Source organism: Protomyctophum bolini (genome assembly GCF_963924005.1).
Source record: "Protomyctophum bolini genome assembly, chromosome: 17".
Taxonomy (NCBI): Eukaryota; Metazoa; Chordata; class Actinopteri; order Myctophiformes; family Myctophidae; genus Protomyctophum; species Protomyctophum bolini.
Genome location: NC_137878.1, coordinates 36,083,788 through 36,155,470, shown reverse-complemented (window position 1 = coordinate 36,155,470; position 71,683 = coordinate 36,083,788). Strand labels below are relative to the sequence as shown.

Sequence of the window (71,683 nt, the reverse complement as noted above, 5' to 3'; positions counted from 1 at the left end):
CACACACACACACACACACACACACACACACACACCATAGAATTCACATGTGTCTCTCTCTCTCTCTCTCTCTTCCTCTCATCTAAACAGGTAGGTTCGACAGGTAGGCGACGTGCGTGTGCACTGTGTGTGCACGCCAGCGAAACAAAACAGAAAGCAGAGACAGTGTGTAGAAAAGGACAGAAAAAGTGCCAACCTATCAATCAGTGTATAATAGAGGGTCTCAAAGTGGGCCGGGGTCCAAAGTGTCTCTCAGCTCCAGCAGACCCCCTGCCGGCTACACACAGAGTCCCCCCGGAATATGCCCAGAATACACCCGATTCTGCTCTCACAACGTGTCGCCGCGCGACGCGTTCTAAGCTTATATATAGATCGGCTATTTTAGACGCGGGACACCGTTGTACAATGAAGTATAAAGGCAATAGAAGATAAGATAAAAGAGTAAATGCTGCGTTTCTATCCCAAGTCATTCATTCACAAACAGATGCCAGAGCTGCTCACTGGCAGCAGTTATAGAGGGGGGGGGGGGGGCTCCAGAGAGATCCATGGTGCTCACTGGCAGCAGTTATAGGGGGGGGGGGGGGGGGGGGCCTCCAGAGAGATCCATGGTGCTCACTGGCAGCAGTTATAGGGGGGGCCGGGGGGTCCACTTCAAAAACGTGTGAGCTCAAGCTTGTGAGCTTGCCAAATTTGTTTTTTATAAATCTTCACAAAGCGTCTCATACGGGTCCCTGCCACAAAGGACACTTCAACACCAAGCTAAAGAGGGCCGTGAAACTTCTTATTTATTCCTTTTAACTGGTTCCAAGAAATTCGACCACAGCACACCCATTTTAGCTTCTCTCTACAGACTGAGACTGGCTCCCAATTTCTTTTAGAATTGATTTTAAAATCCTGCTGCTCACAATATACAAGGCTAGGTGGGGTCTTGCTCCATCTTATAATACAGTATCTGATCTGCTCTCCCCCTACGTGTCTGAAATCCTCCTCAGGTAAAGCACTTATAGAACCCAGAGTTTGTAGTTTAAACAATTTAGGCCTGACGTCGAAATAAAATGAAATAAAGTCTACTGAAAGAATATATATTCAAAGATTTGTGCCGCATTTTCACGATTTTTCAAAAATAGCAGACCTACAGTACAAGCTTGTAGCTTGTAGATTTGCTATTTTTCAATAGCTAAAGTATTACATAATGCTTAGTTAAAACACCAAAAGGGGTTCCCGTCCAGAATGGGTTAAAGACCAAAGCTGGGCTTTCAGCACCAGAGCTCAAGCGAATGATTGATTGAAGTTGCATCTGAAGGACCCGTTGACTCAGTGATGAAGTGGATTTGCTGTGTTGTTTAATTGATAGGCTGGTGGAAGGGTTTTGGGATGGAAGGCACGGGATGGTGAATGGTGGGTAAGGGAAGATACCGATATTGATTTTGTACTGCTTGAAATGCAACATTGATTACAAATATTCAATAATGAGGAACAAAACCAAGCTGCAAAGAGTACAGGAAGTACAATTACATGCAGTGAGTGAGTTACAATTGTGAGTCAATAGAAGTAGTATTCATGTGATTCATATAAATGCACCATTTACCATTCATTCATACTGCAAACGTATCCTAGTCCTACTACACAAAATGAGCTGCCAGGCCAACTACACTGCAGGGTACATTTATAGCCACTCTCTCTGAGTTTACGTTAACACCATTGTAAAAACTCTCTGAGACAATTAACACTGCAGGATTCTCACACGTTTCCCCATCCCCTGCCTCGAACCTCACACCGTCACACAGCGAGTGAGTCGAATCTCACACGTCACACAGCAAGCGAATCTCACACCGTCACACAGCAAGCGAATCTCACAGCAAGCGAATCTCACACAGTCACACAGCAAGCGAATCTCACAGCAAGCGAATCTCACACAGTCACACAGCAAGCGAATCTCACAGCAAGCGAATCTCACACCGTCACACAGCAAGCGAGCAGAAAAAATCTAAATGCTTCCTCAACTCAAGGTTGATGATAATCTCACAGCTTTTGTTGCCAATACTGGGTGGAAAGAATTAAGAGAGTAAAAACAAACTAATTAAAAAGATGGGAGGCACGGAATAGAGGCACAGAGAGAGAGACCTCTTGTTACTGAATAAACACTCTAGCAATGATTGCTATTAGAAAATAGAGCTTTAACCAATTAATAAAAAACAAAACGAGGCAGGGCGGGCTCCATATACTCACTTCGCTGAACGCCGGGAGCAGTCGGAAGGGGAGGCGGGGCTTCGGCTCCGGAGAGGGCTGGGGCCCGCCCACCCCAGGACGGGCCAATGACGGCAGACCGGTCTGACACACGTTACCTAGGATACGGAGATAGGAGGGGGGGGGGGGTGTGCGGGGATGGAAGGTTTGAAAAATATAGAACATAATGAGTGAATGAAAACATCCCGTTGACTTGAGGTACTGTACAGCAGGTGAATGAAGTTTAATCACTGGATATATGAATATGGAGATGAAAACACAAAGGATGTCACCATATACTGTATGTCACTGGCACAAAATGTCACTTTTTTAATGCAGCTTTTGCTTTGGACACAGTTATACTTATTTATGTATGGGATTGTTTGTGTTTTAATTGTAATTATTATTATTTGTATATGCTATTGTTGTAATTATGTGGTAGAAAATACTATAGATATTTTTTTATCTGGATTTTTCCACTCAGTTGGAGCTGGTCTTCTGTGGGCGTTCTTCGTGAAGATATTATAGATGGTTATCTGAGATACAACAATAAATGTGTCCACCTGCTGAATAAATATCGCCCATATCTGTCCTGTAAGAGCTCCTCTTGAATATGGAGCGATAATATTGCGGCACTGCAGCAGGAATACTAAAAAAGGTGTAACTTCATAGAAGCTTCCTTGTTACTGTAGTACTGTACCGTACTTCACTATGTGCTGTATTGTAGTTTACTGTATACTGTATACTGCAGTGCGTCTCAAAGTGGGGTCCGGGGACTCCACCTTCCCTTTGAGGGGGTCTACTGTAAAAAACGTATGAGCCTCAAGCTTGTGGGATTGCCATTTTTTTATATTAAAATAACCTTCACAAATCCGTCTCTTACACGGGTCCCACTCTACGCCACAAAACCCTTTGAAATGGGGGTCTCCGTGGCCTATATATACACACACACACACCTGTATATCAATTTGGGGGTCTTCCTTGATTTGAAAATGTTTGATAACCATTGGTATACTGTACAACACTGTACTGTAACTGTATTGTGCTGCTCTACAGTAGAGAACATTGATTGATTGATTGATTGATTGATTGCATACTTAATTAGTCAGATATGTGAACAGCACTAGGTACAGTCAGACATTTATATGCTAAAAGGATATAACACAAAAACCAGTCCTGGGGACTTTTCCTCTATATAATGTGGCCTTAGCACCGTCAGAACTGGGCTTACAGTAGGTATCAGAAATGTTTGTCTGATGTTACTTTCAGCCACAGCTCCCGTTGAGGAATAAAAAGCACATTTAATGATGTCAGAGAACTCTCCTGTCAGTCAAAATGGGGATTAGAGGCTATATAGGCAGCAACGTTGGTTTCTAAGGCGCAATGTCACCAGTTAAGCTCATTTTCCCCGACTAAAACACCAATATGGTAAACGAGTTGGCTTTTTCTCCAGGAAATCTCATCAAGTCCTACGTTACGGAAAGCTTTAGAAGAGCTTCTAGTAGTGTGAATGCCGTCAATAAGCCTATACTACTACAAACTACAAAGGGGGCATATTAGTGTTTCGCTTCTCTGCGTTTGTATCACCAATTAACCACTGAGTCGTAGCAGAAAGCCGTCAACCCACGGCGGTGCTGGAGTTGTAATGAATGTTAAAGAGCATTTCGCTTTATTAGGAAGTCATGAGACTGTTTGTACGTAATGTAGCAATGTACCGCTCTGTTAATTTAGAGAGAAATAAACGAGTATTCAAATGAGCCGGATACTGGCAAAATGCAGCTAGAGGGTAGTAGGTGCATGCCTGCGTGCACGTGTGCACACACACACAGACACAGAAACACACACACACACAGACAGTCATACGTGTGTGTGCCGTGTGCGCACACACAAATATAAATATTGTTCTAAATTATAGGCTACGGTTATATACACACATAATTATTCACATACTTACATAATACAATTATTACAATAGCACACAAGAATGGATGCAATTTGCAAACACAATATTAGCCTACCCTACACACGCACGCATGCATGCACGCACAGTCGCACACACACACACACACACACACACACGTTGGTGGATTGTGGCCTAATGATGCCATTAGTAAGTTGTGATTATTGCCGTTGTTAAGTGGCAGAGTTCCTGATTGCTGAGAGGCACATTGGTTCATGTGTTCTGCTGCGCCTGATTAGCCTTTGAGTCGAGACCAGGCGACCAACCCGCTCCATCTGTAATCACAATAATCAAACCGCCGCGTACGCGGGCGCGCGCACGGCGCACACGCACCCATCATTACGCTTGATTAACGCATTTAGGACGGGAACCCATTTAGGTGTTTTATTAAAGCATTATGTTATACTTTAGCTATTGAACAATAGCAAATCTACAAGCTCATAGCGCGGCACTTGTACTGCAGATCTGCTAAAAAAATATATCGTGAAGATGTGTTTCAGAGTGAACGTTTTTAACTCCCACCTGGGGGTTCCAAGAACAACATATTTTCTGATGGGAGGGTCGGCAAGGCCAAATACATATTATTCTAGGGGTTCTTGACATGAAATAGTTTGAGAACCACTGACATACAAATACAGGGTTTTTCACAAAACTGTCAGGATTTAGAAGACATTTTGTAGAATCGTCCTCAGGTCTAAATGGTTTAACTTTAAACGACTATACTATTACAGTATAAACTGTGTGTCTGACTCTGTCTGAACTCTCACACACTACTGTAACTCTACCAGTTCTTCTGAACCATGACACTACTGCTACCAGTTCTTCTGAACCATGACCACACTACTGCTACCAGTTCTTCTGAACCATGACCACACTACTGCTACCAGTTCTTCTGAACCATGACCACACTACTGCCACCAGTTCTTCTGAACCATGACCACACTACTGCTACCAGTTCTTCTGAACCATGACACTACTGCTACCAGTTCTTCTGAACCATGACCACACTACTGCTACCAGTTCTTCTGAACCATGAACACTACTGCTACCAGTTCTTCTGAACCATGAACACTACTGCTACCAGTTCTTCTGAACCATGAACACACTACTGCTACCAGTTCTTCTGAACCATGACAACACTACTGCTATTAGTTCTTCTGAACCATGACACTACTGCTACCAGTTCTTCTGAACCATGACAACACTACTGCTACCAGTTCTTCTGAACCATGACCACACTACTGCTACCAGTTCTTCTGAACCATGACACTACTGCTACCAGTTCTTCTGAACCATGACGACACTACTGCTACTAGTTCTTCTGAACCATGACCACACAACTGCTACCAGTTCTTCTGAACCATGACACTACTGCTACCAGTTCTTCTGAACCATGACAACACTACTGCTACCAGTTCTTCTGAACCATGACCACACAACTGCTACCAGTTCTTCTGAACCATGACACTACTGCTACCAGTTCTTCTGAACCATGACAACACTACTGCTACCAGTTCTTCTGAACCATGACCACACTACTGCTACCAGTTCTTCTGAACCATGACAACACTACTGCTACCAGTTCTTCTGAACCATGACCACACTACTGCTACCAGTTCTTCTGAACCATGACCACACTACTGCTACCAGTTCTTCTGAACCATGACCACACTACTGCTACCAGTTCTTCTGAACCATGACCACACTACTGCTACCAGTTCTTCTGAACCATGACACTACTGCTACCAGTTCTTCTGAACCATGACCACACTACTGCTACCAGTTCTTCTGAACCATGACCACACTACTGCTACCAGTTCTTCTGAACCATGACCACACTACTGCTACCAGTTCTTCTGAATCATGACCACACTACTGCTACCAGTTCTTCTGAACCATGACCACACTACTGCTACCAGTTCTTCTGAACCATGACCACACTACTGCTACCAGTTCTTCTGAATCATGACCACACTACTGCTACCAGTTCTTCTGAATCATGACCACACTACTGCTACCAGTTCTTCTGAATCATGACCACACTACTGCTACCAGTTCTTCTGAACCATGACGACACTGGCTGTGGTGTACACTCGCAGTGGTTCCCAAACTGTGGTGCGTGCACCCCTTGTGGTGCGCGAGCGCCTTCTAGGGGGTGCGCGACACGAAAAGGCTAATGGTAGTGCTACGTTATTTATAAGTATATGCAGAATATAGCCTACAGTATGCTGCATATATATGCCATATTCAGGTTCATATATGTGGATAAATAGGAAATATATGTGTATATATATATATAGCGTATGCAATTTATATTTCCATGTGGGGGGTGCGTCAGCTAGGTCGGGAGGTAACAGGGGGTGCATGGCCAAAAAGGTTTGGGAAAAAAGGTATTTATTTTTTCTTTACTTGAGTATTTCCAATTTCCAATGGGCCTACTTTTACTTCTACTCCACTATATACGCAGAGGCAAATATTGTACTTTTACCCCACTACTTATTGGAAAACTTTAGTTACTATAGTTACTTTGTAGATTTTGATTGTTATTACAAAACGTAGGCTACATTTTACCCAATACACACTTCAGCCCTAATATACATTTCAGCCATTTTAAAATAGCAGTTGCATTGTGAGCTTGTAGATCTGCTATTTTCAAAAGGTTTTTATACATTTTAAAACTTAAAATGGCAATGGGACATTCTCCATAATGAGTATATTAGCTACTTTCAACTTTTGGTAGGCTATACTTAAAAACATTTTGATACCAATATTCCTACTTTTGTACTTTTAAACATTTTTTATTCTGGACTTGTATTAACACAGTATTTCGTTTCAGTATTTCGTTCATTTTGTTATTGATGTTTTTTTTCTCAAGTACTTTTTTCCACCACTGTTCTCTGGAGCATGGATCAATCATACAGGACTGGGCACCATATGGTCATTGGTCATATAGCTGGGCACCATATATGGTCATATTGGGCACCATATATGGTCATATAGCTGGGCACCATATATGGTCATATTGGGCACCATATATGGTCATATAGCTGGGCACCATATATGGTCATATAGCTGGGCACCATATATGGTCATATAACTGGGCACCATATATGGTCATATTGGGCACCATATATGGTCATATAGCTGGGCACCTCCATCATGTAAAATTAGCTATTTCATGCAAAATGTTAAAATATTTGAATAACGTTCTTCATTATCAGACTTAATTTTATCTTTCAACTTTTGTTTATACCCCAAAATTACTGGGATATGTAGGTTTTGAAGGCAATTTATAGCAACTTGTAATAATATAGGCTATAGTAGACCTTCATTGTATGTTTAAAATGTTCTTATTGGGTATAGCCTACGGTACTTTACATTTAAAAAAAAAGTAATAATAATAATAATAATATTTTAAAACATTTTTTTATGACAATTTTAACACCGAGATGCCACTCTTCCTTGGGGCCCACCAGGAGCTCCAGGCAGGGCTACTCGGAGCCGAGGGGAGTGGAACAATACCGGGCTCTAGTGGAGGAGTAGGCGGGTGGCCGCTGGCCACTGCATGCTCCTACATTGGTTTCAATTAAATTCAATCAACGGCTTTAATTAGAATCCGGATCGCAGCTTTACATGGACGTGTCGCTCCACGCCTGAATACATTTGTATCCGATATGAGGATGCCTTTCACAGCCGGGACACATTCAAATTCTCCCCCAAATACTAGGCTACCGGTACGTATGTGAGTAGCCTACAGTACAGTACTGCCGTGGGGGACAAAGTTAAGTCTAACCGAGGAGGCACATTTTAGGAGATAAGAAGACAGACGGAGCTGCTCAAATTAAGAACGAAGCTCTGCAAGTGATTAGGAAGTAAGTAGGAATGCACAGCTGAGCCATGGTGCATGAAGAGAGACAGAGACAGACAGACAGACAGACAGACAGACAGAGCATGCATTCAACACATTAGCAACAAGTGTTAATGCCTCTATAGGCTTTACACTACTGTTCTGTTCTCTCTCAGACACACAGCCTATATCGTTTACATACCGAAATACATGACGCGCCTGTGAAATCCGACAGATAGTGCAGAACCTGCGTGAAGGTAGACAGCTTTCATCAGATGAATCAGTCTTCCAGTTCCACTGTCCACACCTCCTCGAGTCCTCCCTCTCTCTCTCTCTCTCTCTCTCTCTCTCCTGCACCAATAACGCTTCTGAATTCCCTCCTCCCAACTGATTCTGAGTTCTGACCGCCCCCCCCCTTCACTCTCTCCGTCTCTCCCATCTCTCTCCTCCCTCACTTTCCCGCCCTCCCTCCTCTCTCTCTCTCTCCCCCCCTTCGCTCTCAGGTCTCTCCCCATCTCATCTCCCTCCCTTTCTCTGACTCTACCCCCCCCCTCTCTCTCTCTCTCTCTCTCTCTCCCTCCCTCCGCCCACATCTCTCTCTCTCTCTCTCTCTCTCTCTCTCTCTCTCTCTCTCTCTCTCTCTCTCTCTCTCTCTCTCTCTCACTCTCTCACTCTCTCTCTGTCTCTGTCTCTCTCATTTGTGTACAAGACACGCAGCATGTGTTCAAGTTCACTTGACATCTGTTTTTCCCCCACACAAAATGACTGTACAGAGGTGAGTTGGTCGAGCATATAGTCTACAGGTAGTAGGCTACGCTGCAGTACAGTAAGTAGGCATGTAGGCTACATTTACTCAAGTACTGTACTAATTTTTAGGTATCTGTACTTTACTTGAGTAGGCCACATTTTCAATACATATACTTCTATTTCATTATGTCGCAAATCCAAATATGGAAACTTTAGTTTGAGTTACTGTTTACTGTTAGTTATTATTGATTATTATTAACCACAACAACATACATTTAATTTGAAAAATAGCCGGATCGGCTATTTTCAAAAGATTTTGAATGCCGTACATTTGAAAACTGCATAATGGGTACTTTCTACTTTTGAGTAGTACTTTAGATACTTTGAGTACTTTTACTCAAATAAATGTACTGTATACTTGTAGCAGAGTAAATGGTAAATGGTGCATTTATATTGTGCATTACATTCACACACAGATGCCGGAGGAAACCATGCAAGGCACCAACCTGCACATCGGGAGCAATTAGGGGGTTCAGAGTATTGCTCAAGGCACTTCGACACTGACTCTGGGGGAGCCCGTGGGTTCGAACTGGGAACTTTGCGGTTGCCATCCGGTCACTCTACCACCGAGTACTTTTACCAACACCGCTGCGGACGGGTCCTGGCCCCGACCGCCCCGCCCCGGGACAGCCCCATTGAAGTGTGGCTGCTGGAGAGCTGCAGGTGCCATTTCCCAGAATGTAAACCATTTGAAAAGGTTCCTGCCCTCTGGCTGGTAATGAGAAACACAGAGAGAGAGAGAGAGAGAGAGAGAGAGAGAGAGAGAGAGAGAGAGAGAGAGCGAGAGAGAGAGAGAGAGAGGGAGGGAGAGAGCAGCTGGGTCCGGTGTGTGTGTGTCAGAGAGCTAAAACAGACAGACAGTGGGGAAAATGAACTGCTTGTCCACTTTTTTTTGCTCTGTCAGAATTAAATTAACATTAAGGATTTCTTTACTTGGATGTACTGTATTACACGTGTGCACGATTCACTCACTCCCTCCCTCCAGGCCACGGTGACTGTGTGTGTGTGTGTGTGTGTGTGTGTGCCTGCGTGCGTGTGTGTGTGTGTTTTGCATGATGCGAGTTTAATGGGTGCATGTCTGAGAGAGCAGGACTGTATGTTTGTGTGTGCGGTGCGCGTCCATGTTGCGTGCGTGTGTGCTTCCCTCCCTCCCCCCCATGCAGCCTGTTGTGTGTGGAAGGGGTCTGTGAGTGTGCGTGTGTGTGTGTGTGTGTGTGTGTGTGTGTGTGTGTGTGTCAGTGTGTGTGTGTGTGTGCGTGCATGCGCGTGCGTGCGTGCGTACTTCACATCCTCACTCAGTCTCTCCGGAGGCCCGCGGTATTTTTAGACTGATCATCGGCGGGCGTGTTTGGAAAGAAGGCGCGCATGATCGACCAAGAAGGATGCTGCGTCGTCGTGCATTGAATGTGTTAGCTGTGTATGTGTGTGTGTGTGTGTGTGTGTGTGTGTGTGTGTGTGTGTGTGTGTGCGCGTGTGCGTGCATATGTAGAAAAGGCCTGTACTCACTCTCTCACACACACATACACACACACCCGGGAGCGCACACACACGCACTGTTCTCCTACAGTACACTCATTATGTAAATTATTATGTACTGTAGAGTCGACTACCGGTATGTTAAATTTCCCTCCTCTCCTCTTTCTCTTTCACAGATCATCTTCAGAACTCTCTCTCTCTCTCTCTCTCTCTCAGAGCTCTCTATCTATCAGTGTGTGTGTGTGTGTGTGTGTGTGTGCGTGTGCGTGCGTGCGCGAGCGCACGTGCATGTGCAAGCGCGCATGCATGCATGCATGTGTCCGTTTGCGCGTGCATGCGTGTGTGTGACCTCGGTTCAACTTTCCGCCTCTCCACTCCCGTCCAGCGGTGTTCTCTCCAGTGTCGGAGTGCATGCTGGACAACATGTTTTCTCACAATCATGACATCGGCTCCGGGGAGGCTCACACAGCTCAGCCTGACTGGCAACTCAACCACCAGATGCTGGCTGCTGTCCTCAATGCATATATTGTCTCTCTCGCATTTGAATCGGCGTGCCTTTGAATTAATACCATGGGAGGGGAACATCATTCTCATTCCACACTCGCAGCAACGCACTTTGCTCAGAAGAGTCGGGAGTAGACAGTGAGTACTGTAATGAAATATGGCGGTTGAATAAAAGCACACAACTTCTTCACAGACAGCTGTCTCTTATTATTTATGTTTTGCTTGTGGCGATCAGCACACTGCGCCGACTTGCACCGCAGTTCTGTCAGTGGAGCTCGCTCAGCTCGGTCCCAATCTGGCTGCTGTCGGCCTGCTAAAGGAGGGAAAGCAGCCCAGGGTGTGATATATTGCACGGATGTGACACCAATGTAATGAACTGTGTGTTCAATAAAGCACGGAAACCTTTCTCAGTAGGAACACTTTTTTTGTCGTGGCAATAAGCACACAAAAACACCAAACCTATGTACCATCCGCCAGCTAATAAGTGCCTCGTGCTACAGTATTTCAGAGACCTCTGTCACAAACCCTTAACTAGAAGATAAACTCACCGAGGGCCATTAGAAAAATAGCTCCATAATATTTAGAACGGTTCAGTAAAATGTCAATGTGTGTGTGTGTGTGTGTGTGTGTGTGTGTGTGTGTGTGTGTGTGTGTGTGTGTGTGCATGCATGTATGCGGGTCCAACTCTAGAGAGCATATATATCCACTGCCATTCCATTTGGACGGAGGCTGGTTCGTGCAACACAGGCCCCGTGGAACAAACTCAGCGAGGGAGAAAAATACATGCATGGAAAGATCTGCTCATAAACTCAATTTAACGCTCATTTTGTCACTTAGCCTACTGTACTGCCAGACGCTTTGTGTTCTGCTGAGAAAGAGCAGAGTGCTTTTTTTAGGGGCTGGGTGGTATCTTTGCTCTGCTTTCTCTCTCCTCTCTGGAAGGAACAGCTGTAAAAGGCTTCTCATGCCTCCGAGCGACCGCCTCAGGGCCTCAATTCTAGCCTGGGAAAGGTCTGTCTGTTGTCTGATGTATAGCAGGGTTTCACAAAGTGGGTGCCAAGGTTGGTACACTAGCGTGCCGTGACGCAAGTCCAGGGGTGCCTCGGAACAGTTATATTTGGCATTTATCAATATCACTGCAGTAAGACCCTCCTCAAATGTAGTTGTGTTCCACTTACAGTAGGTTCAGGAGTAGAGAGACCACCCTCTGCCTGTCAAGTCAAAACCGGCACTGCGGCCTATCTACCACACTTGCCCTCACTCATTAGCCACTCCCCATTCACAATCATCTGTATCCACTACACCTGCCTCCACTCACCCACATCCAATCTTTGCTGCAGTTGTAAATACACCTGCTACGACCGGCTTGTTTGTTCTGCTCCACGACAGACCAAACATGGGTCGTGACTACTGCGCTTGTAAGTCGGGCTATTTCTGCTATTCATTGCTTTCAAATTCATCGTCCTCCTCAATCTTCCACCCCCAACCTCCTCCTTCCTCCTCGATTCTCGCTCCTCCTTCTGTCTCTATATTTCTCTAGGAAGCCAGGCGGGGCAGTGAATGGAGCAAAGACGACCACAAAGACAGTAGTGCAACGATGGCCGTCAGCTCCTGAGACTTAATTCGCCCCTACCCCGAGTCTCACCTCATCCCATATCCACATTCATCTCATTTCGTTTCAATAAATTGTCAAATTAAGTAGAGGTGTGGTACTGTGGTCTCTTACTATATAAAGGTTTTCAGTCTGTCCTATAATGGAAACATATTCTCTCCCAGTTTTCCTTGTGACGTACTGTATCTTTGAGGAAAACGATTTACATATTTACATACCGTTAACATGACAAAAGGTGCTATGAAAGAAAATAAAATGTAAGATGATTGAGAACACACTGATGGATAGTACCTGCTCTAGAGAGGTAGGGAGGAGAGCTAAGTTATATTCCTTTGAAGTGTTGGGGCGTCCATGACCTTTTCTCTGTGGACACACTGTGGATTTGTGTTTAAGGGAGTTGTGGGTTACAGGGTGAAACGTGAAAGCCTCTCACACACGCAGAGAAATGCATATTATCGTTGCTGTCGGGCAGAAACCTTGTTCCTCCATTTTTCATCTTTTAATGTTTTTTTGTCCTGTCCACAAATTATATTCCCTATTTTATCATTTCCTGCATGACAGCTGTGTGCTAAAGTATTAAGTATAGCGAAAACTACTCCTCCACAAGCTCACAGTGAACGTGTCTCATTGTGATATGCTGTGAGGTTGTGCAAATCTGCTATTTTAGCTGTTTTTAATTTTTCTCTTTTTCTCTTTTTTTCCTTGTTTAGCCTATATAACGACATGCCCAACATGGACACCAGGTCTGTGTGTATTGAATTTGTCACAGTTTTAGTCGTCATAGCTTAGTTTCGTCATGTAGATGAAATCTGTAGGCCAGGCCTATGAGTAATGTAAAGAAATGGGTCTCATGGTGGCACTATAAAAGGCAAAGATTTTTCCTGGCCTCTATGGAGTGCGCATACAGTTATAGAGTTATAGGTAAAACATGATTTGGCCTGTTATAGCGCCACCATAAGGCTGATGTGAAAACATTTAAGTGGCATTTCTTCCTCGGCGAAGTGGGAATGTGCATGCGTAATTTCACGGAAAGCGGCGAAGCGCACGCTGTGTTCATGATTTGAGCCATTTAGTTGTAAATGGGCCAGTCGTGCAGACTTTAAATGTCAATCTTAGCCAATCAGGATGGAATATGAAAAATCAAACAGATCTGTGTTGATCACAGAAATGTGTTGAGCAAAAATCTCATGGTGGCGCTATAACAGGCCGTTCTGAAGAATTTGGGGCAGAGGTTAGTCGTTGGCATCCAGGGAGTGTTTGGCATCAGCCGGGCCAGCGGTGCCGGAGATTAGCTGTACACGTTCAGACGTGTACGGACACTCCGTCCATACGCAAAACTCTCCCCCCATGCCTTTGGCCTATAGTGGAGACAAAAATCAGGTTCTACCATATGCTGCTGTTTCTGGTATTGCTGCATGTGCATAAAACATGTACAGTGAGTCAATTATACATTACTTTAATTTACAATTTAAAACCCTTGAGTCATTGGACAAAACAGCACAGTTGTCACGGAAACTGTGAGTGTGTATTAATGCTGCGGGAGAGGAGTGACGCGGTGGCACTCAGCACTGGAGTTAATTGCGAGGCAGAGTAGGGAATATTGTGACCCCAGCTGGAACCTCGCGATGATTGTGAGCCAAGCATAACACCACCGTGTTATGATGATATTAGAGGCTTTTAAAGGGAGTTAATTGCGGCAGGGTTTGTGGAGAGGTAATGCGGTTAAACGCGCACTCGTGCGTGCAAAGGCATTAACACCACCGACACACCGCCAAAACCCGTGTGCGTGAATGGACGTACACCAACAAACACACACACTCAACCGCACTAATGGTATATGCTTACTCTGCATGTGACATTTTCTTAGCTCGCCTGACTGATAATTAACTATATTTTTGGGTACATTTTCATTCGTGACGAGGGCAACAGGTGAAATTTAATTTGAAATGGCAGGTGGGTGCCTGCCATTTCAAGGTAGCCTATAGTATACACCCACCTTTCCCTCTCTCTAACAGAGTAGTAGAAGTGGAGAGTGCTAATACAGGGCTTCCCAAAACCTTCCATGTCAAGGACCCCCGAATAACTATAGCTTCTGGCTGTGGACCCCTGTTGAAAAATGCAAGACTATAATTGCTCCCGAATCCGATGATCAGCAGGTTGGTGCCTTGCATGGTTTCCTCCGCCATTGGTGTGTGAATCTGTGAATGTAGGCCTAATGCACATTGTAATGTTAAGCGCCTTTGTTGGATAAAGGCACTATATGAATGCACCATTTATTTGCATTATTTTTTTACAAGCTTTTTGACAACAAAGCACAAAGCACCGTTCCCTTTAATAGCTCGCCATAATGACATCACCATTGTGTATGTCAATATCTTAGATTTTAATTATGCAGTCTAAGTAAGGGCCTTGGGAACCAACAGTTCGGGGGCCACAGGGTCAGGACTCAGGAGCCTGTCTCCTGTTTCTGTAGTGTGAGGCAGCTTGATGCAGTACAAGTATACCCTCCTGGACATGACGCTAGTATGTCTCCTGTTTCTGTAGTGTGAGGCAGCTTGATGCAGTACAAGCATACCCTCCTGGACATGACGCTAGTATGTCTCCTGTTTCTGTAGTGTGAGGCAGCTTGATGCAGTACAAGTATACCCTCCTGGACATGACGCTAGTATGTCTCCTGTTTCTGTAGTGTGAGGCAGTACAAATATACCCTCCTGGACATGACGCTAGTATGTCTCCTGTTTCTGTAGTGTGAGGCAGCTTGATGCAGTACAAGTATACCCTCCTGGACATGACGCTAGTATGTCTCCTGTTTCTGTAGTGTGAGGCAGTACAAATATACCCTCCTGGACATGACGCTAGTATGTCTCCTGTATCTGTAGTGTGAGGCAGCTTGATGCAGTACAAGTATACCCTCCTGGACACGACGCTAGTATGTCTCCTGTATCTGTAGTGTGAGGCAGCTTGATGCAGTACAAGTATACCCTCCTGGACATGACGCTAGTATGTCTCCTGTTTCTGTAGTGTGAGGCAGCTTGATGCAGTACAAATGTACCCTCCTGGACATGACGCTAGTATGTCTCCTGTTTCTGTAGTACTGTGTGAGGCAGCTTGATGCAGTACAAGTATACCCTCCTGGACATGACGCTAGTATGTCTCCTGTTTCTGTAGTGTGAGGCAGCTTGATGCAGTACAAGCATACCCTCCTGGACATGACGCTAGTATGTCTCAAGGACTTAACCCCAATTCAATGCGCCCTTGACTTGATGTTGACCAGAGAAAACTGGTGCTCACTATAAGGTGGTTTCTGAAATTCTACAATACTTGTGTGACACACACACACACACACACACACACACACACACACACACACACACGCAACACACACACACACACACACACACACACACACAACACATGCAAATCCTTGCATGAATCCTTTGTCACACGGCTAGCCTTTAAATAGCCTGACTGGCAGCAGCCAGACACTTCTCTTCCTAGGTGTTGCCAACGTACAGTATGTGTTTGAAGCTGCTGAAGCATTTATGGGATAAAAGAATCACAAAATGGTTTATTCCATCCTGTTTTATACGGCACGCTGTGTGTGTGTGTGTGTGTGTATGGTGAAAGAAATGCAAATGCCCCTCCTCTCCTTTCCATGCCATACTGGAAGGCAGCATTCAGGAGAATTGCTTTTTTTTAACTAATTTGTGTGTGTGTGTGTGTGTGTGTGTGTGTGTGTGTGTGTGTTCCTGTTTGCTGTATGTGGGCGAGTTAATGTGTGCATGAGCATATATGCTGGGTTCTGTTTTGTTTGCATAATGGTTTATGTGAAGAGACAAATCCTGGCAAAAAAACAAACAAACACACACACACACACACACACACACACACACACACACACACGAACACTTATACTATAAGTGACAAGACAATCAGGCAATCAGAAATACGTGGAAAGGAGAGAGAGAGAGAGAGAGAGAAGGGAAAGAGAAAAGACTGAAAAATAAAATCCAGCGGGTTTGAGGAGGGGTCCATAGTCCCCCCCACCCCCTTCTTCGCCGGTCAAAAGCCAGAGGGGACAAAGGGGTCACAATAAAAAATAAAACCTGCTGTGTCCAGGTGTGATTCCACGACTGTAAATTATCAGGGGAGTTACGCTCTTCTTCCTACAGTCAGCTCCTCACAGACAGACAGACAGACCAGGCACGTGCACACATAGACACCGAAGGGGGCTTCGGCCCCTGCCCTTTTAACCCGTCTGTAAAACAACTGCCCTCTCTAGACCACGAATGCAGCGTTTACTATGGTGAAAGAAATGCAAATGCCCCTCCTCTCCTTTCCACGCCATACTGGAAGGCAGCATTCAGGAGAATTGCTTTTTTTTTTTGAACAAATTTGATTAGAAATCCATGACTTCGTATACACACACCGCATCTCCAGTAAATAACCCATTCTGAACGGGAACCCATTCTGGTGTTGAAAGATTATTGAAAAATAGCAGATCTACAAGCTCATAGCGCGCCACCGAGTGGCGCGCTACGAGCTTGTAGGTCTGCTATTTTAGAAAAATCGAAGAGCGACTGACATTTTTTAGAATCTGATCTCAGGTCAGAATGGGTCAATCAGACCAGTGTGTGTCCAGTGGAAACCTCGTATGAATCTGATCTCAGGTCAGAATGGGTTAATAAAGACTGCTGGGTTTGTGCCCCGAAAATAGCTGATCCACAACAAGCTCCCAACGCTTGTAGATCTGCTATTTTCGCTATTTTTGTCCAAAAGTGCCCTCTGAAGCCCAACACACACCGGGTGCGTAGCGACACGACACAGGCGTTGCCTGGTGGAAAATAGAACAGTGGCGTATCGGAGCGTCAGGCGAGGCCTGAACGCGTGTCGGACGATGCCGGTGTGTGGGAATAGGTTAATTGAAAATAACGGATAGCGGCTGTTTTGACGTGCGCCGTTCTCAGACGGTGTGTGTTGGGCTTTACGGGATTCCAGCCCCTGCCTCTCTCTCTGCACCGCACGTCCCCTAGACAGACGGCCAGACAGAGAGAATCAGCTGGTATACTGGTGTACGTAGGTAGCAGCCCCAGATATACGTCTAGTCTACGTATATACGAGGCCCCGTCCAGCGGTGATAAAAGGTGCCACGCCATTCATCAGCTGTAAGCACGTACAACTCCCTGCGTTCTCTTTTTACGGGCTACACATGTCAAGTGGTGCGTGCATAATAAGCACCACATGGTCATGGCCGCCGCCGCCGCGGCGAAACGCACACTTTTCCAACAACCGCTCCCTCCCTCCCTGGGGGTCAGCGCCCGGTCGGCCTCCTAGCGGGACAGGCTGGGGGTTCAGGGTGGGTTTTTACAAGATCCCCCGTGTGTGTGTGTGTGTGTGTGTGTGGAGCGCTTTAACAACCTGGGCCCTGCAGGGGTCATCAGGGGTCATCAATACGTCTGTGCTATCAGTGGTGGAAAATATAACATATACTTATATTTCCAATTTCCAATAGACTATACTTACTTCCAGTACATTTATTTGAAAACTTTAGCCACTATAGTTACTTTTTGATCATTACAAAACATACATACAAACTACTTCAGCCATTTCGGTTCATTTGAAAATAGCAGATCTATACAAGCTCACAATGTGTCGCATTGCGAGCTTACATATTTTCAAAATGTTTTTTTTTATACATTTGAAAACTTGAACATTGGTTCATTCTGCATATATGAGTACTTTTACTTTTCCATTTAGACCTGCAGGTGTAACCTATACATTGATATCTTTCATGCCGGATGCGCCCTCTATATCTCATACACCACTCATATCAACATCAACATCATTTGATTTTTTTTATAAGAATTTGAAGGTTTCAGAAAATCTTAGGGTAGATTTTTAGAATCGGCCTCAGGTCTAAATGGGTTAAGTACATTTTGATGCCAATTTTGTACAATTCCGGACTTTTTACTGTACTTCTACATTGCAGTTAGTATTGGTACTACTTTTACTTAAGTAAAAAAATTGAGTATTTTTTCCACCACTGTGTGCTACACAGACAAAATTAATGTGTCCGTGGCAGAGACTTGGTCTTGGCAAAGTTTAGATTTTATTTTTTACACACCGCCATAATGTTCTTATTTTTTATCAAAAGACCCAAGTACTGCATATCAACTCTCCAGGCTTTCTTATTCTTATGACACTTTTTTACTACTTACTATTTACTATCACACTATGGCATATTAGGAGTCCAACTAGTACTGGTGATTCTCAATTGTTTTATTTGCAAGGTCCCCCCAAATAACTCTGAAAGTGTTCAAATGGAACCAAATGGACCTGTAAGAGTCCATTTCTTTCCATCTGAACACTTTCAGAGTTACAGACCTACGTATGCAATGCAGGGCTATAGCTCTTGTGTGTTTCTGGTAATAGTTTTGTCTACACATTTTTTATGTAAAAGCTTTCTTACAAAAATATCCACCACAAGTGGTGATGACCACTGATAGGCCCTATATACCATATTTGTCATGACAAATATGGAAAATAGCAGATCCACAAGCTCACAGGTTGAGCTTGTGGATCTGCTATTTTTCAAAATGTGTTCTGCCTATAATGACTTGCCCAAATTAGTGCATGGTGCCACTGCAGTGCCAGGGCTAATGTGGTCAAATCAGTGGTTTCCAAATGGTGTGCCAAGCCACACTGGTGTGTGTGGTGACGGTGGTGTGGTGACGGTGTGCCAAGCCACACTGGTGTGTGTGGTGACGGTGACGGTGTGCCATGAGACCAGACCCACTGTTGTTTGGGATCATGTGCCTTGGGGGGCACAGAAAGTATATCAAAACAGTCTGTCTTAAACAATTTCAACCTGGCGTTGGGAATTTCATGATGTTCAAAAATAGCTTTGATAATAGATAACATATTTTTGCTGTGTGACGTCCATCATACAAGGAAGCAAAGAAATAGAGTTTAAGTGGTTCGTGAATTTAACCCCGCACTGTGTCCTCATCACACTTTGAACATAGGAATTGGGAGATATGGCATTTTTCATCTTCTTCTCTTATTTTGGTGGAGCCTCTTTGTGAGGGCCATGCTAGACCGATCAAAATTTACAGTTTTCAAAACCGGTGCAGCCGGACTTGGGCTGCAGGGATTATTAAACCAGATGCCTTTTCTCGGTCCATAAAAATATCATCATTCATGGGAGAAATAATGAAACATTTACTGCTGCCCCTCGCAGATACTTCCTTATAATACTTTCATGACAGAAACTTAATTAAAAAATGAAAAAAGAAACCCCCTTTGTGGTCAATTCACTGTGGCAAATGATCTCTGGCAGCCAGAGCAATTGTGCAAATAGGCACATCAGGCCGCACGCGCACACACACACACACACACACACACACACACACACACACAGCGAGAGAGTATGCACATCTGTGAGCCAGAGATAGAGCAGTTATCTGTCAAAAATGTCATTAACGACCAATACAGTAGATTTATAATACAGTCTCTCAGCCGAGCTGTACCGGCCGACCCAATTAAAGCCATAGAGACTGCAGGTGATCCGCACACGCGCACACACACACACACACACACACACACACACACACACACACAGCTAAGAAGAAAAAAAACAGCATGCATGTGAATGAATTGTGGAAAGAGTGTGGATTAATTCTGTTCTCCTCGGGTGATGAGCACTTATGAGGTTGTCAGGAGGAGAACTCCAGCAGCATGCAGCCTCTCTCTCACGCTGCCATAGAGACTGGACTGTCATGTGAATGCGGTGGTGGTCAGTGTTGTAAAAGCTACACAAGACTGGTAAGATATTACAGTTAATTTTCATTATTACTTCCTGCCAAAAGTTTAAAAAAATGTCATCTTTTGTCCCCAAAAGTGTCCTTCTGCATCTGATAGTTCACACGTACAGACAGGTGCGCATCGTTTCCATAACAGTCCTATAGAGTCTAGATCTAGACCGGATGAGGAGCCTGCAGAGCAACTCCATCGATTCCCAACCCAGTCTACCATTCAGGGGGGCAGTCAGACAGATTTTTTGTGAAGCCACTAAGGAAATGAAAGTTCATATAATGGCCTGTTGTGGCGCTATCATTGGGCTCAAAAAAACCCATAGCCCCATAGAAGTCCATGTATTTGGGCCCAACTTCACCTAGACTGTATTACCTTAATAAACATGGTCATGAATACTTTTCGCTTCCAGTCACTAGTTTAAAGTCTCATTTCTAATGTCATAATATTCTTTTTGGAAAATGATGGCCCCATTTATAAAAAAAATGACCATAAAGTCGCGCATGTTCTGAGGGGCGTGGCCACCGTTACAGTTCATGAACGGGATCCCCCTCCCACTCGAGTCAAAATAAAAACCAACGAAGAAGAAGGGGGGAAGTCCCACCTCGTTGTCTGGGCCAGCCAATGGCCAAACTGGGCTCAAACGGATCTTGAAAGATGGCGACTTACAGTGCAAGGGATTTCAGGCTTCATTTTACATTCATGTTAGACCCGGGGAATGCTTTGTCCATATTTTTTACAGTCTATGCTACCATTATAAATAAACACTCAAGCCCACAGTGCCACCAATTAAGGCTCGTGAAAATAGTAACAAATTACTTTTGGAAAATAGTAACATATATAGTAATAGTTACCTAAAATTGTAAAGTAATTAAATATATTACTAGTTACTGGGAAAAAAAGTAATCGTTACTTTTCAACACTGGTGGCTTATTTACTGTGCACAACGGTTCCCTGGAAAGGAGTCAGCTGAGGTGGTTCGGGCATCTGGTTAGGATGCCTCTCGGGCGCCTCCATAGGGACTGGTCCTCGACGCACGTCCGACTGGGAGGAGACCCCGGGGCAGACCAAGGCGCAAGTTGGAGGAAACACATGCTGAGCTCACAGTCTTAGTAAGGAGAGGAGAGGAGAGGAGAGGAGAGGAGAGGAGAGGAGAGCTGGACAAGCTGAGCTCACAGTTTTAGTAAGGAGAGGAGAGGAGAGGAGAGGAGAGGAGAGGAGAGGAGAGGAGAGCTGGACAAGCTGAGCTCACAGTTTTAGTAAGGAGAGGAGAGGAGAGGAGAGGAGAGGAGAGCTGGACAAGCTGAGCTCACAGTTTTAGTAAGGAGAGGAGAGGAGAGGAGAGCTGGACAAGCTGAGCTCACAGATGCTCCAACAACTCAGTGTGCTTTCAACCTCACTGCTGCCACCTACAGTCTAACTGGAGGGAGTACACACACACACACACACACACACACACACACACACACACACACACACACACACACACACACACACACACACACACACACACACACACACACACACAGATCATCTCATACAAGGGCCACTGGGCCATGCATGGGTTATTATTAAGAGACAATGGGACCCTGGTGTCAACTAAAGTATAAGTCAAAGTCAAAGTCGTACGATTAGTCACACACTTTACCGCAGTGAAATTTGTTCTCCGCATTTGACCCATCTCTTGGAGCGGTTGAGCCGCAGTGTGTGCCGTGCTCGGGAATCATTAGTTGATTTGACCCCCAATCCAACACATTGATACCGAGTACCAAGCATGGAGGCATTAGATCCCATTTTTACAGTCTTTGGTATGACCCGGCCGGGGATCGAACGCCGACCTCATAGTTTCAGGGCAGAGACTCTTAACCACAAGGCCACTGTCTGCATGGTCATTTAAGTAGTACTGTTTTCAGTACTTATTTCTACTCCACTACATCTCAGACAAATATTGTACTTTTATTCCATTACAATTATTTTAAAACTTTAGTTACTTTTAGATTAAGAAGAAACCATGGCATTTAATCATGTTTAGAGCAAATATTAAATAAATGTGTATTTCTACCTTTTCCTCCATGTCGTTTTCATTTTCTTTTGTGTGTGGGTGTATGGGTCTAGGCAGACTGTCGCGCGTGGTCGCGCACGTTTTCGGCTGCGCACAGTTTTTAGACAGCTGGTGGATGGAAAAGAAGCGCCCGACTGACGCGGAGGAGAGCGCGTCCGGGAAGCTGTCCGTCGCGTCAGTCGGCCACGGAGGTGGAGCTTCTTTTCCATCCACCAGCTGTCTAAAAACCCCACGAAGAAGAAGGGCTTCAGGTTCTTCTGACGCGTCTGCGCGCGACAGTGTGCACAGGCTGACTGTGTGTGTGTGTAGGTCTAATGGAGACCATCTAAAACGAGATCAAGTCAAGACCGAATCAAGATGGAGAGCAGAAGGTTTGGTATTAGTAAATGAATTGAGTCGATGACCAATTAATTCAGTTTTTCAAAAAGGAAAAATATTTTAATGTATTCAAGTAAAATACAAGTTACTATATAACAGAAGGCAATCCTTTGATCTGAAACACAAATATATATTTTTCTTACTTTGTAAAAAAGCTCGGAATTGGATATAAAACAGAAGAGTGTCAAACAGCTTACTTCTGCTGCTGAAGACAATATTAAGCGTATATACATATATTATGTATGTACTGAATATAATTTAAAATAATGTGTAAATAAATTACACCGCTAGTGTAGAGGGAAAAAAAACATTTTACGCATAAATTACTCAAATAATTAGGTATAGGCCTAATTATTCAAGGATTTGAGCAATTACTGTAATTGAAGAATAAATCTGAGAATGAACAAAAACGGAACTAGCACACACTAGTGCAGAGTCCTCTGGTCCGAGGAAAGTTGCAGGAGAGACAACATGTGGTCTTGAAACTGGGTTTCAGACCCACACTGTTCTCAGGTACTGCAGCACTACAACACAGCCATTCTATTTTGAATTAACTCCTACTTAGGGCCCTTTTTGAAAGTAGCTCCTCGCCACTCGCCCAACACACTTCCACTCGGTTTGAGCATAGATATATAAATAACCGAGACGCAAAGCAATGCAAGTGGATAGGAGGGGGATTCCGGTGCCGTCTCTATTATTTATATATCTATGCTCAAACCGAGTGGAAGTGTGTTGGGCGAGTGGCGAGGAGCTAGTTTCAAAAAAAGGGGCTAGCGTCCCAGTTGAGGGCATGTCATTGTAGGCAAAAATGTTCCAAACCGTTCAGAAATAGCGGGAGAAAAAAAAATAGCTGATCTACTAGCTCACAGGGGCAGGCAGCTGTGGCCTAAAAGGTTAAGAGGAGCGCACTTGATGCCAGAATGGGTTCCCGGTGCGATTCCCCGGACCCGGCAGGGAACAAATCTGTGAAAGGCACCACTGACCCCTCCCCCCAACACCGCTCAGTGACCAACAGCAACAGACTGTGGTTTTATTGTGTGTCTGTCTGTGTGTTTCTATGTGCAAGGCAATGGTGAAAATGAGCCCTCGTGCTCAGCTGCTACCCTGGGTAAATTAAAAATTAAAAAAAAAATCGAGCTCGCAGATCATCTATTTTCACTTTTCTTTCTGAAATAGGGCTCAAGAAGAGGTTAAAGAGGCACCTTGCTGATCATGTGAACGACACAGTGTAATGTAATGGCGGGGGTCCGGTGGCTGCATGGTGAGTGGGTCCACCGGTCCAGTAGAAGTCCCCCGTCCCCCCCCGGCGGCGGCGGTGGTCAGAGGTTCTTGCAGCAGCTCCGTTGCTCCGGCGCCGGCTCGCTGGCCGGTCCCACGGGGCTGGACAGGGTCACGGCGCTGATGGACCCGCGGGTCACCTCCCGGCTGGCCACCTTCGTATGGATGGCTGCACAACACAGAGAACGCAGAACAAAACATTTGTCTCGGACTGTCATTGTCATTTCCTGGATTTAGCGGTGTGCAGTATTCGGGTTTAGCCCATTTTGACTTGAGATCAGATTCTAAAACTTTCTTCTAAATCCTGACAGTTTTCTGAAAAAGCTATGTTTCTATGTCAGTCGTTCTTCGATTTTTCAACAAATAGCAGAGCTTGTAGATCTGCTATTTTTCAATAGCTAAAGCATAGCATAATGCCAACACCAAAAGGGGTTAACATTCAAACACTGCCTGCAAGATACAAGAAAAACATTGGTATTTTGGCAGAGCGAGCGTGTGTACCTGTGAGCACGTCGTGGAAAGCACTTTCAACGTTGGTGGAATCCAACGCCGAGGTCTCCATGTACATGAGGCCTTTGCTCTCTGGATAGGGAGAGAAAGAGTGTGAAGTCAGCCTAATCAATACTCTGTAGTGTAGTGCGACTGTCACCGACAGGATCAGCTCTTGCCTTCAAAGTGACACAGTCGTGAGGTGGAATATAAATTAAGCTGAACTCTGATAGGAATAGAATGCGGAATATACTGTACAGTGGTGGCTCAATACTTCTTATACAGCTTATACATTCATTTTATTCATGCAGGTGAAAATCCCATTGAGATGAAGATCTTTCACGAGGGAGCCCTGGCCATACAGTACTTGTTCATATAGTACATCTATCGAATAAGCTCAAATCTCAATCCTATGTATTATTAATCTTATGATCTTGTGACCGAGAAAGAGATTTAATTTCCTGAAGAGGAAATACCAAGGTTTCTGTGGTAGAAAGTAACAAAGTACATTTGCTTTTACTTCTACTCCATTAAATCTCAGAGGCACATTTTTACAAGACTAGAATTATTTGAAAATTTCAGTTACCAGTACTAGTTATTTTGTATTTTTGAATATTACTACAAAACATACAGTAACCACTTCAACCCTATATAATTTGTCACAATGTGTTGTTGGTCTCACAATGCACCACAAGGCATCGTGAACTTGTAGATTTGCTATTTTCAAATGATTTTTAAATGCATTTGAAAACTCTTGCAAAAGGTGCATATCATAATATGCACCTTATGCAACAGTTTTCAAATGTATTTAGTACTTTTTGTACTCCCAAGTACATTTTGATGCCAATAGTAAATGTTGAATTCCGGACTTTTAGTTGGTTCTTATTTCTACATTGCAGTATTGATACTTTTACTTAAGTAAAACATGCGAGTACTTCTTCCACCCCACGGCATGGTTTCAGGTTTTGCTCATTATGGATGACAGTAAGCCCCACTGTGTACGACACGTCCCTCCTGGATACCGGCAGCACACAAACAGTACAATAATGATACCGTCACGCCACCCATTATGTTTACAATCTGGATCCGCTGGACCTGGTTTTTATATACACACACACACACACACACACACACACACACACGGCTTGACCGCCACCCACATCCCCAGTAGGATCTGTGCATGATGTTTTAACTATACCACTTAACCCATTCTGACCTGAGATCAGATTCATACGAGCTTTTACACTGGACACACACTGGTCTGATGAACCCATTCTGACCTGAGATCACATTCTAAAAATGTCAGTCGTTCTTCGAATTTTTCAAAAATAGCAGACCTACAAGCTCGTATCGCGCCACTCGGTGGCGCGATATGAGCTTGTAGATCTGCTATTTTTCAATACATAAAGCGTAACATGATGCTAACACCAAAATGGGTGCCCGGTCAGAATGGGTTAATCACACTTAGGCTGTGTGAACATAGATATAGGTTTGTGTATGTAATTTCCTCTTAATGACAGAAACTGCATGTAGTACAACCTACACTACAGTCTGTTCCTGTACGTACTGTAGGATCTGGCCAACCTCTGTATCAGCCATGACTCACACAGCCTCCGGTCACGTAATCAAATGTATATATAGTGTCTGTGTGAGAGTGTCTTGATAAACTTCAGAAGTCTGCGTGGTGTGTGTGTGACGCAGCCTTGCTGTCATCCTGCAGCGTGCGGATGAGTAATTCGACAGAGTGAAGGCACCACCTTTCACCACATGAACCCCTACTCTGGGCATGTCATAGTAGTAGGCGAACAGTCACCGTGTGACGTGTTGTTGTGAGCTTTAGATCGGCTATTTTGAGTGACGAGATTTGGTGTGGAGGGAAAAAGGAGGGGACCAAAGTATAGTATGGATGAAGTAAATAGCGATATTGACGAGCTACGGTGAGATTCTAGGATCGCAACAGGCAATTCTAAATCACAGTAGGTCCTTCAGGGCAGTGGTTTTCCACCAGTGGGCCTTGAGGGGGTTCCAGGTGGTCCCCTGCTAAATGATGGGGAGTTGGTAACCAAATGGATCATTAGATCCTTAACTCTTGAGACGCTCTCAGTTTTGGGACTGAGAGCGTAAAACTTGACGCTCTCAAGAGTTAATTTATTGTTAAACATCTGCATTACTTAATTTACAAGAACTCTACACAATTGGATAATGTAGAAGAATTGTTATTTTGATCAACTTTTGCCTGTTATCTCTCCTAATGGTACCAACATCAATACAGCATGGAATTGTGGACAAAATCTTATCCCACGATAACAGAATATTCTTTAGTTTTGAGACAGAGAGGCTCAAATGCCGTCGAATAAATAATGGGCCTTGATGTGAAAAGGGTGGAAAACCACTGCTTTAGGGTGTTTCTATTAGAAAATAACAAAAAGGGAGCGAAAGAAGTACCTGCGAATTGCCTGGCATCGTCGCCGGGCACCGTCCTGACGGAGTCCAGGTCACTCTTGTTGCCCACCAGCATGACCACGATGTGGGGGTCGGCGTGGTCGTACAGCTCCTTTAGCCAGCGCTCTGCGCTCTCGTAGGTCAGGTGTTTGGAGATGTCGTAGACCAATAGAGCCCCCACCGCACCTCTGTAATACCTGGAGACACAAAGCAACGACGTTAGTTAGTTAGTGCACATATTGTTTTTTTGTTTGTGCGGTTCCTTTTTTCCCCTTTCTACCAATTTAATTTGTATGTCGCCGATGCCCAATTCCCTGATGTACTGTTTGTAGTCCCTCATCATGGCTGACCCCAAATGGTTAGTACGGTGTAGATGAGCATCTCCTCCGATACACGTGATGCAACCAATCCGCTTCTTTTCACGTGAAAGTGTGTGTGTGTGTGTGTATACCCTTGTTCTTAGACAACCAGAGGAATTGCCAGCACTCGCAGAAAGGTCACGTACTTTGTTTAAAGGACACAAACAAACAACATATGCGTTTTGGCAACGAGCTGAAGGCTTTGTTTGTTTGTTTGCTGCCTGTGCCTAATAAAAGAAAATACCTGAAGGACACTTTCCACGAGCACTTCCGTTGAATGTCAAAGAATCTCCCTAGAGTCTAAGAATCTCCCTAGAGTCTAGGGAGATTCTTTGACATTCAAAGGAATGGAAAGTGTCATGGAAAGTGTCCTTCAGGTATTGTCTTTTATTAGGCACAGTTCTAGGGCTTAGACCGTGTATGAACCCAGCAAAAAACTATTAGGATAAGTTGTTGGAGTCGTGTTCACAATCTCTTGTAGTTCTATACCCTCAAACTTAAACATAAAAAATATGAGAAGATATCCTCTCGTGATTATAAAGAGATTATGGAAATCTAATGCCGCCGTAGGGTTAGGGTCCAAAAGTACAGTAATCGCCTGTCGGGTGGAAAACTCATATGTTACTTTTCAGCTCAAGATGCCAAAAGTAACAGATCTACAAGCTCAAAACTGCTACTTTTGATGCTTTTGAGTGTAGTATGTATCATCAAGTAAATTGATGATGATTGATTGATGATGAAATTGAATCAAGTTAATTACGAAAAAGAAAGAGCCCCACAATAATTAGAATATGGAGATAAGAGGTTTCTGCCAGAAAGTCGCATCTGTGTGTGCGTGCATGCATCTCTGTGTGTGTGTGTGAGTGTGAGTGTGAGTGTGAGTGTGAGTGTGAGTGTGAGTGTGAGTGTGAGTGTGTGTGAGTGTGTGTGTGTGTGTGCGTGTGTGCACCCACGCGGAGGTGATGGCTCTGTAGCGCTCCAGCCCAGCGGTGTCCCAGATCTGAGCCTTGATGGTGATGGTGTCCAGCTGAACGGTGCGCGTGCTGAACTCCACGCCGATGGTGGTGCGGCTGTCGTGGTTGAACTCGTTCTTCGTGTAGCGAGAGAGCAGGTTGCTCTTCCCCACGCCGGACTCCCCGATCAGAACCACTGGGAAGGGGGGGATAACAGGCAGAAGAGAATGTTAAAATCAGCAGATGACAACAAGTTGTAGATCCCCCACCGAGCCATGTGGCCCATAGGTCAGGAGCCTATGTCCCGTTTCTGTAGCGTGAGGCAGCTTGAAGTCCTAAGCTACTTTTAGGAATACCTGGTGGAGACCATTCCGAGGTCGGCGGATTTGACCTGGGGAGAGCATGATTTGGGGCAGGCATTCATGTATTCTAATAAATCAGTATGTGAACCTGGTATTTGGTAGCCTGGGCACCATTTCATTTCTGTATATGATCCGGTCGGGAGCTGATGATATCGTTACGTCATGTTGTAGTATTGTTTTGTAGTCGACAGGCAGGAACAACAGGCGGTGATTTTATTGAGGGAAAAGGAAGGTTCCTTCCTTTTCCCTCAATAAAAGCTTTCGTAGCCTGTAGCTTTTATTGAGAAAAATCAGTTTGAGGGAAAAGGAAGTTGCCGCCTGTTGTTCCTGCCTGTCGACTACAAAACAATACACGTAACGATATCATCTGCTCCCGAGAGGATCATACAGACTTTTGAAACAGAGACCAGGCTTTCCTCCGGGGTGGTGGAAAGCCTGGTGGGCGAGGTTAGGTATTTGGTAGTGTGCCATCCTTTGGCCATCACCAGTCACCAGATGTGTGGTGTTGTGGCGACATCCTCATCAGTCTACCTATTATCCTGTGTGGTTGTCACTCATAAGACAGCTGTCTCTGCATGACACTAGGCTACATAAAAAAAAAGAATGTTGCGCTGCATTGGCTTCAACTTCCTTCTGCGCTACAATGACGCAACAAAGCATCAATCAGTCACAAGTTTTTGTTTCGCCCTGGTTAGTCTGTCCCCACAACCCCTGCTCCTTTCTGTAAAAGGAAGACAAACTAATAGTTACTACTGTATGCTGCTAGTATCTATACAGTAGGTAGGGTAAGTGATTTTCTCTGGTTTAAAGAAATGTTTATATTCTGAAAGTATCCATTGATATAGAAAGCTTGTTCAGTGACAGGGACAGGAGTCTCCATGTCTCTCCAGCTCTTCATCAATAAGCCGCCCTTTTCAGGTCAGGATACCAATTCTACCCAATCAGAATAGAGAACTCAGTCAGGAATCAGGATACAGAGTAAACAAGCGAAATTGGATGTGATGAGACAAAATTGGAGAAGTGGAACACTGTATCTTAAGTTTATAGTTTTGAAGCTGTTAACTTTTATAGTTATGTCACAAAGCTGATAAATGGGTACTATCTCGATTGGCTGAAATGCTGTCACCTACTTATGGAAATGTATGTTCTGTTTATTAAAGATCTAGAGAGACACTGAGACAGAGGGAGAGCCCTGTTACTGAACAAACACTCTAGTCTATACTATACTATAGCAATGATTACTATTATCAGAATATAGCCTATAGGCCTACCTTTTAACAAAAAGCTTACCGACTTACTAAATGACTTGCCCTACCTACCATTTTTCCATTTGCACAGTGTGTGGTTCTTAAGCAACACTTCAACAAAGACGTGGCATCAATGCTGCTGGTCACGCATTGTTGCTGCTGGTGTGTGAACGCAGCATTAGGAATGTATGGAATGAAAAAGGTACATTTGACACCACATACATACAGTAGGTACACTACTGTATATTCATAATAGGAAAGGGCACTGTCCAAAAAAAATCAGGCTATGAAGAGTACACACACACACACACACACACACACACACACACACACACACACACACACACACACACACAATGAAGTAACAGTGTACACACATTCACACACCCACAACATTGGGTCAAAGATCAAACAAGGCATGCTGCCAAAGCCAAACAGAGAGAGAGACAGACAGACACATACACAGAAAGAGTGTCACAGAAAGAGAGAGAGACGCACAGAAAGAGAGAGAGGGACGTGCACTTCCTCGTTCCCCTCCCAGATCTTCTTTTGTTTCAGCTTTCATGGAAATAAGTGTCAACTGCCAGAGCAGAGCCGCTCTTTAGCATGTTAGCTGCCCTTTGCACCAAGTGCACCTGTCGGCTGTCTGTGCTGTGCTGTGCTGTGCGCTCCCATCCCAGTCAGTTGGTCGGGCACACACACACACACACACACACACACACACACAGGACCGGGCGCGTAATAATAGTGAAAGAATCACTGTCGGAATCAGCGTATCAGCCTTGATTTAATAATATACCAAAGTAAAGTTATGCGCGGCCGCGTGTACGTCGCGCGTCGTACGTACACCCGGACGCACGGTTTCGTGTCGGGCTTCACAAGAAGAGTGTCTGTATGTCTTGTAGACTGATCGACTCACCTTTGAAGACGAAGTTGTAGGCCTCGTCAGACCCCATGGTGGCGGTGGTGGTGTCCCCCGGCCGCGTTATTTTAGGTTCACCAATGTGCCTCCCCGTCCCAGACCAGTCCCCCTCACAACATTCACATTAGATCCCAACAACGACAGAGATAGAGAAATTAACTCAAACTAAAAGAGGCCTCTTCTTCTTCCTTGTCTTCTTCCTCCCCCCACCTGTCGTCTCCTCTCCAGGGCTGGACGCCGGGAATGACGTAAAGGTGAGAGTGGAACGGAAGGAGAAGAACAGAACAGGTTCCTCTTTATTTATCCGTCTGTGTGTATAATAGGGGTAGGTCCCGTCCCGGTGCTATGGTTGTTGTTGGCAGGCACGCAGGCAGTCAGTGACACGTACGGGGCAGACGATACCACACGCCTGGCTGCCGATCCCTGGCTCGCATCAGCTGACCTGGCTGGGTGGGTGTGGTGTGGGTGGGAGGAGAGACAGGACAGGTGGAACAGGTACAACCACTATCATAACAAGGCTTTACAACCCCTCCCTCTACACCCCCCGCCTCACCTCCAGGGCTCTGCGGTTTCATCCCGTGATGATGATTTCCTTTCCCCTCCATCTCTCTTATTTCTGCAGTGGTGGAAAAAGTACTCACATTTTGGAGTGTAAATACTGCAATATAGAAATGTATTGCACAGGTAAAAGTCCGGAATTCAAAATGTAGGATACTAAAAAGATACTAAAAGTACAAAAGTAGGCTATTGGTATCAACATTTACCTCAATGTGCAGAATGTTCCATTTCACAAGTTCAAAATGTATAATAGGCTATATTTTTGAAAATAGCTTGTAGATCTGATATTTTCAAATGGCCAAAATGTAAAATATACGGCTAAATCTACAAAGTAACTAGTAACTAAGAAGGGTTTCAAATTATTCTGGTAAAAATCATGTCTGTGTGAAGTGAGGGGCGTTAATATATTAAAGTCTAAATCATGTTGCTATTATTAATTAACGGTGATGTGAAACAAACGGTGACTTTGACAAACATTAAATTATCTTTATTGTTAATGGCATTTAATGTTTGTGTTAGGGACAAGATGACGTATATTTTCCCTTCATTGTCAATGGCGTTTTTAAAACAAACATTGAACTAAAGACAAAAAATGTGGCACAAATCTTTGAATACATATTCTTTCAGAGTGAACGTTTTTAACTCAAATCTTTGCTTCTGGGGGGGGGGGGTCCCTGGAACAACATATTTTCAGGTGGGGGTCGGCGGCCAAATACATATTATTGTTGGGGTCCTTGACATGAAATATTGAGCACCACTGACATAGAAACATAGGTATTTCGGAAAACTGTCAGGATTTAGAAATTTCGACATCAGGCCTAAATAGGTTAAAGTAAAATGCCTCAAAAATGTATTCAAGTATCCTACAGTAGGCTACTCGAGTAAATGTAGGCCTACTCAGTTACTTTAAACCAGTGCATTTCATCCTCCCCCCCTGCCCCCTCTCTGAGTCTCTGTCCATTTGTTTTGGGTTGTTTGTTGTTCGTTGGAGACTTGGAGTGAGTCTCACCTAACAGGTGGATCCAGGAACTAGAGTATTTAACTACACGTCTACACTTACCGAAAGCATATCCATTACCCGAGGGCTGAGGCCACGTGGGCGGAACTCCCTCCCACTCCCTGATTCAACCCCATTAATCTCTCTCACTAGCAGCAGCATTCCAAGCTGGTATAGGCAGGGCAGATTAGCCATTGGGCCAGTGGCCCAGGGGCCCTTGGCTCTAAAGGGCCCTTCGGAGAAATTGGACCGCGCACTGTGTGCAGTACTAGGTTTGACGCCCTGAAAAGGGCTCCTGGGGCCATTGATTTTTTTTAAATGTAGGTCAAAAAGATGATAGAAACATGGAAAAACACGAGGGGACCCTGCAAAAATTACCGGCCATGGGGCCCTCGTGGGGGTTAATCCGTCCCGGGTATAGGAACAATCAGAAGAGAGAATCTATACAGGATAAATGATTGAAAATAGAGGTGAAGACACAAAGACATGAGCAGACAGCAGACAAAACTGGAACACTATACATTTGAAGCCGGAAAATGGCCACTCTCCCCGCATTGGCTGAAATATTGGGCAACCCACCTGAAAAAGTATTTTCTGTTCAGTAGAGAGAACCATGTTACTGACCGAACAGTGACGGATTTAAAAATGTAAAAAGAAGGGGAAAAAAGCATGACGTTTTAACCAAAAATGTCACATACCCCAACTTTAACATAGTTGCTACTCTGCGAGACATATTCATTAAATTAATTTATGCATTAAAAGGTTCTGTAGGCCCAAGTAAAAAGTCAAATCATTGCTATAGCCTAGTGTTTGTTAAGTAACCGGGTTCTCACCAGCTACATCCACCACTTATGTAGATACGTGGGTCAAACCAATCAGAAGAGAATAATTTATCAACTTTATTTTAGTGTTCCAATTCCAATTTTGTCTGCCTTTTTTTTTCCTTCATCACTTCCAATTATACGTTTGTCCTGTATTCTGTACAAATTCTCTCTTGTGATTGAATGAAATCAGTATGCAGACGCAGCGGACCTGAAAGGGTTAAAGTGCCGGAGAGAAGAGAAGATCCACATCGTTAATGATCATACACTATAGCAATGATTACTATAGTAATAGCTTTGAACCATAACTTAATTTAACAAAAAAAACCACTTAAACCACCTTCAAAATAACGGATTGCAGTTTTAACTAATACAGCCGTAACCTCAATTTTGGTTTAGTTGAGCAGTGAAGTGGGACTGTTCAAATATCACAGCCTAAGATACACAGCAGCTTTTACACACAAGACATCCATTCTCAAAGCTCCATGTAATAAAGAAACCACTTTCATACACAACAGAATGGCCAAACATTCATGACAAGTGTAATTTGGTTCCCTTGTAATGTGTTTGCATCAAAATTGAAATGCCACTTTGAAACACGGCCCAACCTGCAAAAATCGAAACGAACATTGCCGGATAATTCATTCTCAGTACAAGCTTCAGGAAGAGAAGAAACCAAAGAACCGAACCATAATATTTCTCACAGCTAGGGTTGGGATCTCGTTTAGGTTCAGGATTTTAATGATTCCTTAACGTCCTACCGTCCTAAAGTAGACTCTTCTGTGCTACTGAAAATTTCTGACGAGCCGAAATCATTTCAGCACTACAGCGCCGAAACAGCGGTAAAATAGGAGTATGAATCGGCCCTTACAAGTCTGTAACTCTCATTTGAATTGGTCCTTGAAATGAAAAGGTTTGAGAAACAGCAGTATTGTAATTGTATAGCAGATCACGTGAAGTCCACATAATAGAGCTCCGACAGACGGTGTGATAAAAGCGGTTTCCGGAAACAGTTCCAAAGGCCTAGTACTCACAGCACCGTTTCTCTTACCCAAAACAATGAATGAATCGACACCGAGCAAACAGTCTCTTTTTGACCAAGTTTTGTTTTATTCTTTTAGTACAGTACTGTTAAAAGTTAGTTCCAACATGTTGAATTGGGAGATGGATTTTTATCTTTTTTTGTTTTTTCCAGCTGTGGTCAATAGACAAAGCAAAGCTATAGAGCCCCTTGCCAAGGTTACCACAACTACAATGCTGATATTTTCAAAAGCAAGAGAAAGGAAAAAAGAACAACCTAAAATTATGATTTTTTTTCTTTACAGGTGGATGATCCGTTAGGACCATACCAGCAGAACAATGATTAGGCTCGTCATTGATGCATTTAAATGATTTCCAAATTAATTTTCAGATTTTTATTTCTTCCTTTCTTTCGATACGAGACAAATGATGATCATCTCTAGGTACTACGTTGCACCAAACAAAAGAAAGAAAGAAGAAAACCTATTAAAATAGATAAACAATCAGATAAAAAAAGAAAAGAAAGAGAAAAAAAAAAAGGAAAGCTCATTTGTTTTAGTTTTTAATTTATTCCATGAATTCTGCCCGCATCTTCTGCTTGGGGGGGTGGGGGGACCGCGACTCTGGTAACTGATTTATTGGAGAGAAAAAAAAGTAAAAGGGGGGTCTTGAATCGATGCTTGCTTGGCCGGAACACCAATAGGAGGGGGTGGGGTGAATATCTGTCCAGGCTGAGGGGGAGAGGGGAGTAATTCGATGAGTGTGCTCCTATACGGTTTGAGAGCACAGAAGGCACAGTAGTAGTGCCTCGAGAGAAAAGAATGAGAGAAAGAAAGACAGAGAGCTCTCGCGGCTGAGAATGACTCCCTTATCTGGAATGACAAATCGCAACTTTAGGGAAGTGTGGGGCAGAGAGGACGCTCCTCAAGCACTTGCAATAAATAGTGAGGGTTGTCGGGCAGGATCTGCAGCGTGGTCTCCAGAGAGTGGGGGGTGGGTGGGGGGGCGTTTGTATGGGAAAAGGGTGTCTTCTTCTCCCTTCGTTCCTTTCTTCGTAACCTACCCCTCTGTGAACCAGGGAGCCGTCTTATTCACGAGGAACGACCAAAAAAATAATATCCATCGTCCGAGGTGACAAGCGTGATGGCGTCACATTGCATCCCATCTCTAACTCTTCTAAACCATCTCTATCCGTGGTCGGGGGGTAACGGTGGGTGGGGGGGGGCCCTCTGTCTGACCGGGGAGACTCTCGCGTTCGGAGGAGACAACGTTGTTAAAAACGGTGAATGAAGTTGGGGGGTGGGGGGTACGACGACACTTTTCCCCTCTCTTCTGCTCGCCACTTTTTTTCTCTGAAACACTCGGGGAACACCCCGCACAACGAGCTGAGGAGTGATTCAGTCCAACTCTGCAACACGTTGTCGCCCTGTGGCAGAGATCTCTGTAGATGATGCCGACGCGAGATGAGAAAAAAAACAAACGGGCTGGCTGGAGGCGAGGGGAACGGGTGCAATCTATGAGAGGAAGCAGTAGAATTGGGGGTCATACACATCCTGCCCAAGATTCTTCTGTCAGTTTGGGATCAATCGATTTTTTTCATTTCCCGGTTCAATGCGAGATGCTGCGTGGTTGGTGATGAACGAGTATGTGTGTATGTGTGTGTGTGTGTGTGCGGATGAACGTATAGGTGTGTGTGTGTGTGCGCTTATGTCTTTATGAGGGCTGTGAGCCAAGCAGTCTCTCGATAGCGGCGTTGATGTCTCCTCCGGTGGCGAGGAGGGCTTGCAGGTTGGCTTCGCGGTTGATGAACCCCATGGAGTTTAACTGGTCCAGCTGGGACTGGAACCGGACCTCCGGGGTCTGGGTCTGCAAGGGAGGGGGAAGGGTTACAATGTTACACCACAGTGGACGAGGCCACATGGGGCCTGGGGGTCGGATTCTAGCCTGTGGCTGAAAATCAGTATGACTTTAAGTGTGACTTACGAAACATTTTAGCCCAGCTGCTGTTTTAATGGTCAAGGTTTGTCCATGAAATGAAATGAAAACCAACTTGTTCCCGAGATGCATGAAATAATAGCAAAAGCAAAGTCCTCGTGTTGCACAATAAATGGTGACATATCAAAACACACAACCAACATGGACAGAGGTCAGCGTCACAGCACAAGTGGTGAACAACCAACAGTGCGTTGTGCGTTTGTGACAGAGTTCATGTTTTGACAAAAAGCGACTCTTTCAAAGAAAATAAAAACTGTGGCAAAGGCAATATCATGTTAAGTCGTTTACCGCCGACACCCCCATCTGGTGTCTGGGTACTGCAGCCAGTAATTTAATACAGTAATTTCCGTTTTTCTTTTTCTGTTTCTCATCACACTCGAGTTGTGCGATTAATTAATAGATATTAAAAAAAGCGTCAAAACTCGGCACAGAGGGCGTTTCGACCTGGAGGTGTCAAAAGGCGATCTCAGTGCCGAGTGAATTAACGTTATGGATTTGAAGCAGTGTGTGTGTGTGTGTGTGTGTGTGTGTGTAGCACGTACCGGTGCACCTCCTACTCCTCCTCCCCCCCCTCCCCCGGCGAACATCTGGAGCATCTGCTGCATGAGCTGCTGCTGGGCGGCACTCGTCCCCGCCGGCGCGCTGGGCGAGGGGGCGGCGTTCTCCGGAGCCACACCGCCACCCGTGGGCATGGGGGTGGCGGGCATGCCGGGGATTCCTCCGGGCATGCCGGGGATTCCACCGGGCATGCCGGGGATTCCTCCGGGCATGCCGGGGATTCCTCCGGGCATGCCGGGGATTCCACCGGGCATGCCGGGGATTCCACCGGGCATGCCGGGGATTCCACCGGGCATTCCACCTGGCATTCCACCGGGCACCAGACTGACGGAGAGAGAGAGAGAGAGGAGGAGTCAGTAGAACATCTACGTCAGTGGTTTTCAACCAGTGGTCCGGGGACCACCAGTGGTCCTTGAAGGGGTTTCAGAGTTTTCGTTCCACTAATCCCCAATGTATGCACGTTCTGTAGCGTAGCTCGGAATCTGTTCTTGAGAGATTACTGGTTCTCAAACCTTTTAACACAATTTGTGCCCAAGACGTCTCCAGACGTCCTAGGAACTATAAGACTAAGCAAACAGGAAGTAGACATATAAATAGAGTAAAATCTTATACGAAAACATTTCCCACGACTAAAATATGACTGACACCAAATGGAATCTTATTCAAAAGACTAGGGCATCAAAAGTAAAACTAAATCAAAATCAAAAGAAACACTGGACCCCATTTTGAGAAGCACGTCAAGGTTCCCATGATGGCGGGGTGAGTCTGTGTGCGTGTACCTGGGCATAAGTCCTGGTGCCTCTGTCTGCAGCGTCTGCAGGCCTTGCTGGATCTGCATGAGGGCCTGCATGGCCCGCGGGTTGGTCATTACCGACAACGCCTCTGGGTTCTGCATCTGGAAAGCAACAGAAAGACCTGCATTATGATCAATTCGGTCAGTCAGGTAAGACACTCGATAGAGTTGCCCTGGCTGAGCCACAGGGCTCAAGCATTCAAATGCAATCAACCTCATTTTTATTTAGTTTTCATTCATCATTTGCAACACGCGTTAGGCCTTTCCCCCAAAATAATTATTACATAAATAAAAGTTCAAATAAACATGTAGTAAAGTAATAACATTTTTAACTCGTCTACTGGCAGAATTTGTGTCAGTCTGTGTCCCTTCCCTGCCGAGGTCTTTTCAGCTGGATATCTTAGACATTAACTCCCGGGCCGAGAACCGGAAGTTAGCAACAGCTATGTCGAGTTAGGGTTAGTTATGAGCTCGTTTTGATCAAAATCAAAATGGGAAAAGAATCCGGGATAAAAATGGGTTTAAATTTTTCAGTTAACATTGAAGTGGACGGAGGGGAATCTTTTCACTGACGGACCATTCCCCTGTAATGTTTATTGATTGCCTAGCAACGGAGACATATCCAGACGGTGGTCTGGTTAGCGATCTCACTGAATCAATAAAATAAAAATCCAAAGGTCATTCAAGTCGTGCATTGGCAGTAGATGACCGAATACACCACATTTACACAATTGCACATGTATACAGGTGTGTGCACCTGCTCACTAAAACATGGCAAAATATGCTATGCATAATGTGCATAAGCTATTAAGCTTATAAGTTGTGTTCTGTGTGTTCTTCGAGTGCACAGGCTATGAGTGAGTATATGTATGCAAGTCTGTTTTCTGTCTGTGTACAATCCATCTGCAAGAGTGTGTCCGTGCATGCAACGGGGGGTGCAGTACTTAGTTTAGACAGTTTTTGGTTTAGACTAGTCATTGGTTAGACCAGTCATTAGTCCTACAACTACAACCTATCTCAAACCCTCACCCTAAACCTAACCTCCCACGGGGCAGCACACCTAAACCTAACCGTAACCCATGTCTAACCAATGACTAAGTATGCATCCCGTTGGATGTATTGTACAGTGTGTTTTACAATACCTGTTGCAGAAAAACAGGCAGCTGGGATCTGAACTGCTCCTGTAGCTGTGGGTTTCCAGCGAACAAGGGGTTATTCATCAATACCTGGATGAGAGAGAAAGACGGAGAGACACAGATGGACAATCAGTTAAACGAGAGAATTGAGAGACAGGGGAAGAGAGAGAGCAGGGTCAGGTCACGCACTAGTTTCAGTTCAACTGTGTGAGAAATACAATGTCCAATACACAACATCTGGAGGAGAGAGGAGGAAAGTATTGGAATTTGAGTATTGGAATTTGGCCATTCAACTGACGAAGTTGAATTCGGCTTAATAGTAAGTACCATCCTAAAGCCCCTAAAAGGAAGTTACGTTGATATTATACTATCCGTTTACATTCCCATTGCAGAAGATCTGTCACGATCTGGTGGAGGAAAAAAAATAGACGGCTTCCGGGGGAAGTACGTACATACATAACGGCTAATAAACAAGTGCCTTTCTCCCCATGAGAGGAGATAAGGCAGAGAATGAGGTTAGACTCCAGGGCAAAGCTCAATTCAATTAGAATGGATGAGACATGGCTGTTTCAGTGTGACCAAAGAACCCATCTTTAAGCTAACAATGCATCATGACGCGACCACGTTGTTTGCGTGAAGATCATGCCGCAGTTGCACGTGAAGCTTAGAGACAAGAGACAGGGGCGGCCGTGGCTCAGGGGCGGCGGTGGCTCAAGGGCGGCGGTGGATCAGGGGTAGAGTGGCTGGATGGTAACCGCAAGGTCGCCAGTTCAAACCAGGGCTCCCCCAGAGTTATTGTCGAAGTGTCCTTGAGCAAGACACTGAACCCCTAATTGCTCCTGATGTGCTGGTTGGTGCCTTGCAAGGTTTCCGCAGCCATCGGTGTATGAATGTGTGTGTGAATGTAATGCACAATCTATGCAAAGCGCCTTGGATAAAGGCGCGATATAAATGCACCATTTACCATTTCCAATCCCCGCTGCTCTGTGTGTAGGAGGAGTGTCCGTGTGCTGCTCAGTGTCTGGGGCCTATTGACCCACTGCACAGCAGCCGTAGCCCAGATCCCCTTCATTACAATTCATTGGAAACTGCAGCAGCACACCACAACATCAATCTGTCCTCCACACAGAACAGGAATGGAATATCAAGGAGTTCTGTGGGAGAGGGCTACCTGTGTGTGTGTGTGTGTGTGTGTGTGTGTGTGTGTTTGTGTGTGTGTGTGCGTGCGCGTGCAGAGACCTGGGATGCCAGCTCTGGGTTCTGGGAGAGTGACGTCATCATACTGCGCATGTAGGGAGCAGACAGCATGTTCTGCATTAGCTGGGGGTTCTCTGAGATCTGTTGCATCAGACTCTGCATGCCTGGACTGTTGAACATGCCTGGGGAACCAAGGACAGCCATTAGTGTGTGTGTGTGTGTGTGTGTGTGTGAGAGAGAGAGAGAGACGCATGTCAGTCAGTAACACTCAAAAAAAGGAAGAAAAAAGCAGGACATTTCGTGTGACATCTGTGAGCAACACCCTCCCCTCGTACCGTTGCCAAGGCTGGCGGCGTTGATGCCCAGTGGGTTGGAGACACTGGGGTTGGTGCCAGCGGTGCTGCCGAGGCCTCCGGTGGTGCTGCCTCCGCCCTCGGACCCCCCGGTGGAGGCGGGGGGTCCCCAGGGGTTGGGCAGGGGCTCGCGGTTCTCCGTCCTCGACGGCTGGGCGCCGGGGTCGGTGTTGCCCCCGAGGGCCGAGAAGGGATTGTTACCAAACTGCAGAGAAACAGGGAAGTCAAAGACAAAGGATGTCAAGGTTTGCCGTTTATCGCTTTTTCTTGCAGGCCACTTGGAATTAATTTAGCTATAGTCAAACCTTTAGGGAAAACAAGAGTTGTATATTTAATTTGCATGAAATCCAGACTGCTTCACAAGTATCACACACAGGGACTCGGTTGTTAATTAACAGCTGCCGTAGCTTACCTGTTCTCTGGCGGCACTAAACATGGGCTCCTGGATGTCCGTGTACATCCTGCGCAGGGCGTTGTAGCCTCCTGGGATGCTCTCCAGATTGCTGAGAGCCCGGTCCTGGTTGCGCATCATCTCCTGCATCATGGCTGGGTTCCTGGCTAGCTCCATGGTCTGGGGAGGCAGAGGAGCACAAGGAGGCCTTGTTGATATACATTGTTGTGCACAGAATATAGCACGAGAGTTTGTAGATCTGCTAGTTTGGGGTATAAATGCGGCTTAAAGGAGGAGAAACAAGGAAAATAAATCACAGAATATCTTGCGTCGCTCCATGTTGTAGAATCGGGGAAAAGGTCTATACGTGACAATCCGTTTGAAAGTTACAAGCTGTTTAACCCATTCTGACCTGAGATCAGATTCACACGAGGTTTCCACTGGGGACACACTGGTCTGATTAACCCATTCTGACCCGAGATCAGATTCTAAAAATGTCAAGTCGTTCTTCGATTTTTCAAAAATAGCAGACCTACAAGCTCGTAGCGCGCCACTCGGTGGCGCGCTACGAGCTTGTAGATCTGCTATTTTTCAATAGCTAAAGCATGACATGATGCTAAACACCAAAACGGGTTCCCGGTCAGAATGGGTTAAACACGAGTGCTTTTCCAATGGAGTGAATTAGAGTGGGGAGCGCATCAGACCCAGTGCTGTGAGCATGCATGCGATTGTTTTCTTCCGGTCACGTCATCAGTGTGTTACTACACCAAGACACCATTGGTGTTCCATAGGTTAGCGAACAGCGCCCTCCAGAGTAAGAAGTCATCAATAGCATCAACGGCAGAGAAACCGCTAAGATGCCCTAAAGAAAACTGGGCGACAGAGTCAAGATGAGCAGCCTCCGCTAATCAGCCACAGGATCTGAACAGTCATGGCTGGATGACAGCGACCGAGCCCTGCTTACGACACTGGTGGTGTTACACCAGTTTAGTCAGTCAGACAGCTTGGCGTTTCCCCAAGTGGTACGATTAGATAGCCTTCATGTAAAGTGACAGCCAGAGTTATCTTCTAGACACACGCAAAGGAAAAGAGATCTTGAACTTATTCACCACACCTTAAAAGGATCCCTGGCTAATGAGAAAATATGCCTTAAAACATTATACTTGCCCTAAAATATAAATATAAAAACAACTTAAATATTGTATTGTCCCCGGGACACACGCAGGCACGCACAAACCTTCGGTTGGTTAACTGGTCAATATTATTTTACTCATAAAAATGTGAGTCTATCAAATTACACAACATCTTGCAAAGAACAAGTATAAACAAAATGTTAAGACAATAAATGTACAGTGATTGCCAAAACTCCTATCAAGTTCAAAGCAAGTTGTTATCAGCAGCAATATTATATACTGCTGTCTGATAAGTTTAACAATTAGGCTTAATTTCAAATGAAATTCCATTTTCAACAGAAAGTTTATATTTCTCATGTCGAGCGACAGGATTGTGTGATGAATTAGGATCAGTCTTTATGTCGACATCTCGACCAAAGCACATTGACAATTGTAAACAACACTACATGCGAGTCAGCGGACAGAGCTTTATTTGTTATGTGTAGGACCGTTAGACTAGTTGGCAAAGCTGGAACGTTTTGGGTGTTTCCAGCCAGTGTGTCCCTTATGAGTGTCCATGGTGCTATGAGAACAATGCTGCTAGAAGCAATGCTAAATGCCACAGCATTTCAACGTTTGTCTGGCAAAATAAAATGTTGACCAGGGCCAGATGATTGTGTTATAGCACGCACGCACACACAAATCTTACTAATCTAAACCATAAAACAACTAGTTGTCTTGTGAGGACCAGGAAAATGCTCCTCACAATGGTTCTCATTCACAACGGCGTTTACGCTCATAACGTGGCGGACAGGCATTTACGAGGATTCCCACATTACGTTGGAATTCATTCATGGCCATCTCCGTGAACTTGACGGCTTTAGTCTTCATGCTGAATCAATAAAAAGTTCCCAAATCTCAGATAAAATATGTAGGCATGTGTCCCCAACATTGGTCAGTACATAAAATAATTATATATAAAAGCCAAGTATCACTCATGCCTAATGCCTATATGAATGCAGTCTAGAGGCAAGTTGGCCTCAGAAACTGCCCCCGAGCCCGACACGTCTTTATTTATTTATTAGGCCATTTCTAGCATGTGCGATTCGCTGCTCACTCTCGGGAGACAGTGCAGTGTGTTGTGAGCTTGTAGATCGGCTCTCCTATCTCCCCCTGCAAGCAAAATCGAGGGTTACTGCGGCCGTCGGCTACAGTAGGCTATATAAAAAAATAGAAGACCACATTAGCCTATAGAGCGTCGCAGTCCCTCCCCCTTTCAGAACAACGAGTGGCCCAGGAATTTGCATGCATTTTTCCCAAAGGCATTTCTTAACGTATTTACTATTTATTTAAAGACCTTTTAAGCGTCGTAAGAAGCCAACTCTTGTCGTGACAAATCATGACAACACACACATTATTTCGGGCCAAACAAAGAATTAGAAAGTAGGAAAAAACACTTTTTGTAGTGTAAACACTACAACACTCTTTTTGTTGTTTTTCTTCTTTGTAATTATTTGTTTGGTCCAAAATATTGTGTGTGTTGTCATGATTTGTCACGACAAGAGTTGGCTTCGTACGCTGCTTAAAAGGTCTTTAAATAAATAGTAAATACGTTAAGTAATGCCTATGGGAAAAATGCATTGGGATTCATTTCCTGGGCCACTCGTTGTTCTGAAAGGGGGAGGGACTGCGACGCTCTATACTTAGGCTACTGAATGGCATCAGCGTGTTTGAAAGTCGGCCAGTCATATCATAGTTTTAAGCCAGCTCACCTCCACTCGCGCTTGTTCACAAACATGACGTACAGACAGACAGACAGACAGACAAGAAAGGCTGTTGATGATGATTATTATTATTACCACTGTAACTCGCTGTTCAGCATATGTTGACAGAGACTCAGCCAATTAAAGTTTCACGTAGGCCTAATGCCTTTGCTACAAGCACCTATATCTGCCTCCATTGGCGTCGTGGTATTAATTTATAATAATGTATATTGATCACATGGATGCCACACACAGAATAGTTTAACTCTTAACTCCATTTGGTGAGGAAACCAGCTGCACAAATTGAGCCGGTGGGGAATGTAGGACTGCAGGCCCACCTCAATTAAACTCACTGGATTATAATTTCTTCAGACAAGAGGATCCCAGGCCCTGAGGTAGGCTTATAATTATGCACTTATGAATGTATACTGTTCGACCGTGTCTTGAGGGCTCTCTCTCTCTCGCATGCAGCTTTAATAAAAATATGGGATATATGTTTTACCTCTGCAAAGGTGTGAGTAAGCACCCGCCTTGGTCCAGAACTTAAATAAATAAATTGCCAAGCTGCATTTTATAATTATATTGCTGCAGCGGTGTCCTTTGATGGATTGATGTCAGTTTGTACATGTATAGTAGTAATAGCCTACAGTGATAGGTCTACGAGTATACAATGGTGCAAAAACGATATAACATAAAAGCCCTAACTTATTATGAGGGCTTGTTTGTGGTCCTGCTCCTGTGTAGAATTATAAAATGAATGTGGCTGTGATTTCTTTCCAGCAATAATTTTTATTGTAATTTGTGAAGCCTCTAGTCACTGTAAAATATAATTATTCAAGGTCTTTACCTTTACACTGTGGCGAATTTCTCCTTTGTGAATGAGGACCAATGTTCCTAGTTCTCAAGCTCACAGTCACACGTACAGCAATACACAGTGTGTATTGCTGTACGTTCCTCGTTAATTTGTTCCACCTGTGTATGAATGCGGCTTCAGAAGAAGTGGGCACAGGGAAAAAGCTGATCCTCCGTGACCGTTTTGCTTAACAAATTAACAATGATCAGAGTTCACTCCTTTTTGGCGCTATCATGATGCTATCATGCTAGAGAGCATATGCCAATATATTATGGCTGCTACTAGTAAGAACAGTTCCCCCTATCAGCGATCATGCTGGCGTGTGAGAGTGAGTGAGTGTGAGAGTGAGAGTGTGAGAGAGTCAGAGAGAGAGAGAGAGAGCGAGAGAGAGAGAGAGAGAGAGACGCGTCAGTCTCCAATCACCAAATGAATGTGCACAGCAGGACAAGGAGAGATTTCTTTAAGAAATCATGACTTCTGACAGGAATGCACTAGAAACTTCTTGCCAAACTTCTTGCCGAGATATATTTAATAATTAATACAAATATATATTTTTTTAAATAAACATAATATAAAAAAGCGAATCGTTCAAGCCCATTAATTAAGATTCGAGTGCCAACCCTAACGAGCGAACATTCGAACCTTGAATGTTTGGGGACAGCCGTAATACACACACACTCTTCTCTCACCTGTCTCATGAGCTCTGGGTTGTTGAGCATGTGGGAGATCTCGGGGTTGCGCTCCATCAACGTCTGCATCTGGGGGTTGGCCACGATCATCTGTCTCATCAGGTCGGGGTTGGACATCATGTTCTGCACCAGCGGGTTCTCCATGATCTGCGACAGCATCTCGGGGTTGGACATCAGCTGCCTCTGCATCTGCTGCTGCAGCTCCATGAAGTTGGCCGAGCCCATGCCCAGCCCCGCCAGGTTGGACAGGTCCCCGAACCCGGCTGGGGAGAAAGGGGGGGTCATTTATTCAGATGGAGCTGTTCGACTGCCACAACACTGTCGGGCAGAAACCTAGTAACTCCTCATTTCATCTTTTTATGTTTGGGTGTTAGTGTGTTAGTGTGTGTGTGTGTGTGTGTGTGTGTGTGTGTGTGACTCACTCAGGAGGTTGGGTGTCTGTACACTGTAGTGTGTGTGTGTGTGTGTGTGTGTGTGGTGGAGTGTGTGGAACTTGACTCAGTCTGTGTGGTGTAGTGTACACGTGGGTGAGTGGTGTGGTGTAGTGTGTGTGTGTGTGTGTGTGTGTGTGTGTGTGTGTGTCTGCGTGCGTGTGTGTGTGTGGTTGGTGTGTAGTGCGTGTGTAAAATGGTGCATTTATATAGTAAATGGTGCATTTATATAGCGCCTTTATCCAAGGTGCTTTACATAGTGCATTACATTCATCCATTCCCACACCGATTGCGGCGGAAGCCATGCATGGTGCCAACCAGCACATCGGGAGCAATTTGGGGTTCAATGTCTTGCCCAAGGACACTTCGACTTGTAGACAGGAGGAGCCGGGATTCGAACCACCGACCCGTGGATCATTGGACGACCTGCTCTACCTCCTGAGCCACAGTCGTCCCACTACCAACTCAGGTGAGCAGGTTGGGTGTCTGTGTGGTGTAGTCTGTAGTGTATGTGTAGTGTGGAACTCACTCAGGAGGTTGGGTGTCTGTGTGTTTGGAGGGTTGGGGCCGCTGGAGGTCGACGTGGAGTTGGGGTTGGAGGAAGGGTTGGGACTGGAGGCACCACCTGCCTGGGTGGAGGAGGAGCTGGGGGACGAGGAGCTAGCGCCATCTGATGCCCTGGAGGTCGGAGGAATGATCGGAATGACGTTTAGTTGGTTCGGAAATGATGAGTAAGAACACTGATGTCCATAATAATAAACCATGCGTACGATGGATTCTAAGCGGCATAGAGGATTTAACATTTTGTACTGATATTTGAATTGGTTTTGATTCATGTCTTGTGTCAATAGAAGGCCAGCCCATATGATGCGACATTATATTTATGAATATGTGCAAATGTAAGCATGGCACTGAGCATGGTACACACAACACCCGTTAATAAAATGGTCAAATTAAAAAGGACGACAATACATTAACAGCATATCTAACATGATCTACATTATGTCATCCAATTCATAACCATTAAAATATTTAACCATGATTGAATAAATGCCAATTAGGTCAATTTGAATGAGGCGGTTGTTGTTGGCAATTCATAGTCATTAGTTACCCATGGAGTTTCTTGGTATGAATGGGAATTACTGTCGATAAACATGGTGGTTTTAGAATGTGTGGGATTTAGCAAGGCAGATGAGACTATACGGTGGCGTTGTGTACTGCAAATAGCCGATCTAAAAGCTCACAAGCTGAGCTTGTACTGTAGCTCAGCTATTTCCGGTGCGGGACACAGCCAGGCATAACACAGGCTGTACAGGAGGTGTATACTTAGTTTAGACTAGTCATTGGTTAGACATGGGTTAAGGTTAGGTTTAGGTGTGCTGCCCCGTGGGAGGTTAGGTTTAGGGTGAGGGTTTGAGATAGGTTGTAGTTGTAGGACTAATGACTGGTCTAACCAATGACTAGTCTAAACCAAAAACTGTCTAAACTAAGTACTGCACCCAGGCTGTACAGGAGGTGTGCATGAGCTGTCGGGTTAAGTGTGAGCACATTTGATAAAAATATCCAATTATCTTACAAGCCCTCTAAATGTTGTTTGTAGGAGGGAATTTAGAAGATATTGCTACACAATGCTGATGAATAAAGTCACACCATCTTAATGCACTATGCCTCACTAATGGGAGCATTATTTTTGCACAGTCCAGTGATATACAGCTTCCAGTTCATATGTGTCATATCTGACCTCCACAAGAACCTTTAATACCATTCCGTTAAGACGACGTGTGCCTTACTTGTGTGCCGTCTTTATGACAAGGTGAACGGTCAAGCCATCCTTTATGCCATGCTGGGCGAGGCTGTCGCCGTCCTTTAAGATCTTCCCTGCGAAGATCAGAACCAGCTGGTCCTGCTTAGCTTTGAACCGCTGTGAGATCTCCTCCTTAAACTGAGAGAGAGAGAGAGAGAGAGAGAGAGAGAGAGAGAGAACAAAATGGAATTAGCGTACAAGCCTTTAAGGGACAAGAACGCTAGCTAGCAGTGCTGCAGCCTGCACGATTCTTGCTCAATGTGAACCTTGATTTTCCTCCACAAGAATAAGAGATCATGATTCTCATTTTTTCCATGAAAATATTTATTGTTCAAAATGTGGCACCTGGAGCCAACTCTTCTGGATTTAAACAGACATCAAAAGTGCTTGACTTAAAAATCTTAACCCATTTAGACCCGAGGACGCATCTGTGTCACCTTATAGCTTGTAACCACTTTAACGATTATTTTTAAACTTTAGCTGTTGAAAAATAGCAGATCTACAAGTTCATAGTGCAGCACTCTGTGCAACGCTACGAGCTTGTAGATCAGCTATTGTTGAAAAATCTTGCAAATGTGTGATCTCTGAATATTTATTCTTTCACACACAGCAAGCAAAGCTTAAAATGAGATCGCATAGGTGTCTGAATATTTATTCGATTAATCGTGCAGCACTCTAGCTAGCAGATGAGGGACAGAGAGACTGTGTGTGTGTGTGTGTGTGTAAGAAAGAGGGGGAGAGTCTGTGGGATAAAAGGATGAGAGAAGAAAGAAATGCCCTTTGCTATGTCTGTATCTAAAGCCCAACACACACACCGTCTGTGAAGCACCCACAGGATGCGGCGCGCTACCGCGCGGCTGGCCAGCCACGCCCACGGATACCCGGATGGAGGCCGTGTGGCAACGCCTGGAAAATAGAACAGCGGCGTATCGGAGCGTCAGGCGAGGCGTGAACGAGCGCCAGCGCGCGTCTGACGCCGTCGGTGTGGGATAGGCTCATTGAAAATAACGGAGGCGGCTGTTTTGACGCGCGGCGTTCACAGACGGTGTGTGTTGGGCTTATATTATGCATTGTATTGTATACTTTTTGTATACTATTTATTAATCTGTGCTCCATACCATGTGAACATAGTTGTGAGAATGGTGAAAAGGACAGATGTCTTCAGAACCCTGGCTGTGAAATCTGGTTTTGTTCTGTTGAAACCCTCTGGTTTCAAATATCTCATTTCTAAGAAACTCCCTCCTACTTTATCCTAATATCCTATTAGCACTGGTCTATTGCCACAATTTCCCAAGAGCCAAAGCTTCACTCATGAAAAGTCTAACAGCCCCTCCGCACGCCACCCTGATTCCAATTTCATTTGAAATGAAAAGCCTGCAACCAATTCTTTCAAGGCCAGACATCGTCTCTTCTGAATAGGAGGGAACACTCTCAATAGAATGAGTGGATTTATTTTTATTAATCTTACTTTACCCCCCTTTGAAGTTGTTTAGTAAGTATTTCTGTGAATATAACCATGTGATCCCTTTCTTTGTATCTTCTCTTACTCAACCTATTGGTTTTATACCTGTATATATGTTGTGTGTATGTATGTCTGGCCTCGTGGGGTAAGATGGTGGGTGGGTGGGGAGGATTGGGAAAGGAGTTGTGGGAGAAAATGTAAAGAAAAACAAAGAGCCATATTCTCTTTCTGTGAAACTTGTATGTGATGTCATACTCTTTGAATAAAATGTATTCAAAATAGAGAGTGGATTTATTGAAACTATTTGGTATTCAAAGCAAAAACACCTCTAGATTGTCCTCAATAATTTACACATGCTGGGATGCTAGACAGACTCCACTTCAAGTTCAGCCACAAGATGTTCAAATACATTTACAAGATTCAAACACCCACATATCAAGACAGCTTAGAAAACAAGTCTTAATGGTTACACGGTTAGATCAACTAAAACCCAGTCAAAAACAGAGATCATTTTATTCAGCCCCCATACTTCAAAGTTCAACCCTCCCATTACACTCACAACTTGGTTCCCTTTCCACAAATGTCACACCTGCAGCCCGCAATCTCGGTGTGATTTTTGACTCGGACTTAACTTTGAATAAACAGGTAACAACAGTCGTACAATCATGCTATTTCCATTTAAGAAATGGTGCAAAAATCAAGCCTTTCCCGTCAGCTCCGGACCTCGAGATAGTCATACTAACATGCCCTCATTTCATCACGCCTCGACTACTGCAATTCCCTCTACTCCGGCCTTAGTAAGAAAACCACATCCCGCCTACATTTAATCCAAAATTCTGCTGCCCGACTGCTTACCAACACCAAGAAACGAGACCAGTCACCATATTACACCTGTACTTGCGACTCTGCACTGGCTGCCTGTGAGCGCCAGATGTGACTTCAAAATTTTACTCATTACATATAAAGCCCTAAAGGCTCATACATAGTCTGGATTTTCGGTGGTTAGGTGACCACCGAACTACAACATGACGTCACAAGCTGCGGTGAAGAGCAAACCACCACCACCGCTCAACGTTATTTCAGCTCCGGTGGTCAGCTCACCACCGGAGTGGTGGTCACCTCACCACCGAAAATCCAGACTATGAATAGGCCTTAAATGGGCCCCTACCTACATCCTCAAAATGCTGTCCCCACCTAAATCTGAACGCATCCTCAGATATTAAAGGCCCTACTTGAGGTCCCTATGACGAACCTATAGTCACCAGAGGTGATCGGGCCTTTGACTCCCGGGCACCTACAGTATGGAATGCTCTACCGGTGCATGTAAGGTTAGCAGCACCATCTGTGCCTGTGTTTAAGTCACTTTTAAACTCACCTTTACACAGAATGTTTTTTACCCTTTCTATAGGATATTGTACATATTAGACTGCTGCTATTTGTCTTCTTTTGTGTTTCCCGTTTTCAAACTGCTCTTGATGCTGACTTGCTATATGTTGTTGTTGTTTTTTAACCTTGTACTGTACAGCACTTTGGATCCTTGTTTTGAAAGGTGCTATATAAATAAAGTTCATTATTATCATTACTATGTACACTCTTGACCAGTGGTTCTCTCAAAGTGGGATCTGTGGACCCTCAGGTTCCTTGAAAGGGTTCCAAATGGTCCCTTATTATGAGTCTGTATTATTAACTCTGAAAATGTACAAATTGACCTGTACATTTCTTTTGTTACTTATGGCGATTTGAAATTAAAAAGTTCTTTGACTTTTAGCAAGCCATGTCTTATTTGGTGACAAATAGCCATTAACAGAATTGAACACTAGGCCAACAATGAAGGACTGAGCAGACAGGAGAGCGTTTTAAACATAAAGAAAGCCAGGATTGTATTATAGTCACACTAGAGTAGAGTGTAGACAAAAACAACTGTGACTCACAAACGGGACATACAGGACAGACAACAACCTGTGAGAGCACAGTCAGTCAGAGAGGCACACAGGGTCAGCGCCGGCTATGGCAGAATGTTCTAGACTACGAAAGCAAAACCTAGCTAGTTGCAGCTCTATTCTTTACGCTGAAATGAGTCATAACAAAAAAGCGCCCGGGTTTAATATTGGGACAACCAGACCAGCCATTGCTAAAGCAAACCAACCACCGTTAATGGCAGCAAAAGCAACAAGAACAGCAAACTCATCAGCTGACACTTGTTTGGCTAAACCGCTAGGCGTGAACCCTGCTAGCAGCCGGTTAGCATAGCACCCCCCTACTCACGTCGTACCTAAACCCTCCTATAGACTCTACCCGGCCTTTGCTAAAAAGTATTCTAACAACAAATACATACTATCTGTCAACATAACTATACACGTTTACGGGGCGTCCATTTCAACTGATGGCCCACATGACAGCCGGCCGGCCAAGCAGAGTGATAAAACACGGCTAACTAGCTAGCTAGCCCCCGCCGTGGCTAAACATGCTGGCTACTGGAGCCAGCTCGAAACGTAGCTCCTTGCGGCTAACATGCTAAAAGGCTAGCCCTCCGTGGACAGGGTCTCATTTCGCTTTCGCAGGTTGCAGATCCGGCCTAGGGGCGGATACGGACATTGTGTTTGATGTGTTGTTATTTTTGATGTCGTTTCTGATGTTTGATGTTATGTTGTTTTTGATGTCTAGGACTTTGGAAAAGGTGCTATATAAATACAGATTAAATCATGTCTTGCGTGCAAACCAGCGGATACAGTAGGGCGGGCTCTGGGCCGGATCTGATATTCTGAGCCCCCCCCCACCCCACCCAGAGCAGCGAAATAGAAACCAGGCTTCCCAGTTCCCGCACACACACTGTCAGTCTCTGCGAAAAGCCCAGCTAGTAGCTAACATGCTAACACGAGCGGAGCCCTTCAGCAGCCTCCATTGCCAGTCACCAACTCGGCTAACCCGTGCTAACTAGCATGCTAACGTTAGCATCGGGGGTTTTGGCCGGCACGACTGGCTAAGGGGGCTCGCCGGATGAGAGAGTGGGCAGGGTGGGTGCATGACCTGGGTCCGTGCCGCAAGTAGCAAGAAGCAAGCCGAAGCTCCATATATCAGCACGATCTGTGTGTGTGAGGGAGAGAGAGAGGGACACACACACCGACCCAGTGAGACCCACCTGAGTGACCGACGCATCCTCCGAGATGGCGATCTCCTCCTTGTCTTTGGGGGTCTTCACCGTCACCTTGATGATGGTGCCTCCCTGCTCTTGTGGTGACTCCTCGGCCGCCTCGGAGGGTCTGGTGGTGGCGGTGTCTTCGGTGTCGTTGTCGTCGTTGTTGTTGTTGTTGTTAGCAGGATCCGCGGCGCCGTTGTCAGCCATCTTTACTCCTCCGATGGATGGAACACAGGCAGGGAGGGGGGCGGGGGGGTTGTTGGCGTCGACTTCCGGTTCGCACGAGGTCAGAGTTTCTGGTTTCTTTCCAGAAAAATAAATGTATCGTGGTTCGTCGTACGACGGTGTCGGGGAAATGATATATACTCAAAGTAAATATCCCGTACAATTTAGAAGTGGTGGGATTGATTGATTGATTGATTGATTGATTGAATACTTCGCAGTTGGCAGAAAAAAAGCACAGGAAAGTACAGTTCAATACAAGGTCTGCTAAGAGGATTTAAAACCCAAGGAAGCCTATTGGCTTGTTTTTATTTACATTGACCATTGGGGGCCTTCATATTCAATTAATCAGAAAGGAAGAAGGAATTAAGTAAAGTACTCACATTTTGTATAAAAGTACTAATACTACAAAAATCTGTTTTTTCTTCATCCTTTTCAATAGGATCCCATACAATTTAGCAGTGTTGGAGGAAGAAGTATCTATACTCACATTGTTGTACTTGAGTAAAAGAAAAATAATCAATACTTCAATGTGGAAATACACCAACAAAAAGTCTGCTATTCAAAAATACTACTTTTTGCAGTATTCTCGCATACTTGGGTCGCAACTCGCAAGACAAATTTCAGTGTGAACTGTGAACTGACAATAAAGTACTATATCACTATATCATATCTTCTCTCAGCCCCACTGCCCTAAACATGTAATGTTGTCGTTTGTAATAAACACAGAACAGATCTGTGGCTCAGGAAATAGAGCAGGTCGTCCAATGATCCATGGGTCGGCGGTTGGAATCCCGGGTCCTCCTGTCAACATGTCGAAGTGTCCTTGGGCAATACACTGAACCCCAAATTGCTCCCGATGTGCTGGTTGGTACGTACCTTGCATGGCTTCCGTCGCAATTGGTGTATGAATGTGTGTGTGAATGGGTGAATGTATTAAATGCACAATCTATGTAAAGCGCCTTGGATAAAGGCACTATATAAATGCACCATTTACCATTTACAGAGGCATCTGGGAGGAAGTGGACTACGCACGGGTGGAGACAAACTGAGTACCTGTTTCTACACAGAAATGGAGGTGGTGAGGTAAAAACTAAAGGGGGTTACCATAATTGGGTTACCATAAATAGCTATAGCATAGCTAGAATACTTGACATGCGGCAGATAAATAATAAATCAGACAACCCTTCAATTCTGTATTTAACAGGTAGCCTGTGAAGTGAGCAGGAACATTATATTCTTCGCGAGGAGTCCCATTTTAGACTTCAACACCTAAAGCAGACCCTACTGATAACCAAACTTTGTGGGTTTTTGAGGGGTGCTAGACCCTCCTATATGCCCAGCTTTGGGTGTCTGTGTAAACACAAACATCGAAGCCACAAGTCATGAGGACAGAAAAGTGAAGACGCAAATTGTGATTGGCCCGGAATGACATTTGTGATGATTTGGTTGGTTAAGCACAGAATGTGATGTATGATGATAAGAGCGCCACTTCACACAGGTGTGATTTTATTTTGGACATGACAGCCCACATCTGAAAACTGTATTATACTTATTGGAACACTCAACAGGCATGTCAAAATCAATATCCTAGATGTTCACAAACCTTTTCCATTTGATAGGGTCCATTTGAAGTTTAACTCAACAAAGATATGAAAATTGTTTGTTTATCAGATTGCTATTATTATGATTTAGATGAATTGCATCATAAAGAGCTGATTAAATTAGAGCATGAAAAATATGTCAATAATTGTTTGAAATGTCAAATAAGAAAATGATGTTAAAAAAGAGTAGATGATACTCTTTACATGATACAAAAAAAATACAATTTGCAATACTTTAATACATCCAAAATTAATACATGTGTTATGCTATTTATTACAATAACATTGAAACACATGAAATCAGTAAAATATTACTAATATAACATTATACTTCATTTAATTAATGTGTTCATTTGTAAGTTTAGTTTCGTGTTGTTATTTTGTAAGTGGTATTCAGACTGACAAAACAAATATCTAGCCTGACAAAAGTCATTCACCCAAAGAAAATACCCTTAGATTCAGGTTTGAAATTCAATAATTTTAATCCAGGGAAAGTATATGCAGCATATGAATAACCTTGCTTTGACTTTTATCCTGGCTATCATTGCCACTGCTGCCACTGCGAGTCAATAGATAAAAGGCAGGTCATTCTTTTCATATTTTTTAACTTTTTAACTTTTAACATTATCACAAACAATTTAGCCACCTGCCTCAAGCGGTGAGAGGAGCAAAATGTCACATTTGCAGTGGTGGAAAAAGTACTCAATTTACTTACATAAGTAAAAGTATCAATACTGCAATGTAGAACTACTCCGTTTCAAGTAAAAGTCTAGTAATCAAAAGAAGTACTAAAGTATTGGGAAAGTACTCGTTGTGCAGTATATCCCGATTCAAGTTTTCTAAGGTATGACAATATTTTGAAAATAGCAGATCTACAAGCTCACAAATGCGAGCTTGTAGATATAATATATATAGGGCTGAAGTATTTTTTGTAATAATAATCAAAATCTACAAAGTTTTCACATAAATGTAGTGGAATAAAAGTACAATATTTGGATCTGAAATGTATAGTGGAGTAGAAGTAAAAGTACTGGACATTTTAAATACTCAAATAAAGTACAGTACTTAAGTAAATGCACTTAGTTACTTTGCACCACTGCACATTTGTCTACATTTGTGGGCACAAAGGTACACTGGCGGGGGCCATCACTTCATCTTTGGGTCATCTGTTTAACCCATTCTGACCTGAGATCAGATTCATACGAGGTTTCCTCTGGACACACACTGGTCTTGATTAACCCATTCTGACCTGAGATCAGATTCTAAAAATGTCAGTCGTTCTTCGAATTTTTCAAAAATAGCAGACCTACAAGCTCGTATCGCGCCACTCGGTGGCGCGATATGAGCTTGTAGATCTGCTATTTTTCAATAGCTAAAGCATAACATGATGCCAACACCAAAATGGGTGCCCGGTCAGAATGGGTTAACATGTTGTGACGCTGAATGTTTTAATGGAAACAAATGGTAGCTTAATAATACTGTAGCTCGGTGAACGTTTTATCTGCAGTGTGACCCAAAAGAGAAATTCACAGATATTCAACCCGGGAACCAAACTAGTGAAATTAGCAGATCTACAGGCTTACAAAGCTCACAAGCTGATATCTTGTTTTCTAATTTATGATATGTCTTTGAAATCTTCATGAAATTACTGAAAATGGGAATTTTGGGATTTTTTTTAAATATAAGTTTTGAAATAATAATAATAATTAAAACAACTAAATGTAGGAAATAAAAAAATAAAAGAGACCTGAAATGAAAATGTATCTGCGACCCACAGAATGTGTCCCTACCCACTGTTTGGGAACCAGTGCTGTAGCTGGTTTTGATAGGTTGTTTTATATTTTGTAAAATGACACTGTGTTTGGAAGAGGGAATGGTAGATAGATCAGCTGCATTGCATTGGTTTGTTATGTTTATTTTTTGGGAAGTTTCCGATCACGTGTTTTTGCTCTTGATCGGATTCCATTTGATTTTGAGTATCTGCCGATTCCGATTTATCTCAATCCGATTTTTATATTTTTATAGAACACTTATGCCACATCATCACAATAGTACAATATACAATATCCAAAATCACAGACAATATCCAGTCTAATATCATGAATGATATGGATATAATATTGATACAAGGATGTCCCCACATTTAATTTGCTCCCGATCCGATTCCGATCATTTGAAAATGACGTGTGCAACCCTATTTATTTTATTTTATTTGACATGGTCATCACAATCATATTGGACGAATCAGATGCATTGTTTAAAGTGTTATTTTCAACACCATCCCCTTATTGTGATTGTATCATTTGGACATGTTTTGTATATGTCTGAGCACAATTGTATGCGGAACTATTGTGTCCCTATTCTGGCACGGACTTTCAGTAAAATTAGTCGATCTGCAGGCTTATAATGCGTCGATAAAGGGATTTCAGTATTGAGGGGAAAACGTACAGGGCCCGGTATAGACCCTGGGGGACACCTGTGAAATACCGGTATAATGTTTAAGTGGTTAAAAGCCTAATAATCTTAGGCGTCAACGCAGCTTGCGTTTTAGGAAAGAAAATCCTGACATGCATTATATATAAGCACCGATAATCCTATACAAGAGAGCTCCCACTATATGCCCCCCCCATGCTGCCACAGTGTAACATGCCCTGAAAGGAAACCACCTGTGTCAGCATGTTGTATTGACACCGCAGAGTACTGCATACCATAGCATATCCCCAGCTCCAGAATACACCATTTACAAATAAACAAAACAAAACAAAAAAAGGAAACATGCACCCCCCCCCCCCCCCCTCCCTCGCCTCCCATCAGCCTCTGACCCCCCTGTCCCACCACCACACACACAGGCACCGCCGCTGAAAACGGCCAAGGTCACATGGTCCGGCGGGGTTGGCCCCCCAAACCCAACCCCAACCCCACCCCCATCCTCATTCAAGTGTGTCCCCACACAGGGTGACTATATTGTCACCCAAAGGATTCTGCTTTCATCGGCAGAAAAGAGTACAGGGGTGGGGGGAGGAGGTGACGGGTGTGTGACTTTTTGGATTTCGGCCCAAGAGAATTCTCTGACTCTCTCTCTCTCTCCCTCTTGGTTGGAAGCATCACTCCCTCCATCTCTCTCTCCCTCTCATCTTGCATCCCTCTCTTCCTTGAGCCTCAGGACCAACGGCGGTCAAGAGGGTGCATTTCCAGAAGAAACAAGGTAAGAACCGTGCGTGTGCTCCTGTGTTAGAACGGTACAGATGTTAATAATGTGTAAATCAGTGCTTCTCAAACCTTTTTGACTCGCCGCTAGTAAATAACATTTTCGTCCACGGTCAACCCTGAATGACATTACATCATATGACTTGTACGTAAATATGAAAATCTTTGCCCCTAAGATCCAGTGTGTAAACGTGAGAGAATATAAGTTTTGAAAATAACGTTATATGCTTGCTGTTTAATAACCACTTGAACCCCAACATCCCTATTCTGAGGGGATCATTCACCAAAGACGCATTGTGAGCTTGTAGATCTGCTATTTTTGGCGAAGAGATTTGGTGTATGGAAAAAGAACGCACCAAGTACAGTGCAACCTGGGTCCATTTTACCAATCTAGAGAGTTTAAGTGGTTCAATCATTCAATTCCAAATATTATCAAAGTATTCGGAGGCACCTCTGCCTGGACTTGTGTTACGGAATCCTAGGGATCCATGGACGGCACCTACTGTACCTACTGTAAATTAAGAAACGCTGGTGTAAATGAGACACCATGAGTCTTTGATCCTGCTCCATTGGTTGCTCGGCTGGCATCATCACCGTAGACGTGATGTGAAAAGCCTCTGTATAAAGAAGGTTGTAGACGTGAGGTGAAAGGCCTCCGTATAAAGAAGGTTTTCACCTGCCTGGGGGCTTTCCATAACACCTGATCAACTCTGAGTGGTGCCGCTGCGCGTTTGGATAAAAGCAAACATAATATGGCCGTTGAAAAGTTTGTAGACCGCTTTGATTGGGCTTGGTTTTAAATGCTTCGCTGCTTGGGGGCTCAGCAGGACCTCTTTATGTGTCTGAAACCTGAACATGTGTTTTGCAGAATGTTCATGATACTCGGTGATGTTTCTGATGCCATTTTGAAAAATGTACTTGATATTTAGTTTAGTCTTATTGGCTGTATGTTTGTTTTAAAACACATTTACAGTACGTGATTTGCGTTTGTGACATTCACAATTACCTATGTTATCTTTGTCTTTGTTTTGTTTATTCAGTTCTACAATACAGTCGATATGGTGTTTCGTTCCAGTAGCCTATTTATTATCATATTATGGTACTTTTGTGTTTACAATTTAGGCATTTTTCGCTCTTAATCCAGAGCGATTTACAGTATCATCATGCTATCATAATAATCATGCTAAACAAAAATGGTGCTGAATAGCTCTAAAGGTGCTTCTTTGGCTTTAAACCACAGGGGAACCTGTTTTGCTGCTATATAGAACCACTAGAGGTGCCAGTAGATTAGATTATTTTGGATTGTATTTTATCAATCCCATTGGGGGGGGGGGGGGGGGGGGAATACTGTTTCAGCTTCACCCAGCTGATGGCTACTCAGATGGTTATGATATGATGAGAGCAGTTAGGGGTCTTGCTCAGGAAGTCTTCGACACGAGGGGTCAGGAGACCCCGGCCGCACCAAGGTGTTTCTTTGTATGGCAGTGGTGCTATCTATCTATATATATACACACTATACTTGTGGAAGTTTTGTACGTATTTATTAGTTGTATGACATTGACTACACATACAGTAGTCATGTAGAACCATGTTGAGCTCTTCGTACAACATTAATATAACGGGTTGCCTTCATACGTTGTCTTCAAAAAACACACGTTTGGTTATTTCACACATTAATGAATCCATCCTATGTCTCCTGCCAGTGACCGGTGCTCTGCGGCAGCCCCTCTAACTCATCTCAAGATGTACAGCTTTATGGGAGGGGGTCTCTTCTGTGCCATCGTGGGCAACATCCTGCTGGTGGTGTCCACGGCCACAGACTACTGGATGCAGTACCGTCTGTCCGGCAGCTACGCCCACCAGGGCCTGTGGAGGTACTGCATGTCCAACAAGTGCTACATGCAGACCGACAGCATCGGTAAGAACCCCCGCCATTCACTCACACCAGTGGGCTTTCAACCACCAGTGGTCCGGGGACCACCAGTAGTCCTTGAGGGGGTTCCAGGTGGACCCCATCAGCTAAATGATGGAGAGTTGGTAACCAAATGAACCATTATTAGATCTTCAACTCTTGAGAGTGTATAATGAAACCGCTCTCAAGAGTTAATTAAATTATTGTTAAACATCTATTCTGCATTACTTCATTTACAAGAGGTCTACACAATTAGAGAATGTAGAAGAATTGTTATTTTGATCAAAGTTTGCCTGTTATCGACATCAATACAGTATCGAAATGTGGACAAAATCGTGTCCAACTACAACAAAAGTTTGGGACCAATGACTCACACTACAGGATGTCGTGAAGAACTTCCTCTCAGGATAAGCAGTAATGCATTACATAGTCATTATTACATTATTAATTTAGTACTAAATACACGTTCATGAGTAGGAAAGTAATCACAAGGGGATAATATTATTACATTTAAAATATCAAATAATGCATTACGTTCACAAACTCTGTTGATGATACATGTTTTACGAACAAATGAAAACCTTTGGCCCTGAAATGCAAATATGCAGCTCATCATTAACGTTCACTAGACTTGTATTTGATATTTCAACTCTGCACCAACAGAGGTTCAGAGTTGTCTCTGTTTCGTCATCATGACATTGAAATGTTTCACAAACAAAATTGCCTTCTTCTGTTTAATAAGATAAGATAAGAGACAGGACAGGACAGGGCAGGGCAGGACTAATCTGATTGAAGGATAGACGAGTCACTCACAGTGTTAAAGTGTGCAGCTCTTGTAATGCCAAAGTCCTAAACTTTAGCCAGCCTTGGCCTTGACCAAGCCCTTCCAGTGACATCATTGAATGAGAAACATAACTCATGAGGCTTTTACTGCTCTGTTACACTTTGAAAGTGTGATCAATATATGTCGTGTTTGATGCTTCTGATGAAATATATATAAAGATCTACTACTAAGTGGCAAAATAGGCTGAAAAACAGCCAAAAAGACAGATCAAAACCAGAGTAGTTTAAGAATACAAAGGGTCCACACTCTATTTTCTGTTCCCAGAAATAGCTTCACTTAGTAAATGGTGAGGAAGGTCTGAGGAAGTCCAAATGATGGCATCTGAGAAGTAGCATACAGTAGAGTGGAACCTGCATGACCTTGGTTATAGCTGGTGTAATCTCTCAAGAACAGATTCTGTGCTGCGCTACCGGGTTCCCAGATTGTAGCTGGTGCAACCTATGCCTTGTTTTACCTTTGAAGCCCGATGCTACCTCTGTGTCTCATTATTTATTGCTATACATTTTCTTTTACATTTTTGAATAAGAATTTGAAGAAAACTTTAAAAAAAGGTTTTAGAAGGCTTTTTAGAATAGGTATCAATTGGATAATTCAGTGGTTCCCAAACTGTGGTGCGTGCACCCCTTGTGGTGCGTGGGTGCCTTCTAGGGGGTGTGTGACATGAAAAGGCTAATGGTGGTGCTATGGTTTTATTTAAAATATAACCCCAGGCTACCCAGGGGTAGCCTGGGTTCCATGTGGGTGGGTGCGTTTGCTAGGTCAGGAGGTAACGGGGTAGCCTGGGTTCCAGCCTGGGTGCGTTAGCTAGGTCAGGAGGTAACGGGTAGCCTGGGTTCCAGCCTGGGTGCGTTAGGTAGGTCAGGAGGTAACGGGTAGCCTGGGTTCCATCCTGGGTGCGTTAGCTAGGTCAGGAGGTAACGGGGTAGCCTGGGTTCCAGCCTGATTTGCTACGTTCCACGGATCTGAAATGTCACTTCACAAAGTCCCCCAAAATTAGAAAAAGTCTGGAGTAAGTCGGTTACTCCACAAATAATTTGGCTTTATAACTGCCTAAATTTTATAGACGTAATTTAATCCTCTTATGTTACATAACTGACAATGTCAATAGTCTATTGTTTATATTGTTATAAACCTTTTGGGTGAAATGATTAAGAAATATCATATAGTTTGTTCTGTATAATTGTTTTTCCTGTTTTATTTTCCTCCATTATTTTAAGAAGTTGATGTCATGATCACTGATTGTTCCATGTCTGTGTCCCTGTGCAGCTTACTGGAATGCCACTAGAGCCTTCATGATCCTGTCGGGCATGGCATGCTTCTCTGGCATCATAGCGGGCATCATGTCCTTTGCCCACTTCTCGTCCTTTGAGAGGTTCAACCGCTCGTTCGCTGCAGGAATTATGTTCTTCGTTTCCAGTGAGTCTTTACACGCACAGTCGCACACGTGTGCACGGGAAAACCATATTCTTTTAAGAATTACTGCTTTTCTATCAATTACACACCCCATGAAGCACTGAATTATTTTTCAACTTAAAGTTATGCATACACATACCCACACATATGCTATATGCGCGCACACACACACACACACACACACACACACACACACACGCACACGCACACACACACACACACACACGCTCTCACCTTGAATAATATTAATCTGAATCTCCCACCTTCCCCAGCTTTCTTTGTTCTGCTGGCCATGGCCATCTATACTGGTGTGACGGTCAACTTCCTGGGCAGGCGCTTCGGTGACTGGCGCTTCTCCTGGTCCTACATACTAGGCTGGGTGGCTCTGCTCATGACCTTCTTTGCAGGTAAGGACAGAGAGAACCCACAGACACACAGTCAAAAATGAACCGTCTGCATTGTTACCCTAATAATCCGAACCTGGGCAGATGAAACAACAACAGACTGTGATTTTCTTAAAATTATTCATGGTTAATACGCCTTATATGCCCTAATACACTATAAGTGGCCTCTATAACTAGAAACTTAGAAATGAAAAATACCTTAAATATTTTATTTATTTTACAAATAATTTATCTTTCACTCAATTGGGACAACTCCCATCACAAGTTGATGATATCATACAGTATGTCCATGTTTGGTCCAGCTCTATGGAATGTATGGAATGCATGTGCTAACTAAAGAACAACGTAATACTTCCTACGGTTAATATGAGCATCGAAGCAATATTTTACTAGTTAATACATGCATTCCATGAATTCCATCGGGTTGGACCACACATGGACAACTTCTGTTGTCCGTATGGAGTGACAGATGAACTATTTCCAAAATAAATGAAATATTTAAGGTGTTTTTTTATAAGATATTAAGCCATATAAAGCCTATTAAGTTATTAGAGTAAAGAGCATGGAGGTCGTTTTCGATAGCTATAGCTTCAAACAGAGCAATGGTGGGTACAAGATCTTGTTAATAATAAAGTCAGGACCACATGAATTATATTAGTTGACACATTGTTCTATGAAAGACACTTGTACTCTGTGACAGAGCCCTTCTAGGGCCAATTGAAACCAAATCCTGCCTGTTAGTGTTTACCATGCAGTAGAAATGTATACAACTTTGTAATGCTACTGACATAGTAGTCACATTTGTAATTTTGTACTCGACACCGGAAAACAAATTGCGTTGCGTGTTGGCCTGCTTCTCTGTGTGCATCAATGACTGAACCACAACTCTTTGTCTGTTGCAGGTATCTTTTACATGTGTGCCTACAGAATGCATGAATGCAGGAGAGGGACTGGCCCACGCTAAAGGGAAACGGCCACCCAAAACTTTCCTCTTTTAGGAAAAAGGCGACAGCGCTTCATCAAATGGAAGCCAGTCCGGAGACAGAAATGTATTCTATCTAAATGGTCAGCACTGATCTAGAACCCCAGAGAGATGATGTCTGACGCTATTGACAGAGACTAGCAACTGATCCAGAAAGACTCCTTGGGCTTTTTTTATTGAAGTCTTGTGATTTCATTAGGTCTTATTTGTGATAATAGTATGAAAAATTATTTCATATAGTACTGTTTTTACCTTAAAATGACTTCACTGCTTTCATTCAGGATCATTAAAAAAAATATGTGAAGGGGAAACACATCACTAATCTGAAACATGTTAATATGACAGACACAGTTTTCAATAAAGTTGCTTTTCAAATTGTTTTTATTGTAATGTATTTAATTCCCCATGACAACACTAGAGGTCAGCACAAAACCTTGTATGTTCTCTACAGTAGAATAGAGCATTGGGACAGGCCCAATAAATAATTCCCCATGCATTTTCCCATAGACATTTCAAAAAGTATTTATTCTTTCTAAATAATTAGTTCACTTAGTAAGAGACCACACCTTCGCTCAAGTTTAACAGTTTATTCAATGATAAATGGGGGGAGGAGGGGAACCCGGGATGGGTGAGACTCAGGGTGGGGGTGTAGTCTCGGGAGAGGACGCCGTGCCCGCTCGGAGAGCGGGCGTCTCTGCTCCGGAACTGCCCGGGTTCCTGAAAGAGAAGGAGAGAAGTGTGATTATGGAGGTGGAAGGGGTAGATGGAGGGATTGTTCTAGACCACGTAGGCAGTGAGAACAGGTAGATGTCTACGCACAGGTGTATTCATACTGTGGTGATTGTGGCAGGATTGGCCAGGTGATAATGAAAGGCAGGTGGGTTTGATAAGGAGGGGAGTGATTGATAAGGAGGGGCGAGTGGACGTGGTTAAGGTCGAGCGGAAGGAGGCCTCTTCTCCCGAAACTGCGTTGTATAAATACAACTTCCCAAAGAAGAAAAAAGGGCTGGTTACAACAACACCTTTTTTATTGTTTTTCTTCTTTGTAATTATTTGTCACGATCCTAGTTGGCTTTGTTCGAGACTTGCAGATCTTTAAATAAATACTTTTTGTAATGTCTATGGGGAATTATTTCCTGGGCCTGTCGTTGTCATGAAAGGGGGCGAGACTGCGACGCTATAGCCTCAGTAAAGAGAGTCTGTGTGTTGGCTGTGGACTCTAACTATGGAGCCATTTTAGGGCCAAAAGTTTTGATCATTTACCAAAAATGAAAAAATAAAATTGAAACTGAAAGTTGATCTGAAAGTTATCTTGAAAAATACAACAATTCAAAAGTTTTGAATTTTTGTATGAATTTTGAATTAAGTGCTTATTTTCATTATTCACTTTCATACAGGAACACAATGACACTATTGCTAAAGTGACCATGTACCTATATAGCATGCTGGTATTTTGTGTCACCCAATCCAATCCAACTCCTCTGAGGAGCCAACCATGTGGATGTGGGTATAGGCTACCCATGAGGGTCTGAGCCAAAAACTGGAAAAATAGAAATTCTACCACAGAATTGTGGTCTTAGCGACTACATACATCTGTCATTACAAAAATATATTCTTTCAGCGATTCTTAGTTTTAAGGGTAACTGTTGTAGAATTGCAATATTACACGAGAGGGTGTGGTTTAACGTGATTATTGCCACTTCAGTGATGCTTGTGGAACTCGACTTCGTCTCGTTCCTGACCGCATCCCTGTCGGGGCAATAATCACGTTAACCCCACACCCTCTCGTGTAATATTGCTTAATTGGCCAATATGAGCTCGTGGGATGTCTAATTAGGGGTTTGTGGAGGTTAGTCCTTATATTAGGCCGGGTGAGATATCGTTGCCCTAAAAAGGGAAAAGACATATGTGGTATAATATCATTTTGTTCGTCTGACATCCAGGAGTGCTAAATTGTGTAATTTGTGTGATAGCATTTCAGAAGGGGTATAATGTGATTATGCAAAACCATTGTAATTCATTGTTATCTAAACTCCCAAATTATTCACTTTTATGCACATTTCTGATGTTTGTACCATGGATGGGCATGACCAACATCATAATAGAACAACAGACATGCTGAATTATACTTTGTGTAGCCATATACAATCCACAATACCTGCCTCTCTGAAACAGGGTACATCTTAAACTTCTGAATTAAACATCATAGAATCATGAGTGATATGTCTTTTTATGGGTTTATGAGGATGTAGAAACCATTTAGACATTACTTTGAAGAGTCAGGAACTCTCAAACTCAAGGTTGTACCCCAGCACACAACGCAACTCAGGAAAACACACACACACACACACACACACACACACACACACACACACACACACACACAACAATTTACAATTTAGGCATTTAGCAGACGCTTGTTATAACGTCACCATAAGGTAGATTTGAAAAATAATCGATAGTTTCTCCGTATCGTTGTTGTGGTGGTCATGGCACTCTATACTTTAGAGACGAAAAAGTACAATGCAAAGAACACGTTCTTTAAATTGGACTGGTCTTACAAAATGGGCTGGGCAGCTGAGATCCTGATCTTGTCAGCAGGTAATAGAAACCCACAGAGCACAGACCCATGTTGATCTCAAAAGATGAACCTCATTGTTATCCTAATCTGAGAATTCACAATTATTATCAGTTGACATATTATTCTTGTAGACTTTTTGTCCTCTCATTTGAAGTCAAGTGCTGCCTGTTTACTATGCAGTTACAGTAAAAATCTCTCGTCAGCTATTCCCTCAAAGCTACAGTAGGCCTACATTGCAAAAGCCACATGTTCTATAAACAATATTGTGTGTGTAGGCCTATGTTACAGTAAAAGCGAGAAACCAGAAACCAGTAAAAGTGAGAAAAATGAAACAGGGATGCCAGTTTTCTCGCTGTGGCAGGCCACAGCCGTGCCCGGGGGCCAGGTCCCTTTGAGGCCGGGCCCCCCCAAGGGAGACGGAATGCCCCTCGGCCCCCGGCTGCTGGGGCTAAACACGTCATCATCATTTAACTGGGGCAGCCCCCACGCTTGCTCCAGACTCGACCCTTCCCGTTCGGCAACCCCCACCCTACCCTGGCACTGCCCCGCGGCCTCCCAACCGGGCGCCTCGTTTTTCTCACTTTTATTGGTTTCTCACTTATATAACATATATCTAACCTATAGGATAGGATATTCCTTGTTGAGAAAATGTGTCCATCATGACTGACCACTATCACCCTCTCTGTTGCAGGTATCCTAGATAGATAGATACAAAGATATGCAGAAATGCAAAGACAGTCTAATTTAAAATCTTCATTGATTGATCTCTTCTTTGATGAGGTCAATCCATGCCTGATCTCCAAAGATGATTTGTACAAATGTCCTGCTTGTATCACCATTTGAACAATTTGAACAATTCTCCCAAAATATTGCTGTTATCTAGGACACTCCCATTGCAACGCCTCATTTTAGGCTATAAACATGAACACAGTACACCCACACACCTTCATACACACATACTTGAGCAACATTTCAGCCAAAAAAAACCCAAAAAAACCTAGAACAATAGCCATCAGAGGGTGCTTTTGATTGATTGATTGAAATCTTTATTAACAGTTTGCAGAATTACAGTACATTTCAAGCACAAACTCAATACAAAGACTGTTAACTGTGAGTGGACGACCCAATTAAGCCTTACACTTGTTTACAACAGGGTCCACATTGTTCAATTCATCAAAACATTTAGAGACAAACAAATAGACACTTCTATGTAGTTAAAGAACAGAACAGGAATTCATCATATAGGAAGCGAAAAGGGAAAAAAAGTATATATACAGTGAGGGGAACAGGGGGATAAAAGAAAAGAAAACGAAAGACAGAGTGTAGGGCGCCTGCACACAACACCATGCGTTGATGCCATGTGTGCATATGTGCAGGCACCCAACACCACGTCCATACAAAAACATAGTACAATCCATAGTACAAAGACAGAGTGTAGGGCGCCTGCACACAACACCATGCGTTGATGCCATGTGTGCATATGTGCAGGCACCCAACACCACGTCCATACAAAAACATAGTACAATCCAGATACAAATTCAGCTTTTACAGAGGCCAGTTTCGAATTGCAGCCATCCGTAGGTGCCCTTTGAGAGCAGTTTTGAAGGAGCCAAGGGATTCACATGTCTTAATGACTGTTGGTAGGGCGTTCCACATTTTGGTCGCATAGGAGCGAAAAGAATTTAGTCCCTTGTTTGTGCCGAATCTGGGTTGTACATGGTTTGTTGCACTCCCTCTGGTGTTGTGGGTGTGGACTTCGTTTACATTAAGGAAGTATTTAGACAGGTACATGGGTATCTTGGTGGTGTATCTAATCTTGTGGACCAGACCCATTGCAAGATGCTGTACTCTGTCGTCGACCCTAAGCCATCCCAGCCTGTCAAAGTGGGCAGGGGTGAGGTGGGTTCGGGGGGTGAGGCCAAGTAGGAGCCTGACCAGTTTGTTTTGGGAGGTCTGGAGCCTTGTTTTAAGGGCCTTTGAGGTGCTGTGGTACCAGGAGGTGGATGCATAGTCAAAGAAACCTTGTACAAGGGCTCCTGTTAAGGTCTTCAAGGTGTTTTTGTCGACCAGTGAGGAGATCCTGTAGAGGAATCTTGTTCTTTGATTGACTTTTTTGATTACGTTGGTGGCCATCTTATCACCGGAAAGATTGGCCTCCAGGATGGAACCTAGGTAGGTAATTTGATCCTTCCGTGTGATAATATCATCACCAACTCTAACCAAGAAGCCATCTGCCGTGCAATAGGAAGACCGCTGGCAGCCATTTAGAAAAATGCCTTCCACGCCCCAAAGAGTGCTAATTTTTTTGATGGACCTAAATTGGAGCTAAAATTTATATATTGATTTAGATATTTATTAACAATTTGCAGAATTACAGTACATTTCAAGCACAAACTCAATACAAAGACTGTTAACTGTGAGTGGACGACCCAATTAAGCATTACACTTGTTTACAAGAGGGTCCACCATGTTATATATAAAAACTGTGAGTGGACGAGAGAAAAAAATAATAAATCAAAATGAATCCAAATTAAAAACTGAATCGAGAAACTTAAATACTGTCTGGGGTGTTCTGAGTAGACGATAAAAGGACCAAAGTGTTTTTGAAAGAATTAGTGAAATATCCCTTTAAGACACTTGTTGTACCCATACATCCCCCCACCTGCACGAGACCGACGCACAGCTGTTTGATTAAAAACTAAATATTTGTACGGTGAAATAAACAACGTAGCCTACAGTGTAACTTTACACAACATGGACGTACATTAATGTCAGTGTTGTCAGCTAGTTAAATGTACTAAACCACATCTGTACAGACTTATTGGAAGATAATTACGGTAAGTAAATTAACTACACAACAACGAATTGCGCCACTTTTTTGTTATGATTCAGAGCGTCTGTGCTAAACACAGTTAGCTGCTTTAATAGCATAACATTTACAGAGCTGCATTGTGTAATTCACGTTTAGGTTACCTTGAGAAATATCTTAAAGCGAAAACTAGTCATGATACAATTATATTTAGGTATAGGTTGTAAGTAATGTGCACGTTATTATGTGAATTGAATTATTGAATATGTTGTAATGAGCTGTTTGACTGTGACGCAGCAGCATGCAGGGCGCGCGCGTTAAATAGGCATATGAAAAAACTACTTATAATTATTATTTATAATATAATAATTATTTTCTATAATATTATTATATTGTTTACAATGTTTTTGTTGGTTTTCCTCATATAGTTATTAAACCGTCCCTCACCTGTAAGTAAAAAGCATCAATTCTTTACAAACAAAGTGATAAAGTGGTCGTCTCAAACATTTTCATGTCAAGGACCCCCATTGTCAAGGACCCCCATTTTACCAGCAACATTTTTCAAAAGTAGGCCTAGCTATCTCTGACCTACAAGCTCACAACATGTGGCATTGCAATACTGGTTATTTCTGAAGATCTTGTTGTGTTAAAGTGGTTAAAAAAAATCCCAATTTAGCTGGGGACCCTCTGGGACCCCTTTATGAACCATTTGGGGGTCCTATCCATAGACCTATCCCACTTTTATTTTACGTAGTAGTAGTAGATGATCGTATCTGCTGACTGACTGCTGCCATCTAGTGGACACAACAGTCCAATCAATTCAATTCAAAGCAGCTTCATTGGCATGAGAAAACATACATTTACATTGCTAAAGCGAAAGTGGAACAAACAATCACTATAAAACAATGTATGTACAAATAAATATTGAATATAAATAGGAATAAATAGTTGTACATCCATATAGGAGAGGTTAACTTTAACCTATTTCTCATTAACCACTTAATTAACCTATATTGACCGGCGTTCCCCAGGGCCCGATACAAGCTCACAACGCATCAGGTTGTGAGTGTGACTGATTTTGAAGGTAGACAGTTGTGAAAGGGTGTACTGTATCAGGTGCGTCACCATCATTCACTGTGAGTACGTCGTGACACCCCCACTCACTCTCACAGATGGGTGATTTCATCCACCTCACTTTTGTTTTGTTTTTAATTTCCACCTGGACGTCAGCAACAACTCTGTTTCCCCTATATGAAAGCCTATTGGCCCATTTAAGATTGATTGAATGGCAACTGTGGCACTTTTGCCTAGCCAAAGGCCAAAGGGAATTTTGGCCGAGAATAGGCAAAAAATAGAACAAGAAAATAAATAAAACGTGCCAAATCTGGCACGCGGGCATCGTCACCCCCTCCCCCGGCCTTCAGACACCCTGTACTGTATACAATATGACCTTTGTATTTACCTTTCTTTCTTTCAGTTACTCAAGGCTTATGGTGTCCCTCCCAGTCCCAACCTACTCCGGACCATAGGAGCCAGATGCACGTGTACAAGAGCCAAGGTGATGACCTCATGGGTCAACACAACAGAGAAAGACCTTAACATGAGGAAATCACTTGCATGGAGGTCCCAGCATGGCATGGGCAGCGCTGCTGAGGGTCGGTGAGAAGATACTGTAGCAGCCAGGAAAATGAGGAGAATGAGCTCCCAGACAGTAAGCTTACTTGTGCTATGTGACTGTGATAAAGACAGAATGCTTTCTCACTTTTCCTCTTGAGCCACACATGTTTAATTGTTTTTCATTTTCTGTTTGGCATAACCTCATTTCATACTCAGTATTCCCACCAGTCGGTATTCAGTCATTATCCAACAGTTTGCTGTTTAACTATGCCGGCTAAGTTAGCAATCAGTTGATCTTGACTTCTACCGTTTTATATGCATATATTCATTTCATTTCATAATCATTTGGACAGACAATGGGTTGGTCAACATACTTTTATTTCTTTCAAAGTCAAACAGTTTAAGTTACCATTACTATGTTGTCAAACACCCACCAGGGAGAGTTGAAGACCCTGCATCACACCTGGGGATCTATAAAGACGCTGGCCCAGGACAGACTGAAGTGGAGATCCTTTGTTGCTGCCCTACATGCCAGCCGGCGTAAAGGGCAGTAAGTAAGTAAGTAAACACCCACTACTCACACCATCCTCATTTCCTGGTCACAAAAGAGTCACTACTGCATCCACTGCTGCTTTTGTAGGTGGAGGGTTCAATTGGGTTGCACCATGTTGCAGGGGTGCCTGAGTCTGGCAATACATATTATTTAATATGATTGCAACGGGACGGGTTATTTAAAACCTGGTTTGTTAATCATTTTAGGATTGACAATTTATTCTGTAAATGTTTGGAAATGATTCTAGGTTACATGTTCACTAGTTGGGTAAGTGAATGCTTTGGGGAAACCTGTCTTTAGACAGTTGGTACGGGCCACTAGGGAGAGGCCTGAGTTGGACTTCATGTAGTCAGTCCATGGTGAGAGATGGAGGAGAGGGGGCACAATGCGGGAAGCTCTGCCCTAGGACAGTGTAGGGACTGGTAATGGAGATCTTTTGGTATGTCATTTTTCTGTGCACCTAGCCCTCATCAAACGGACTCATTTACAGTGACCCAACACATGCATGGGCATTGATCATGAGGGCGTACGTCCCACTGACTCCCACACCTACCTACCTACCTAGACAGATATAAGCAAGCTAGATATATAATAATAATAATAATAATAATAATAAAACTTTATTTGTATAGCACCTTTCATGACATGAAATGCAGCTCAAAGTGCTTTACAGAGCAATGGAGAAAAAAAAGAAAAGCAAGGCATAGACATTAAAAAACAAGCGGTAATGCAATACAGTGAGGACATGAATAACAAAAAAAAAAAGATCAATTAAAAGCAATGTTGTAGAAGTGGGTTTTGAGCTGTGCTTTAAAAATGTCTACAGAGGCTGCCTGTCGAAGGTACAGTGGGAGTTTGTTCCATGCCGTCGGCCCGTAGAAGCAAAAAGCTGCTTCCCCGTATTTTTTTGTTGCCATTTTTTTAGGCAAAGCGAGCAGGCCAGCAGTGGGACATATTTAGGCAGGCAGTCATGTAGGTAGGAAGGTGCGAGACCATTGAGAGCTTTATACACAAGTAAAAGCATTTTAAAATCAATCCTAAAAACAACCGGAAGCCAGTGCACTGAAGCCAAAACTGGAGTAATATGTTCTCTCATCTTAGTTCTAGTTAAAACTCTGGCTGCTGCATTTTGGACAAGTTTCAATCTGTCAGTTGTTTTCTTAGGCAGTCCAGAAAAAAGTGCATTGCCGTAATCAAGCCGAGAAAAAACAAAGGCGTGGATTAGCGTTTTTGCATCGTCCAAAGACTAATAGGCTCTGATTCGTGCAATATTTCTAAGGTGAAAAAAAGGAAATCTTGGTAACATGATTAATGTGTGAATTAAAATTCAATTCAGAATCAATAATGACCCCCAGGTTCTTTACTGTACTGTTACTTTCTACAGTCAGGTTGCCGAGTCGATATATGGAGGACGGAGATGACTGGAGACGACACTGGAGGTCTCGTCCGAGGATGACCTACAGAGAGAGAGAGAGAGAGATCTACAATGGCTTCAGTCATGACCCTGGCGTCACTAACCCAACTGTGATGAAGCCAATAAGAAGACATCTCAGGGTAGGAACCACGTTTTTGTGTTGTTCTTTGCTGCTGCTGTTGTTGCTGATTGTGTTGTATGTCGTGTGTGTGATTCAAGCGGTTGCTCTATTGTTGCCATTCATTGTGATTCATGTTCTATTGTTCTGGGTGGCAATGAACATTTTTTCAGTGGTTGTTTCAGGCTGTAGAATCCA

At 43.7% G+C, this 71,683-nt stretch overlaps 4 protein-coding genes across 6 annotated transcripts in view; 1 reads left to right on the top strand and 3 right to left on the bottom strand.

The window, feature by feature from the left end:
- LOC308331911 (zinc finger protein 385D-like) overlaps positions 1-8,375 on the bottom strand; it is a 58,726-nt gene extending 50,351 nt beyond the window's left edge. The window contains exons 1-2 of the mRNA XM_080787452.1: positions 8,236-8,375; positions 2,230-2,345 (exon numbers count right to left, since the gene is read on the bottom strand). Of these exons, the coding sequence (XP_080643578.1) occupies positions 2,230-2,345; positions 8,236-8,305 (186 nt within the window). The 5' untranslated portion in view covers positions 8,306-8,375. The remainder of the gene's footprint in view (positions 1-2,229; positions 2,346-8,235) is intronic.
- A 14,349-nt stretch (positions 8,376-22,724) lies between these two features.
- On the bottom strand, positions 22,725-31,109 carry LOC308332072 (ras-related protein Rab-25-like). The gene is made up of 6 exons (XM_080787696.1): positions 30,734-31,109; positions 28,206-28,401; positions 26,897-27,090; positions 24,464-24,544; positions 23,632-24,131; positions 22,725-23,592 (listed from the first exon to the last, which is right to left on the bottom strand). The coding sequence occupies exons 1-5, from the start codon at positions 30,768-30,770 to the stop codon at positions 24,004-24,006; spliced, it is 636 nt and encodes a 211-aa protein (XP_080643822.1). The 5' UTR covers positions 30,771-31,109; the 3' UTR covers positions 22,725-23,592; positions 23,632-24,003.
- Positions 31,110-34,200: 3,091 nt separating this feature from the next.
- On the bottom strand, positions 34,201-52,030 carry LOC308332077 (ubiquilin-4-like). Of its 2 annotated transcripts, XM_080787707.1 has the most exons (12): positions 51,809-52,030; positions 47,194-47,345; positions 45,933-46,081; positions 44,973-45,235; positions 40,577-40,735; positions 40,147-40,369; positions 39,854-39,993; positions 38,621-38,704; positions 37,465-37,580; positions 36,988-37,009; positions 36,670-36,954; positions 34,201-35,998 (listed from the first exon to the last, which is right to left on the bottom strand). In XM_080787707.1, the coding sequence occupies exons 1-12, from the start codon at positions 52,010-52,012 to the stop codon at positions 35,846-35,848; spliced, it is 1,950 nt and encodes a 649-aa protein (XP_080643833.1). In that variant the 5' UTR covers positions 52,013-52,030; the 3' UTR covers positions 34,201-35,845. The 2 variants fall into 2 exon arrangements, with proteins under 2 accessions (XP_080643833.1, XP_080643832.1); XM_080787706.1 differs by having other exon boundaries at positions 36,670-37,009.
- A 1,019-nt stretch (positions 52,031-53,049) lies between these two features.
- LOC308331403 (lens fiber membrane intrinsic protein-like) lies at positions 53,050-62,761 on the top strand. 2 transcript variants are annotated; one of them, XM_080786827.1, is made up of 6 exons: positions 53,050-53,108; positions 56,795-56,836; positions 58,542-58,756; positions 60,861-61,010; positions 61,280-61,414; positions 62,314-62,761. In XM_080786827.1, the coding sequence occupies exons 3-6, from the start codon at positions 58,582-58,584 to the stop codon at positions 62,373-62,375; spliced, it is 522 nt and encodes a 173-aa protein (XP_080642953.1). In that variant the 5' UTR covers positions 53,050-53,108; positions 56,795-56,836; positions 58,542-58,581; the 3' UTR covers positions 62,376-62,761. The 2 variants fall into 2 exon arrangements, with proteins under 2 accessions (XP_080642953.1, XP_080642954.1); XM_080786828.1 differs by having other exon boundaries at positions 53,081-53,108; positions 56,734-56,836.
- The last annotated feature ends 8,922 nt before the right edge of the window (positions 62,762-71,683 follow it).

Excerpts from the sequence above, each read along its gene's own strand:
- LOC308332072 (XM_080787696.1), bottom strand. The coding sequence starts at position 30,770 with ATGGGGTCTGACGAGGCCTACAACTTCGTCTTCAAAG. Across the intron at positions 28,402-30,733 it reads CTACAACTTCGTCTTCAAAG|TGGTTCTGATCGGGGAGTCC; the intron begins GTGAGTCGATCA and ends CCCCCTTCCCAG. Across the intron at positions 24,132-24,463 it reads TTTCCACGACGTGCTCACAG|CCATCCATACGAAGGTGGCC; the intron begins GTACACACGCTC and ends TGTGTTGTGCAG.
- LOC308332077 (XM_080787706.1), bottom strand. The coding sequence starts at position 52,012 with ATGGCTGACAACGGCGCCGCGGATCCTGCTAACAACAACAACAACAAC. Across the intron at positions 47,346-51,808 it reads AGGATGCGTCGGTCACTCAG|TTTAAGGAGGAGATCTCACA; the intron begins GTGGGTCTCACT and ends TCTCTCTCTCAG. Across the intron at positions 35,999-36,669 it reads GAGGAGTAGGAGGTGCACCG|ACCCAGACCCCGGAGGTCCG; the intron begins GTACGTGCTACA and ends CCTCCCTTGCAG.
- LOC308331403 (XM_080786827.1), top strand. The coding sequence starts at position 58,582 with ATGTACAGCTTTATGGGAGGGGGTCTCTTCTGTGCCATCGTGGGCAAC. Across the intron at positions 58,757-60,860 it reads CATGCAGACCGACAGCATCG|CTTACTGGAATGCCACTAGA; the intron begins GTAAGAACCCCC and ends GTCCCTGTGCAG. Across the intron at positions 61,415-62,313 it reads GCTCATGACCTTCTTTGCAG|GTATCTTTTACATGTGTGCC; the intron begins GTAAGGACAGAG and ends TGTCTGTTGCAG.